This window comes from Wasmannia auropunctata, unplaced genomic scaffold (assembly GCF_000956235.1).
Source record: "Wasmannia auropunctata unplaced genomic scaffold, wasmannia.A_1.0 LD336106.1, whole genome shotgun sequence".
Taxonomy (NCBI): domain Eukaryota; kingdom Metazoa; phylum Arthropoda; class Insecta; order Hymenoptera; family Formicidae; genus Wasmannia; species Wasmannia auropunctata.
Window position 1 is genome coordinate 4,979,738 of NW_012026784.1, and position 69,578 is coordinate 5,049,315.

At 41.1% G+C, this 69,578-nt stretch overlaps 6 protein-coding genes and 1 long non-coding RNA gene across 22 annotated transcripts in view; 2 read left to right on the forward strand and 5 right to left on the reverse strand.

The window, feature by feature from the left end:
- The window catches only part of LOC105453529 (ubiquitin-protein ligase E3A), a 7,000-nt gene extending 1,339 nt beyond the window's left edge, over positions 1-5,661 (reverse strand). Inside the window, exons 1-12 of one of the 4 annotated variants that reach the window (XM_011695589.1) lie at positions 5,620-5,661; positions 3,781-3,916; positions 3,496-3,676; positions 2,817-3,182; positions 2,406-2,716; positions 2,097-2,294; positions 1,693-1,992; positions 1,413-1,613; positions 763-1,040; positions 472-688; positions 153-388; positions 1-69 (exon numbers count right to left, since the gene is read on the reverse strand). The exon at positions 1-69 is cut by the window's left edge and continues 1,339 nt beyond it. In XM_011695589.1, the coding sequence (XP_011693891.1) occupies positions 1-69; positions 153-388; positions 472-688; positions 763-1,040; positions 1,413-1,613; positions 1,693-1,992; positions 2,097-2,294; positions 2,406-2,716; positions 2,817-3,182; positions 3,496-3,676; positions 3,781-3,888 (2,465 nt within the window). In that variant the 5' untranslated portion in view covers positions 3,889-3,916; positions 5,620-5,661. Of the gene's footprint in view, positions 70-152; positions 389-471; positions 689-762; positions 1,041-1,412; positions 1,614-1,692; positions 1,993-2,096; positions 2,295-2,405; positions 2,717-2,816; positions 3,183-3,495; positions 3,677-3,780; positions 3,917-4,001; positions 4,331-4,548; positions 4,743-4,778; positions 5,019-5,619 lie in introns of those variants that run through there. The other 3 variants (XM_011695596.1, XM_011695580.1, XM_011695571.1) reach the window with 3 other exon arrangements.
- A 2,051-nt stretch (positions 5,662-7,712) lies between these two features.
- Positions 7,713-13,058, forward strand: LOC105453550 (sodium- and chloride-dependent glycine transporter 1). Of its 3 annotated transcripts, none has more exons than XM_011695608.1 (11): positions 7,713-8,089; positions 8,978-9,175; positions 9,293-9,545; positions 9,627-9,785; positions 9,996-10,203; positions 10,530-10,701; positions 10,771-11,127; positions 11,320-11,529; positions 11,609-11,950; positions 12,034-12,298; positions 12,377-13,058. In XM_011695608.1, the coding sequence occupies exons 2-11, from the start codon at positions 9,131-9,133 to the stop codon at positions 12,541-12,543; spliced, it is 2,178 nt and encodes a 725-aa protein (XP_011693910.1). In that variant the 5' UTR covers positions 7,713-8,089; positions 8,978-9,130; the 3' UTR covers positions 12,544-13,058. The 3 variants fall into 3 exon arrangements, with proteins under 3 accessions (XP_011693910.1, XP_011693919.1, XP_011693925.1); XM_011695617.1 differs by having other exon boundaries at positions 8,086-8,163; XM_011695623.1 differs by lacking the exon at positions 7,713-8,089 and adding an exon at positions 8,101-8,163 and having other exon boundaries at positions 8,964-9,175.
- Positions 13,059-14,934: 1,876 nt separating this feature from the next.
- LOC105453565 (cytochrome b561 domain-containing protein 2-like) lies at positions 14,935-19,623 on the reverse strand. Of its 2 annotated transcripts, none has more exons than XM_011695635.1 (3): positions 19,324-19,623; positions 16,981-17,172; positions 14,935-16,744 (listed from the first exon to the last, which is right to left on the reverse strand). In XM_011695635.1, exons 1-3 carry the CDS (start codon positions 19,324-19,326, stop codon positions 16,217-16,219), a joined length of 723 nt encoding a protein of 240 aa, XP_011693937.1. In that variant the 5' UTR covers positions 19,327-19,623; the 3' UTR covers positions 14,935-16,216. The 2 variants fall into 2 exon arrangements, with proteins under 2 accessions (XP_011693937.1, XP_011693945.1); XM_011695643.1 differs by having other exon boundaries at positions 19,412-19,622.
- Positions 19,624-20,964: 1,341 nt separating this feature from the next.
- LOC105453582 (cytoplasmic dynein 2 heavy chain 1) lies at positions 20,965-44,506 on the forward strand. Its single transcript, XM_011695665.1, has 46 exons — positions 20,965-21,260; positions 21,791-22,119; positions 22,205-22,367; positions 22,629-22,810; positions 22,877-22,989; positions 23,285-23,530; positions 25,395-25,615; positions 25,747-26,154; positions 26,291-26,523; positions 26,725-27,048; positions 27,227-27,293; positions 27,549-27,885; positions 28,002-28,353; positions 28,497-28,839; positions 29,292-29,456; positions 29,546-29,763; positions 29,873-29,999; positions 30,114-30,723; positions 30,916-31,155; positions 31,793-32,300; positions 32,980-33,369; positions 33,448-33,627; positions 33,773-34,138; positions 34,228-34,346; positions 34,432-34,742; positions 34,967-35,115; positions 35,392-35,673; positions 36,053-36,282; positions 36,553-36,681; positions 36,774-37,022; positions 37,176-37,615; positions 37,703-37,837; positions 37,986-38,215; positions 38,343-38,552; positions 38,755-39,043; positions 39,311-39,820; positions 39,916-40,172; positions 40,275-40,475; positions 40,542-40,773; positions 40,916-41,069; positions 41,170-41,386; positions 41,559-41,992; positions 42,101-42,403; positions 42,516-42,766; positions 42,890-43,184; positions 43,408-44,506. Exons 1-46 carry the CDS (start codon positions 21,024-21,026, stop codon positions 43,692-43,694), a joined length of 12,273 nt encoding a protein of 4,090 aa, XP_011693967.1. The 5' UTR covers positions 20,965-21,023; the 3' UTR covers positions 43,695-44,506.
- On the reverse strand, positions 23,439-24,205 carry LOC105453578. The gene is made up of 3 exons (XR_974889.1): positions 24,044-24,205; positions 23,717-23,884; positions 23,439-23,523 (listed from the first exon to the last, which is right to left on the reverse strand). It is a non-coding gene; the product is annotated as an uncharacterized LOC105453578 (long non-coding RNA).
- Positions 44,507-46,001: 1,495 nt separating the features above from the next.
- Positions 46,002-57,100, reverse strand: LOC105453588 (eye-specific diacylglycerol kinase-like). The gene is made up of 11 exons (XM_011695679.1): positions 55,768-57,100; positions 53,826-53,985; positions 53,042-53,715; positions 52,534-52,928; positions 51,866-52,248; positions 51,232-51,547; positions 50,958-51,147; positions 50,538-50,873; positions 49,806-50,078; positions 49,479-49,642; positions 46,002-49,293 (listed from the first exon to the last, which is right to left on the reverse strand). Exons 1-11 carry the CDS (start codon positions 56,787-56,789, stop codon positions 49,244-49,246), a joined length of 3,963 nt encoding a protein of 1,320 aa, XP_011693981.1. The 5' UTR covers positions 56,790-57,100; the 3' UTR covers positions 46,002-49,243.
- A 9,855-nt stretch (positions 57,101-66,955) lies between these two features.
- Positions 66,956-69,578, reverse strand: part of LOC105453592 (troponin T) — a 14,067-nt gene continuing 11,444 nt past the window's right edge. For 6 of the 10 annotated variants that reach the window (XM_011695764.1, XM_011695717.1, XM_011695709.1 and 3 more), the window contains 4 exons: positions 69,424-69,516; positions 69,265-69,345; positions 68,068-68,146; positions 66,956-67,677 (listed from right to left, as the gene is read on the reverse strand). In XM_011695764.1, coding sequence (XP_011694066.1) covers positions 67,430-67,677; positions 68,068-68,146; positions 69,265-69,345; positions 69,424-69,516 — 501 coding nt within the window. In that variant the 3' untranslated portion in view covers positions 66,956-67,429. Of the gene's footprint in view, positions 67,678-68,067; positions 68,147-68,889; positions 68,969-69,264; positions 69,346-69,423; positions 69,517-69,578 lie in introns of all 10 variants that reach the window. The other 4 variants (XM_011695754.1, XM_011695748.1, XM_011695741.1 and 1 more) reach the window with 4 other exon arrangements.

Here is a 69,578-nt window from a genome sequence, read left to right on the forward strand (position 1 = left end):
TGCAATTTCTCTATTGTACTGTAATCCGGCAACAATAACACATTGAAGCATGTGTGCGCTATTGGCAATCTGAAAATATAACGGGTCAATAAAATGAGTATCTAGGAAATATAATATCGGCGTAATGTAAAACATTAATGTAAACACGTTACCTGTCAGAATCAGGGCCGTGTCTGGCGATGACCATCTTGAGTCTCGAGAGACCGCCGACAGGTACACGATCGCTACCTGTGGTGAATTGAAGAAGCCTCCGTTGACTCTCCGGTGGTAGGGAGTGCGCTACGCGCCAAAAGTTACGCACCGCTTCGCTGTCCACCGTGTAGCCGCCCTCGTACTCCGTGGCCGCTTCCAACTCGGCGAAATCGAATATTTTGCTTCCGCAAACCAGCTACGCGTACGTCAAACAACTTCGTTAGAACAATCGTTCGTATAACGTAACTTATTCACGCCGTATTAAATTGAGATTGATACCTGCTCGATCTCTTCGGGTCTGAAGAGTAACGCGAGCGGACTCTCATCCGTAACCATTTGGAAGCCACGTCTGAAAGCGTTGAATTGTCTCTCCACGGATTTGTTAAGCAAGAAATCCGCATAGAGATCGGCAAACTCCTTCTTGTTTTCCTGCGTGACGTACAGCTCGTCACCGTTCTCCTTGAGCTCGTGGAACGATAAGGATCCGAACACGTCTCTGTAGAAACGATGAGCGATGAGAAAATGCAATAAGATTCTGTGCGCGCAATTCGCTGATTATCGAAGACACACCTGTAACCCACTCGGAAAGTTTGCATAAATGTCTCCGGCATGTCGTCTCCCGTGTACTCCATTAATTCTTTCATTGTTCGATACAGGGTTGGACTCCAGTCTTCCAAATCCGGAAAACCGCCTTTCCTGCCTAGTAATTTTCTATAGACCACCATTGGGAAGCGTACATCCAGAATTACATTGTTATAAATTGCTAAGCCAATAACAATTCCTATTAATGTGAATTGCGCGTCACTTTCAAACGATGTCGGATTGAACCATGTCATTTGCGTGTCTTCCTAAAATAACATAGGGACCATATTTTATAAAACTAAATTACAAACACACACGTGAAAAGGCTTTAAACACCAATGTTTATTTCTACCAATGTAGATTAATTTTAACCTCGGCTCAATTCACTGTTTAACTTTTTCTAATTATTAGAACTGGATATATTGGTAGAAATAAAGTTAAGACCCGGTTTCACAATTCACGGTTAACTCGATTTAACCGAAGTTCAACTCACTTTATCTTTTTCTAATCTAAGAATTGGAAAAAGTTAAACAGTAAGTTAAACTGAGTTTAAAATTATATAAATTTTATATTTGTGGAACCGGGCCTAAAACGAAGAAAGAGCTTATATAAGCTTACTTAGTCGTACAAATTCTCACCTGAGTGGTGAACATGCCAAAATCAGGATTAAATATCTCCTCAACGACTAACTGAAAGAATTCCTTAGATACACCGCCTTCGTCGACACCTTGCTCTCCCTCGAATTCGACAACCAATTGCTTTTTTAAATCAGACGGATTTTCCATCGCCACCATTTCCAATTCCACCAATGCGTCGTCTATCAAATGGTCTCTTCGCACCTGCGTTTAAATGAAAAATAAAATTTACACCGATTTGCCGAAGCTCAATCACTTCGTCGTCGTCTTCAAGTCGACAAACCTTTAATCTGAGATATGGATTGGTAGGTTGCCCGACGACGGTCTGCAAAAAGCTCATACGTCGCTCGCTATACATTCTGATACGATTATCGTAATACAAGCCCAGAGTTTTAGTGGCCGGCGTAAGAATGAAAGCGTAATTCATGAAGCTAAATTTCATTGGCTCTTCGCTCTTGTAATAAGCGAAATCCTTGTCCATCTCTATGGCATCGCTAAGTGGCTCATTGTAAAAATCGGTAAACGGTATGAAAGGTTTACGTGCATCCAACGCAGTAATTCCCAATTCCGTCGCTAGTGGATCCTGAAATGTGTATTGCTTTTATTTATATCAATCAAAAAATAACATTAAAAAATATTAAAAATAATATAAAAATAAAGTTAAGGCTAATTAGCAGAGACGATTACCTGAGGGATCTGGCCTGATCGTGAAGTGCTCTTGTCGCTACTAGCCGATTCACCTTCATCGTTCAAAGTTAGCTCAGGAGGGTCTAACTCACCGGCCAACATACTCGCGTAATACAGAATCTTCATAACTTTCGTAGGTGCGGTGATAGTGTCCGCATCTTGGACGCAAAAGTCACGTGTCCAAGGTCCGCCGATTACCTGTAATGTTAATAACCGAATGTTCTGTGATCAGAAAATAAATTAATACAAGTTACTTTGATATCTATGCAGGTGAAATAAGTGCTATCGACAAAGTCGAGAGGAACGCACCTTGACAGTTATGAGTTCTTGAAGCGCTTGCAGAAGACTTGGCAGCCGCGATTTGCAATGCTTGGCCCATACGCGCGCCAGCTTGGCCTGGGCCAATACCGGTACGCAGCTCAACGCTTTGCACAGCATGTGGAGTGCCAATTCCAGGTATTCGCTATTCCCGAGCATCGGAATTTCAAAAACAATGAGAAATACATTTAACAAACTATCCATGCTGTCCCAGCGTACCATACGAAATACTCTCAAGTCTAATTCTATATCGTCCGCCAAAGAGACTAGCGCATTGACCAGGGCTGACTCGAACACCTCACCTAATTAAGCAAAAAAAAAAAAGATTTATTTAATTTAGTTCGGCAAGGATATCGATATGTGAAGCAGTATTCAAAACAAAATCATATTTTTTTTTCACACCTGGCAGAGACCAAAGTGCTTCAAAAGCTCGACGGACCGATGGTAAATCAACACTAGTGTCGTCATTATTAGGAACTGTAGGTGATGGATCGCTACTATCCTCCTCCTTATCCTCCCCCTGTAGAGATCGTACCGCTTCTTTATTCAAATCAGCGGGCGGCCTTAACAGAGTGTCCGGTGCTCGTTCGAGAAGTGCCGTCAACGGAGAATTGCTCTTCTCAGTTTTTTGAAAACTGAGACTTAACGCCTTCCCAGAAGAGAACACCTCTCCCAAGGTACGAATTAATAAAGCGTATGAATCTTTTGCTTTACATTTTTCTATAATATCCAGAAGCTTAGCTTCTGTAAGATATGGCGCTTGTTTTCCTGAATGAAAAAACGAGAATGTGTTAAATTACAAAGAAACCACGCTCGTGTGTGAAATTAACAAACAGAAAATGTTTATATCAAGGTTAAGAAACGAGCAAATTAAGAATTTATTTTGGTAAAGAAATTTTTTAAATTTTACAACCAATTCTTTTTAATTTGCTCGTTTTTTGGCCTTGATATAAACATTTTCTATTTGAGAATGTGTTATTTGCTTCCACAAACGATTGGACATTTGCATTCTTGGCGTATTGTCTGATAATTAGATGTTTTGTTTCGAGAGAATGGAAGCTTTGCTAAATCAATCGAATACCTTCATCGGAGCTTGTAGAATTAACACTTTTTACAGGTAGACTCTTAGCTAATGACGTTTGTCCAGGCTCTATAGTAGTTCGAGCGACTTTACTGGGTTGTGTACCATCACACAGTCTTGCTTCTTGCGAGAACAATTGTATCGCTTGAGCGGCTGCTTGATTTGGCGTAAGATTAGTTACCTGAAGCACAAAATCGAATATAGAGAGAGAGAGAGTGCATGAATAAAATATATAATTTCTACTACAGTTCGCCATAGGCGAACGGCTGAATTCTAAAGTCATACCTTGCCACTGGAGGCACAATGCTGATTGTCACAATGGGGATTTCCGCATCCGTCCGTGAGTTGGTAAAAGTAACGTTCGATGAGCTTCTTTGCAGCTGCGCGCTTCATGTCGCTGCAAGGGCTCTCAGCTCCTACCCTACAAACGTGACAGTAAAATATGTGTAAATTAGATTCTCGATACTTTTCTACTGCAAGTGAATGTATTTCTACTCATAGTCTACATTTTTAAATTTTCACAAAACTGCCTAAATATTAGAGATGTTCAATGACACTCTTTTCAAGAAACTCTTATGCCTGTCTAGTGCTAAAAGTAAATCAGTCATTGAATTTTATAATAAGATTGCCTGAGACTAGTTCGAGTGAGGAAGAAAACGATTGAAGAACAAAGATCGCCCGAATATTTCACGAGATTCGTTCGACGCGAACGCAAAAACGACGGCGAAAAAGACTCGTGCCGAAACCATCCCGAGTATTATATATATTATCGTACGGCCTTCTCTAAAGACGAATCGATGTCGTTGCACCAAAACAAAGGCGCTAATAATAGACGGCCTCGCGGATTTTCGCGATCTCGCATGACAAATGTAAAGGTATATACTACGTTGCTGCAAACAAAATCTTTCGTTACGAACGAGGGTGATAATGAGCGAGAGGCGATGAGGGAGAATAGAGACGGAGAACGAGAGATCGCGTCGAGGAAGGCGAGAAGCCTCCGCGCGCACAATTTTTTTTTTCAATCGCGATCGTGTCGATTTTAATCGCGCGTACTTTATTGCATATTTCGACGAAATCGGGGATATTCAGAGAACCGCGAGCGTTCCGTCTCTCGATCTGCGACTTTCGGCGCGGTCCGCCGCTGTCAAACGCGCGCGACGACACGCGCTGACTCCGCGCGAGAGCGGAGAGCGGGCGCGTTTCTTTCTTTCTTTTTTTTTTCGCCCCCCTTTTCCCTCTGTTTCAGTGGGCGACGCTAAGGACGCAACCAACTCTCGTGACACCTGGAAACGTGATCTTCTCCAGGGTCCCCCTGACTCTTGGCGCTCATAGACCGTAAATCGTTGGAATTTTGCCTGTTTTGCTCGGCAACGGGAAGCTGAGCCGTGGCCACCGCGAGGCTCGTCGTCGTCGTCGCCGCCGCCGCACGGCCGCACTCCGCCGATCCAGATAATCGTCGCGCGCAGCGCGAATTATTATCGTCGTCGTCGTCGTCTACGCGAAACACGCCGGGCCACGTCGCGCTCTACTCGGCACTCGGCACCACCACCAGGTCGCGTAATTTCCGCGGAGCCGCGAACGTACTCGCTCGCTTCTACCGCCTTGTGTGAGTCCTTTAAACGTCGCGTGCAGTCGACGAGCGACCGAGTTCTCTTCACACAGACAAGGGACACTTTTCGATACGTCAGAGACACGGAGCGGAGGAACGGGGGGGGGGGTGAGCGGAGGCCGGGGAGAGAGAGAGAGAGAGAGAGAAGAAAGAAGTGGGGAGGGGGAGACAGAGACGGACGGGAGTTCAAAGGCGATAGAAAAACACAGGGAAGCGAAAATGGGAGAACCGAAGCACGCGGAACAGAGAGAGAGGGCAGATGGATGGAATTACAGGCGAGAAGAGGAGAGCGAGTGTGCGAAATCGAGAGAAAGAGATTCGAGAGATCCTCTCAGGTCTCAGGGAGGCTGGTTTAGAGGTTAGGGAAATGGACGGCTGTGCGAGTATCGCCCCGATTTAACGCGACGGAGACTCGACGCGCGACTCCGATCGGCTCGCGAGAACCAGAGAGAGAGTTCGCTCGTGGAAAAGAGCCACCGTTGACTCTTTTGCTTTCTATGCCCACTGACGTCTACCGTTTGCGATCAGCATCAACGCGGGGGCTGAGGGGGGGAGGACGAGTTATCGCGGTGGCGGCTGGTGCACGGGCCGCACGGCGACTCTCGATTAATCGCGCGGCAAATATCGACGGAGAACTCTCGATTTGCGATAGCGATTCAAATTTTGCGCAATGCATACGGCGCGCCATATGGGCGTATGCATTTTACGCAGGATGTAATCATAACGCATGTATCGCTCAAGTAGATTTTTTTAAAACTATATATATAATTTTAATACATATTTTATGTATTATTACATATTCGTATAATTGTTATATTATATATTGGTCGGATATTTCTGTAAGAGGCGCGACGATTAAGAGGGATCGTCATATTGAATTATGAAAGACGGGTCACTTTCTCTTTAAAATATACACGTGAAATAATTTTTTGTATACATTTGTTTTTATTTTTAATATGTCGAGATTTAAGAGTAAAATATTACACAACACACTTGTTGTGGAAACAAGAAGTTTCATTGGAATCTATGTTTCATTTTTTATGTTCGTATATAAAGTAAAAGATCTTTCAAATACAATCTTTTTTCATTTTTCACATTGAATCTTCTATTAATTATTAAATAGATTTTATGATTTTACTGCTATATCTGATTAAGATATCAAAGATTATTTATGAATATAAATATCATATTTATTGTAATTATAATTAAAAATATAGATTACAAGTTAAAATTATAAATATCATATTTATAAATACATTTTCTAAAGAATAAATTTATTTGGATTAATTCTTACAAAAAATAAAGAAATTTATTTTAATATCTTGTAGAAAGAAATAAAGTATTAATTATTTAATAACATTTTTAATTATTTTTAATAATTTTCTATTTTTCAAAGTCTATAATTATTGCGAACGTCATTAACGTTCATTGTTAAAATAATTGCAAATTAAAAAAAATGGACTACTAAAAAAATCATTTACCATTTATACTAATATCTTATTTATATATGTTTTTTGTTTAAATATTTCTTCAAGAAGTGTGCATGTACGTGACTTGCATGAATACTCACATTGTTTTATTAGGATTAAATCGTTGCCATCAGCCCATTGATCCGTGGAGACCTTTAACGTTTCCCATCGCGCTTGAAATCCTCGCAAAAAAATATACGCTTGGAAAAAGATCCGTCAGATCATGCACTTTGTTTGAACAAGTATCAAATTAATGGAAGGAAATTTTCTACGCGCATTGATGCGAAAGTAATGCGTCAAAAAGGGATGAATTACGAGAGTATCAATTTGCACGCAGAGAAAATCTCATTGCGCATTGTTCGAGAGAACAACGGTTTCTATTGACGATAGCGGTGACAATTACTCATCGGAAATCAATGCGTCGACGACTTTCTGCGAGAAATCAAAGTAAACTATGTAACAGTATAACGTTATGTAAGATGATTAATAGAAAAGCAAATTGCACCGATCTTCTTTTGTTCCAGCATTCCAGAGTTGCGAAAAGTTTTTATTCAAATTGCAATAAACAATTAGTAATTATAATTAATTTTTTAATTATTGATTAATGATTAGTTTTATTAATTATGATTTATGTTGTACGTATTTATATGTATTACCGAAAATCTTAATAAGTTCCTCACGTTGCATTGGAAGAAAATTAAAACTCAACTTTCAACTGGTAAAAAGAGCTTCAAATCTTCTCCTTTCTTGTTCTCATTATTAATATTAATTGAAAATGTTTAAAAAAGTCTGCAGGTGTCATGAATGACGAAGAAGCACATAGCGATCGAAAGTCAAAGGTGATGTCAGATGATCCTGCTTTTTGTGCCCCTGTGCCTCCCACGCGATCTACCCTCGCAAGAATAGATGTAAATGTCTCTCTCTCTCTCTCTCTCTCGTCGAGGATAAACCTGAGCCAACCATTGACGAGGGGAAGTGAGAGAGAGAATTTAGAGTAGAGCTAAGCACAGCAGCTCGCAGGAGCAGTAATATCGATCGATCCGGAGTGGAGTTCGAGGCTCGACAGGTCTTGGCCTGCCCAGTGCGGGGGCGAAAAAAGAGGGGGAGGGGAGAGCGAGAGAGGGAGAGAGAGCAAACAGGAGAGCGGGAAGAACGGGGAGAGAGTGTCGAGCACTGGGACGAGGTTTCCGGAGCGGCGAAGAGGGTCGCATGTAGCAAAAGCTTCCCTATATAATCTGACAGACGGTCAGTTGCCCGGGCACGGATCGTTCTCGCGCCGCCCGGATCAGTCTTTCACATACGTTAGCTTCTGTTCGTTCGCTCCTGTTCGTTCGCCGCCGATTCTCTCTCCTCTTTTCCTTTTCCAGTTCCTGCTCTTTTTTTTCTTCTTCCCCTTCCTCTTCTTTCCTCTGTACTCGTCCCGTCCTCTCGCAACTCGGGTCTGCCGCGTGTCGGCCTTGAAATTTAGTGACAGTGCAAGTCTGACCTTGGCGAGCTGCTTTGTCAAGGCTGACAGGTAGGTCAATGCTGTCGGCGGTCATCAGCTGATACCCGGCGGCACTCTGCTCCTCGACACGTTTAAACAGATATGTATGTATGAACGCGTATGGTTTTGGGTAAAAGAGACATGAAAAATATTATCTTATCGTTAGATTGGAACTTCTCGTCTTAGATCTGTAAATGCTAATTTAAAAGTTATAAATCAATCGTAAGTTAGATAAATTTTATTATAATTAATTTTTTGCGCTAGATTTCTAAAAATATTATTTATAAGATTTCAAATATATATAATTAAATTTTTACATAAATCTAAAGATTTATCGTTCAGAATTTAAAATTATATCAGATTGTAACAGGTCATTTATCTAAATATATTTCAACAATTTCGGTGACAGTGTCCTTTAAATAATAAGTCTTGTTTGGGATTATTTAATTTTTTTTTGCGAATAAGACAGAGGAATAATTTATTTTAATTTAATTGAAGAAAGAAGAATTTATATGCATGAATCAGTTGCGTAATTGAATGAATGTGCATATATGTGGTATTAACACAATAATAACAATTAGAGTATGAATAAGCATTTAGCATATAGCGAATTTCAACATAGTGATGACGAAAAAATTAGGATGTATATAAGTGTATCGCAAGAAAGTGCGCTTGCTTTCTTATATTGTTTCCTTGCAAAATCCAACTTAATATACGGGCCAATTTAATACTGAAAATTACTTATTTTATATATTAAATGTACTGAGCAACATGCTTCAAATAAATAATTAATTAATTACCTTCCAATATTAAATTACTGTTCACGATGAAATAAAAAAATTTTTTTATTTTTAACGGTAGATGGAAGTAATAAGAAACATCACTAAAGTAGTATTTAATAAAGAAACTTGTACACAGGACGAGAAATGGACGCGTAGGAAATTCGTTCACCAAATTAATAATTAATATTGAATTGAACTTTAACGGAGGCCACTTGATAGTCATGAGAAAACGAAGAAACAATTAATATCACGGAGATCGTATACACGGGACCATATATATCCGTAGAGAATGGAGGAATCATCTTCAAAAATACGTCCTTATGTGGACTGGGATGTAAGCAAAATTCACATCGATTTGATAAACACTTATCGAATGATATATGTAACACGCGAACGCATGTATCGTGTAAAAGCGTTCAAACGGAATTGTTAAGTGATTTTTTTTTTGTAGAACGAAGACAAGTACTCAGTAGCGAATAGTCAAGCGCCCTTGCAGGGCGGCGAAGACGAGCACCCGGAACGCGGTACCTGGACGGGAAAATTCGATTTCCTTTTGTCTCTTCTGGGATACAGCGTAGGCCTCGGAAATGTCTGGAGATTTCCGTATCTTTGCTACTCGAACGGCGGCGGTGCTTTCCTAATACCGTTCACTGTGATGCTTATTATCGCCGGATTGCCACTTATGTTCATGGAACTTTCCTTAGGTGATCAATGAAGGAAATCAATGAAATTCGAGATTTATAATGCGGTTATCATAATTACATATCTTTTTTTTTATTCTGCAGGACAATACGCTAGTCTCGGACCGGTAGCGGCTTACAAGCAGTTTTGTCCTCTGCTTCGCGGCTTAGGATACGGAATGGTCCTTGTTAGTTTCGTTGTCATGCTCTATTATAATTTAATCATCGCCTGGACGCTGTATTACATGTTTGCGTCGGTCGTTGGTAAATAATAATATTAATATATCCTAATGTGCATAATCTTATTAGCTTTAGAACAACGTATTACATATGCTACTGCAATGTGTAATTTGTAAAAGCTCGTAAAAGAATAATAAATTTGAAAACAGATGTATGTGCACAGTTTGCGAGTATATTAAAAATTAGAACTACGGTTTTTTCAAAAACTTAATTGATTAAATGAGTTCTTCGTAGGTGGTTGGGAGTTACCCTGGAGCAAATGCGAGAAAGAATGGAGCACCAAGGATTGCTTCATGCCGGACGCTGCCGAGGCTTGTGTCTCTCAAAACGCTTTTTACTTCAAAGGAAAATGCCTCAATGCGAGTCAAATGACTGCGATGGGCCTGATCATCGAAAACATAACTGGCGCTATCAAAAGACCGCCGGCCGAGGAATACTTTCAGTAATGACATACGCTGTGTAGATCACCATGATTTTTTTTAAATTGCGTTTCTATTTAATCTATGATCACGGATCTCATCGTTAATTTATTAATTTAATTCTACATTTGTATATTTCATTAATTTTTTCTTGTTAATTATTTTCTTTGCATTGGCTTTGTATTGTATTGAGTTATGACGCTGTTAATAAAAAAAAAAGTATATATAATTTTAGTTTAAAAATAATTTGCAATATTATATCGAATTTATAATTTGCTGTTTTTAACTATGTTGCCAGAAGCAACAATATTAAACGAGAAATAAAAGACAGAAAATTTTTTTGCGTCAGCAATCATGTTTTGGGGATCAGCAGCGGGATCGAGGAAACTGGGTCGATTCGACCGTCCATAGCGGCTTGTCTTTTCCTGGCGTGGATCATTGTGTTTCTTTGCTTGAGCAAAGGCGTGCAAAGCTCAGGCAAAGTCGTGTACTTCACCGCTCTTTTTCCATATGTTGTTCTAGTACGTCCACAATTTTGACGTATGTCATTAATTTAGCGTGTTTTAAACAAATGTAATTCTTTTTCGTAGATAGCCCTTTTTATTCGTGGAATTTTACTTCCTGGTGCTAACGAGGGTGTACTCTTCTATCTGACTCCTGACTGGAGGAGACTGATGTCCGCCAAGGTATGGGGAGACGCCGCCGTTCAGATCTTCTTCGCTTTGAGTCCAGCCTGGGGTGGCCTGATCACTTTGAGTTCGTACAACAAGTTCACCAACAACTGCTACAAGGACTCGTTAATCGTGGCGATCAGCAACATCGGAACTTCCTTCTTCGCCGGCCTGGTGATCTTCTCGGTAATTGGCTTCCTTGCTCACGAGCTCGACGTGCCGGTGGCGTCGGTGGTTGACGAAGGCGCTGGGTTGGCATTTATCGTTTATCCAGAGGTGATTATTAATTTTGAGTCTCGAGCAAATCAATCTCGCATTCCCGTTCCCATTGATATCAGCATCATATAAATAAAAATAATCAGACAAGATAAGTGACATCTTTCTATCGATTTATATTAGTGGGCTATACATTGGCGTTCGAGTATATGTTTCAGGATCACCGACGATTCTTTGCCTGACTATGCGTAGGTTGTAGCTCGTCTGCCGGTCGCGCCTGTCTGGTCGCTGCTGTTCTTCATCATGTTGCTCACTTTGGGCCTCGATTCACAGTTCGCTCTCATGGAGACCGTCACCACGGCGATACTCGATGGTATTCCGTCATTGAGAAACTACAAGGTCTGGGTCGTTCTAGGAGTTGCGGTGGTCGGCTATGCCGGTGGTATTATTTACACCACCAATGTGAGTCTTGAACGATTTAGTTTCATTGATTATAGATTTTTAACACATATATATTATCGTAATAATCATCTCTCGTTAGGCTGGTATGTATTGGCTGCAGTTAATGGACAAATACGCGGCCAATTGGTCCGTCCTGCTGATCGCCATAAGTGAATGTATTCTTGTGGCATGGGTGTACGGCGCGGATCGCTTTTTGGATGATGTTCAACAGATGATCGGGCCCCGAGGTCGTATATGGAGATTTTTCTGGACGTGGATGTGGAAACTCATCACGCCCGCGGCGCTATTCTTCATCCTCTGTTTTAATTGGGTGGAGTACGAGCCGCTCAAGTACGGAGCTTACATTTATCCGAAATGGGCGGACGTATTAGGCTGGGTTATCAGTATGCTTCCCGTTTTAGTAATTGTCGGACTGGCTATAGTAAGTTAAAATGTTTTCTTTATCTAAACATTACACAGCATGTTGACGAATATGCATTGTTACACGAAAAATAACGAATACAGGATCAACTAAAAGGACGGCGTCGGCGATTATCCTACGATGATGATGATGATGATGACGATGATGACGATGACGACGACGACGACGACGACAATTATGACGACGATGACGATGAGCTTGACGATGGGGGATCTTGCCGAAAAACGGGAAAAGAAAAGGGCAAGGATAAGAACGTATGGAATCGCGTAAAGATATTGTTACAGCCAACATCCAAGTGGGGACCGCAAAATTCTTTAACAACTTCTAGAACTCTGATGGCTTCGTTAGGTAATTAATTTTTTGATAAATCGAATGTCAATGCCTTTGAACGCTGAATTATATAATGTTTTTCTTAATGACTTAAAGCAACCCCGGGAACGTACGACTCGGTGCGGGATACGATTATTCTGGTGAACGGTCAGCCGATGATGGTGCAACCACCCAGCATCATTCCACCTGCTCAGAAACTCCCCGGACCATCGATCCTTAAGAATTCTAGTAAAACTGATCTGATTACCTCGCAGCAAGTGTGACACGACGTTCGTTTTACGTCCGATGACGAGACCTCACAGGAATCACGCTGAAGACACGCTGTGTCCAACGTAAAGTAAGCTTTTAACATGAACAAGCATTCTAATAACGTTGAGTGTTTGTACTTTGAAATTTGTACTTTGTCAATCGCGATTGCTAACGGCGCGAATTATTTTATTATTCGATTCGATTTACGAAAAGCACATAAAATTTGGAATTTTTGTGGAATCAAGTTTTATCAAAAATTATATAACTTTTATTGGGACATGATCTTCACGATCAATTGCAACAAATGAAGGAAAGGATTTTTTATCAACTATATACACAGTCTACTAATATTTATAAAAATAATTCTTTATCCTTTTTGCTATAAATCAAATTGCAATACTTTTATGATAAAAAAGCTGATATCTATCAAATAAATCTCGACAGTGGAGAGCTCAAATAAATAGAATAGTTGATATTAAAATTTTAATGACGAAGGGATGTTACAAAATATAAAATGTCGAGGTTTAAAAGAGGTTGTAAAAAATGATATATAGACAGTATTATTTTTTAGAGAACGAATATTTTATCTACATATATAATGGAAGGTATCACACACAAAAAAACATGATTGTTTTATAGAAAAATATTTATTTTTGGAAATCGGTTAATTATTTTTATTGGGAAAGAAAATATACATACGTAACTTATGCGTGAAAACACGTTTATAACTATATTTAGCACTAGAACAAAAAGTTTAAGAAAGAGAAATGGGCAGTGTGAAGAGACAAAGAAGCCGAGATATACTCGATGTATATCAATCTCTTGAAGATATTGTAAATATAATTTGGAGATATATTGTAGACACAAATATATTGTGGATATATCTTGTAGATATGTCGGCGTTCAAAGAGATATTACATACGCATCTCACATACATATAGATACGCATCTCTTTGACGTGCATCAGATATTCAGGGAATAGATTAGACATTTTTGGATACTCTGAAGAAAGAAACGGTAGCGAAAAATAGAGACAAGGAAAATCGCGAGTAATCGTTGTTGTAACGACCGAATTTATCGAGAAGAATAGTACAGATTTATTGACGCGTAATAACGCGTGTTTAACGGGAAAAATTACGATATCTTATTTTTTATGGAAAGAATTTCTTGGATAATCTAGCAAAAAATTGCGTTTCAATCTATCACAGTTACAATTGCAAAGAAACTCTATTATTGATGCCTTGATCACTTTTTCAAGGAAAACTTGACTTCGGACAAGTGAAAAACTTCGTAAAATAAAGAGAGTGGCCTTAAGTTCTCTGAAAGAAATTTTGCATACGAAGACGCGAATATTTACATGCCAATTGTCCCAAGCGCGTCTTGCTTGGAACAGTCTTCACGTAATACGCCATGTCGGAAAGTCAGTATTTTAAATCTTCGCACTTACATTTTTAGTGCGAGATATTTTTGAGACTTTTATCTCGTCCGAATCTTACAAACTATAAGCGGATCAAACTCGTAAGTCGTTTTTGATGCGCCGTCTATGAATTGGCAGTAATGGCAGTAGATGAATCGAATATCAAAAACGTTTGTTTGAAACAAGAATCAAAATTTAACTGCAAAATTAGGAATTCAAAGACTTTAGTGGTAGAAATAATAGGAAATTTAAATGACTGGAATACTAAGAAAAAAATTCGTGACACTTCCTTTTAAACTACTGCGAATGCAGATCGGGTTGTAGAATCGACAGTCATGAACGTACCTCAGATAAATATTAACGAGCAGTCATGAACGTACTTCAGAAATTAGCCAGCTCGAAGCGGGAAGGTGACACGAGAAAAATGTATTTTAGATAAGCCACGTTTCGAGATTGCAGAATTATTAAAGTTAGAGCCAATGTTATATTATAAAAGTGCCGTTAGATATACATATGTATATGACTGCAGCTTTCCTCCTCGGGCAAATGTTCCGCCAAGCCAGTTAAATGTTCAATAACTTTAATGTTTGTCAGGCCTTGTGCTAGTTATCTAATATATGTGACGCGACTTCCCACACGATGATTGTAAAAATATGTAATACTTCGCCGTGTAAAATAATGACAATTAATATAACGTTAAGTCACTTAATGCTGGTTTTCGTGTCGGCCATGAAGTCAGATGGTTGACTGTTCTAATAATAAGTAGGATTAAGAGCAGTGACGCATTGACGAATCGTAACGACAAAGCGGTAACATGATGATATCACAGCGATCGAATCGGGCGTTACTTAGAACAATTTCCCCGAATAAGTCTCCGCGTTGTAAATTGTATGATACTTTGCACCTTACATTTCTAAACAAAATTTTAATTTCAAACAAAGTTTTTTTAATGTTCAATTGAAAGAAACACACAGAACGAAGTAAAAGATATTTTGTTTTGTCATTTAATTATAAATATTTAACAAAGACTCTGTCATCGCATGGTGGTTACAGTTCTAATGTCGTCACTCGGCAAGTAGAGCGAACAGTACAAATTAACGAGTCCCAGTTGCATGTGATAGAAAAAGAACGCTTCCTTTTAAGAGAAGTTTTTCTTCATAAAAGAAAGTTAGTGAAAAAGAAAGTTTCTTCGAAATAAAAAAATATATAGAATATTTGCGGTGGGTCCGCACAAAAAAACGAAAAATGTTTTTTTCTTCTTCAAATATTTTCTGCAAAAAAAAAACAATTTTATTGTAGAACCAAGGTACTGTCTTAAATGTAGAACATATACTGAACGGTGTACAATCAGGATACAATGCCTTGAGTGAATATATACAGCATTAGGAAAAAGACTTATATAGTATGAAGAAATACAGAGACGATATATATCGTACATATGTCCCGAATAAATAAACAAATTAGAAGACGTATGTATATGTATTGACGTACTGTTGTATAATTTAAGTAGTCTGATTGAAATAAAAAGAAAATAGAGAGAGGCTGGATCCTCTCGAGATGAAAGTTATTAACAATAATATATATAGCTCAGAATAATGATGCGTGTTAACATATGTGTGAGTTATACATATATGTATATTATATATGTATAATTAGTATATAAAGGCATTAAAAAATATCAAATAAATATGTTGTGTTATTATATATGTACATTGCATTATGAAAAAGATATATATGTATGTTACGAGCACATCCACAAATGTACATATGCGCGCGTGCGCATATATGTAAATTTGTAATGTGTAATAAATGCATGATGCGTGTATAATCAATAAAGTTGGCATTTATGGTTAACAGTGTGCTGTCAGATCTCTGATGGTTTTCGCCATGATTGATTTCTATTACAACGATATCTCTCCTTCTTCAATTCGTACAAACAACATCCCTGACGGGGACGTGCCGATGTAAGGCATAACATCCAAATACTGGCATTAATTCTATGATCTTTGGCTTTTCGCTCGCTCCGCTGGGTATTCTACAAGAGTTGCGTCGAGAACAAGCCATTCGCCGAAATTGAATTTCGTAATCGTTAGTTCTTCAAGCAAAACTTAATCGTAGTTTAATAACTGCGAAGGCAATTTAATTTTTTGTCAATCGACCGATTAAAAGCATTTTACTTCTGGACTACAACTCTCTCGCACGTCGACCGCGTCCCGACCGCGTGTGTGATCTTAACTTTCAGACTTCAGTCAGACTTCGTTGACGAGGCCTTACGACTCGCTCGAGGGCGGTCCGAATACGACCCTGCACCTCGAAACGGCGCCGAGTATCGGTTTCACGAGAATCAAGACACCGGCGAAGAACAACGATGCGAATACCAAGTCTCTTCCGGTCTCGGTACCGGAATGGTGCCACCAATGGGAGTAGGTTCCGTTGATGAGAGTAGCCAGCAAAAGAATGGTCATACCGATGCCGCCGCAAGCGTGAGCGACCTTGATGAGTATCGGCCTTACGCGTGGATATATCCAGACGGTGTTGTTCGCCAGGATTCCGAAAGCGGCGACCAAGACGGACAGGATGATCGTCGTTAGGCCCAGCTGCGAGTGAGTCGTGGTGAAATGGAACTTGTTATTGTTAACTTTGTTAACGATGATGATGATAAAACCAATCCCGAGTAAGGTCAGGCCAATCGTGTGTAGAATCCAGTGAATTGTCACTCTGTTACGCCTGGGTAGCTTCCAAGAGATGTACGCCTCACCGGAAACGCTGAAGACAGCCTCGGTGATCAGAAGGCCGACCTTTGCCACGAGACAGAGAAACATTAGAAATTATTAAATTTCAATCTTAGCAAAGACGAAAAAATTAAACACGTTGTTTAATTATTACATTTTGATTAATTAATTATTATCATAATAATGATGATAATAAAAAACATCTATAATCTGTAACAATATATTAATTGACTAAAAATTCAACTGTTTCGATGAAATATTTTTTCCGATGGAATATTCAAATGGTTTTCTTTCATACTTACCCCAACAGACATACAAATGGGATGCCAAGAAAAGAAACTGTAGTTCCTAAAGGCAACTACTAGGATGTATATTACTGGAGCCACGAGTAGAAAATGCGTCAGTATCGAGAAGCCGAGCGTTATGGCGCTCGGCGGTCCCTTGTTACCTTCGTTACTCATGTCGAGAAGGTAGCGATGATATCTCTTTGGTACCTGAAGAAATAAAGAGATTTTGTCAGTAAGCGATATATGAAATGGATCTGAACAGATCGGCATAGGAATGTTTTTTGAAGTAAAAAAAAACAAAAGAACAAATGAATAAATATTTGTAAAAATTTAAATTAAATTGCAACGCATTGAAGACTTAACAAGTCTTTTCAGTGTTTTCCTAAATTTTTTCTGTCAAATTTCACTTGAAATTTTCACGTAACTTTGGTATTTTACTAAATATTTTATCCGGTGTAACAGTATGTGCGGAGAGAAATGATTCTCTGAAAATTGCTGCAGCCAGGGTTCGGAAGAAATTCAATCCGGCACTGTCGGGTAAGCGTAAAGTTCTATGGACGCTGTCCATATCTTTTTACGTAATAATTCCGTGTAATTATTACGAGGCTCTGAATGCACGATGCGTGATTCATCTTTAATTGTACGACGCGATTTCTCGCGTCTTCGAATGTATCAGTCTTCAGTCTTGTTATCTCTTAGTTTATCTGACCAACTTGATCTTTGTGTTTGCACATGTACGCGACTGCATGATTAAGTAAATGCATAAACAAAGAAGAAAATAAATATGTACGTATTCATAAATATCAATGATAAACTTTTTATCACAGTCGTGTATGTATAAAATTTATTTTCGTATTACATATTCCGGAGTACGATATCTTTTTCATCTTTATATTTTATATGTAAGCTGTAAGGAAGATATAAAAATATTTCTGCCAATTGTTGTCTGTATCTTAAAAAGTAATTTTAAAATGATCTTAATCATACATTACTATAATTATGTTTATGTAAATAAACTAATCGACATGTGATTAATACATACATTAAATTAACGAAAGGAATTATATACTTGCAGAAAACATTACTGTTCCCTAAACGAAAATGTGCAATGAGCTAAATGCTCGCCGTCTTAAGCAAGAAAAATTATTATAGTGGAGCGATAAAATTCAGACCCTCGTAACAATTCGTTTCGTTAATGACACGATAACCAACGATAAGAAATGCGCGTTGAGTAACTACGCAAAAATGTCACTCGGTCTACCGTTCATTGTGGAATGTAAAAATGCATTTACAGTGCCCCTGCATTCCGACGATTATGTAAATATAAAAATTACAGCAATAGTCGCGAAAAAAGGAACTTGTAAAGGAATTTTTTTCCACGGAATTCTTTTTGAAGAAAACACTCCGTTAAAATTATTGATTTTCTCTTATATATACAGCAGATAAAATATTCTAATTTCTTTTTTCGAGAATAAGTCTGTCATTATTTAAAATAATAGTAAATTTTCTTAAGCAAAAACGCACATTTTTCGGCATTATAAAACACAAAAAGAAATTTTTAACTCTTAAAAGATCAGTATTAAATTGATTAAAACTTATTTATTATCCTACCTACAGAAAGGACATTTGCGTGACAATATGTTTTATCTGTAAATCAGTATCGTTAAAAATAGCAAACATCATCGCAAAAATATACGATATTAAATTAATACATATCTATTATTAATTATAACAATGTACATAATTTCTATAATTTGTAGCATGTTACCTCAATCATAACAAGCATTTATCTCATAATGATATACTTTTCAGATATTTGCACTTTTCGCGCGAAGTATAACCTTCACTTAAATTATTTCATGCAGCATTTATTGTGAGAGATCTTGTATGTACATAAAAAATGTTACAAGCATTCAAGTAAGTAGTTTTGTTGTATTCTTTATATTAAATATTAATATATCTAATTAAATATTGATATATCTAATAAAATTTTAATCGGTTAATCATTTTTATATCAACAGCTCTAATAAAGTATTTTTATATTAGCAGTGTTAATTAATTAAATCACTCTGTTAAATACAAAATTAATTTGATATTAAACGAAGAATATGTTACAATTTACTCGTATTTATTAATTTGTTTGAAAATTTTATTAAAGTTTACATGATCACTTACAAAACTTGACTATTAACTTTGATATTTAATTTATCAAAAGTAGGTACTCGAAAGATACGTTTCGAGTATGTATCTCGAGATAACATTAAATAATCCTCTTCCTTTCTCTTTCTCTCTCTTTCATTCTTCTTTTTTATATAAAATAATTCAACAGTACAACAATTATAATAGCATTATATTCACCATGATTTTTGGCACAAGGACGGAAGACGCGCTTACGCTACAACAATTCTTACGAGAAAGTCGTCGAGCAATCACCTCGTTGACTCACCGTAAACACCTTTCGACTGCTACATAAAGTCGTCGCAGGTCTTTATGTAGCAAAAAGAGGAAGCGTCGTCGATAAAAATCGCCCAAACGGGAACCCTCTCTCGAGCCTCTTTCGATCGGTGTGGAGCAGCTAATCGAGCAAACACACGCGCGCGCAACCGTGTCCGTGACGCGACTGAGCGTCTGGAATATGGCGATCTAGGCTGTGGATCCATGGATCATTATTGTGGCGTCGCTGGCCGATGAGGAAACATCGCGCGGCCGGCCTTGCAGTGTCGGAGCGTATGGCGCGTAGCTGTTGCCGGACCGTTTGCCTCGTATACGAGTATCCCATTACGGGATCACGGCCCTCCCGTTCGGACATGAAACAAAAATTTTTAAAAAAATCTCATCTCTACTATCGTAATACTTCACGTGAAATTTTACAGCACCTGGGCAACGGTCGGCCGAATGAGAAAATTACGGAAAATCATTGTTCTCTCCGTTCGTCGGGCCCGAAAAAGAGGCGGTTCGACGTTGCGGCCTTGGCGCAAGCGGCCGCAATGCACGCACACGTTTCGATCGCGTAAGCGCTCGTAAGGCGCAAGTATGCACGCTCCATAAATTTACAAGGCATCCGCATAATGCAGCCGAAGAAGCCGCGAGGGAACTCGCGCGCGGGAAACGCTTTATAACTCGTTATCAGATGTATCTCGGAACTTTTTGTGGCGTTGAAGATGAGAGAGAGAGAGAGAGAGAGAGAGAGAGAGAGAGAGAGAGACTGGAGGATTTTCTCTCTAGAGTATCTACTGGCAAATCAGCTACCTCTTTCATGCAAAAGATTTATTACATTCGTAAAATTCGATTATGTATTTAGCAATTAAAATGAACAATTAAAACTTTTTCTCACGACACTCTTAAATGGTAAATTTATACATATAGTTTTATTGTAACTCGTGCGTAATTTTTCACGTAGAGACGATGGGTCGTGTGTCTATCTACTTGTATTTCTAAATTTACTGATGTCGTGAGCAGCGATTAATTAGGAACACAATTAGAGACCGCCCGATAACGTATTGCTATCTACAGAACGTAGCATTACTTCTGTTTGCTGAGAATTAAAGTAAGTTTGAGTTTGAATGATAATGGATACTCCTTTCCTTCGAATTCAATCAAGATAAATGTATTTTTCTGTATAATATGGCATCTCCTTTGTACATTTTCCCATAAAACATGCTAGTCAATAAATATTAATATTTCTTAAATCTGCGCGTATATTACAAAGACGTCAAGTTTGACATTTGCTAACTGTAAACATAATGTTCTCGGGTCGGAGAATGGTTTCTGGGATATAGGAGAACGATTTCTCTTTTTTTTTTTAATAAAATTTGCAACACGATTAGATAGAAAGCTATCTGACAGATTCGAGCAGTGTCACGCGTATCTGCGCACGTGCAACGATGCGTGTAGCGATAGTGACAGCTGTGTTGTGTGTTGATTGTTGGTCGTCGTGACGACTGATGACGACGGCGACGGCGACCCGGGCCGCCGCTCTTTACGTGACTGCACGAAACGTTCGTGTGATTTAAATACCTCGTGTTTTAAAACCGCGTTTTATTGTAAAACCGAGCGAGATGGTGGTCGCCGATAAACGCAGGCGTCTGATAGTCTCCACGGCGGGGCACTTCTTCAGCGCGTCCGTGCAGCATGACGAGGAGGACGTCGAGGATCGCGAGATCATCGATCGTTTCCTGGAGCAGTCGTCGTGCCGAACCCTATGCGCCAGGCCGGTCGACGCCGATCGGAATCAAGTCCGTTTGAAACTGAGCACCGAATTGCCCGCCGGTAGAAACACGTTGGTCTTCTTTAAGGTAGAGACCCTTCTTCGCAAAAAAAAAAGAAACATACTTTAATTATACATGGAAAGAACGATTTTGCTGGATTCAGATCTGAAAATAATTTTGTTAGAATTAACTCAAAAATGATAAGCATTGCTGTAAAACGTTTTGATGTTTTAGCAATCAGTTTGATTTTCCAATATTTGATAGTCGAACAAGAATTATTTTCATATCTGTATCCTGCAGAAAAATTTTTAGATCTTCCAGCAAAATCGTTCTTTCCGCGTAACAATTGACGAGTAAATGCAGGAGATTGTAATGAAATAGGGTTTTATATTAAGACGAGATGTTTATCAATTGATTTTTCTCGAAAAACTTTTTTCTTGAACTCGATTAAAGCTGTTCTTCCGTACAATTCTCTCACAATCAGTTACCGTTGTTTCCTAATCGCCGTCATGCCGGCTGACAAGCGTGACTCTTTGTTGACGATAGAAAGCATCTTCTAGAAAGGTGCGAGTCAACACGCCGTTTACATTTGCTGACGATGCGAAAATTCGATGCAGGTGACAGCGGCGGCGGTCACGGAGGAGAACTTTCACGACGTGGTCCAGGTGGCTTCCACCGGCTGCGGGGACGGATCGGTGCTGATCGAGGGGCTCCGCCAGGTATGGGGGCCGACCCTTCGCTCGTCCGGTTTAAGTACATCTTGTTTGAAGAACTTGGAGGAGAGACTGCTCAACTCCGGATTTTCGATTACCGTCGCGGAGGAGGAGGAATTCTGGAAGCGGAGACGGGACGAGGCCAAACGGTCGCACGAGAGAACGAATTGCGAAGAAGCTGCCAAGTCGGTGAAGAACATCAAGGTCGAACTCGAAAGCGCCGCGGTGTCGAGGTGCATTGTTATGCCATTGTATATAATACCGAATATATCTTTACTATCTTATACAATTACTTATTCTTCCGTTTTCGACACACAGAGATGGATTAATCGCTGTGGAGGAAGCTTGCGAAGCTATTTCCGTATTCGTGGACGATTTGTGGAAGTTAGGGGGACCGGCGTATACCGAGGATCGTATGAAATCGTTTCTCGATGTAATCGGGAACGAAGTGGTCCAGCTGATACAAAATTATCTCGGTGCGGTACGTCGACTCAAGTTTCTATTTTTATATCATCCGTAATCAACAGAGTTAGGACGTTTCAAAATCGCTTATAAATCTTCAATTAGTCTTCAAAATGTCTAGAATAATATAAAAGTAGTATAATAATTAAAACATAGAAGTTTTTATTAATAAATCAAACTTATGATTTGAGAATGTATCAAGGGAGCTCCGATTTTTTTTTGTAACGCTTAAACGATTGTTTCTTCTTATGTGTTACGACGATTTATGGAATGCCATTAGGTCGACACGACCGACGCTCGCGCAAAGGACGAAGCAATCGCACTCGGAGCGACCGTATGCGAAAAGTGGGCGAACGCAACGCAGAAGCTGACGGAGCTTTTCTGGCCGCATCATTCGCTCCATCCTTGGCGCGGACCGATCTTCGTACCCGAGAGATGCTCGAAGCTCGGCAGAAGCCTCAGGTAGGCGTACGACGCATACGAAACCGGCGTGGAATGTATGTATAATAACGTAGCCGCGATCTTCAGGCAGATGTCCGAGTTACGTGCGCAGCATCGCCAATTAAGCAGGCTTCTGACTCCGAGCGAGAGATCTGGTCTCGGTATCGAGAAATTGCTCCAGACGTTCGATGACACGAGATGTATGTGCAGCTTTGCTTTAGAAATCTTTTACAGTCATTTTCTGATGAAGCGTTAGGCAACATGAAAAATCACGAAGCAGTCAAACTGATTTTTTTTTCTCTTTAAAAGTCTCGCAGGTATCGCAGGAACTAAAATTGACAAAGCAGTTTTTGTACTCGCAATTTTTTATAAGTTATTCAATGGATAATAATTGAAACAATTACAAATAGACATTATGATTTAATGAATTGTTAAATAGTTTGCATTAATTTGGTACTTGAAATAAGTAAATGTTAATAATCACAACTAACTTAGTTGCTTTGGGCGATGACGAACGGGACGATGAATGGAATAGACTGAGGCGTAAGATCGAGGAAGGCTTGATGCCAGCTGAAGAACGCGTTGCTCAGAAGCTGAAGGACCGTATCGCCGATGCTGATACTCCGAGCGCTCTGGTAGCTGAATTTGAGAGATACAGCGAGCTGATGAAGAGGGAAGGGCTTAAGAGAGCGTTACGCGGAGAACGAGAATCCCTGCTTGCAGCGTATCGCGATCTAATCGGTAGAGTACACTCTTAAGCACTATAAAATGTTCTCCATATCACTACGTTAGCCATACAAATATGTCAAGAGAACAAGCTGATTGAAATATGGATATAATATGAATATAAATTCTTCTATATAAAAGTTAATGTTTAATTTTCAGATTTATTTATGTTATCTAATATGAGAAATGTAAATAATATACCCATTCGAAGCTCGACTCATCTCATTCTCTCTTAATTCTTATCGCATCCTCCAAACACACTCTCGCTACCAATGAATCATCCTTAATTGAATTTAAAAACGTATTTATTTCGTTTTTCCATTTGCTTTGCCATTCATCATCTATTAGTTGGCTGACGATATACTGCGACTGTAAAGATTATTTCGCTAATTAGTACGGAAATCGCAAAATATTACAGAAACTTCTCCATTTAGTTTAATTCACTAGATCGTGAACATAATGGAAGAAATATTAGGAAAAGGAATAAATATAATAATTTTATTTTATCGGAAATAGTGTATTCCATACGTTTCGTGGCGTCGCAGTCATTCGCGAGACAAGTCGCGGAAAATTAACATCGTTTCTTATAGTTTTTGAGACGAGAAATCCAATGGTGTTAATTAAAATTACGTCATATATCGGGAAACACATCAAAAATTGAGTTTAAAATCGGAAAAATGCTTGGCGTCACAGTCATTCGCGAGACAAATCACTGCATGTGTCGATGATATGCAGTGTGTACATTATGTTTTTTCATTACAAATAAAGAATTTGTTATAAAAATGCTATATTTAATAGTAAAAATATCAGACGCAACGGTAAGTCCCGTGCGCTTGCACGAACATGTGACTTCCCGTAATTTAATGTAATTTTAATTAGCACCATTGGATTCCTCGTCTCAAAAACTATAAGAAACGATGTCAATTTTACTTTCTGCGAGCGAGAACACCCTTTTTCCAAAATGTATTATTCATGATTTTACGGGTATCAAATTTTATATATGTTGAAAATTATGAAACGATTTAATTTGTCTGCGGATCTGACAAGGTTTAACCAGAGATAATATAATGATAAAATTATTTATTTATGCGTCGCGATTAACCACGCGTTGCAATTGGCCACGTTGCGATTACCCACGTCGCGATTGCCTCTCCAAACAAATTTCGTATATTGGAAAAAGTCGGTTTTAAATGAATTGAGAAAAAAAAATATCAGAAATTATTCGAGACTAAATAATGTTCACTCAATTTTTTTTTAATAATAAAAAATATTAAAAATAACATTAACGACAATAATAACTAAATATCCACATTTCATCTTACCGCCCCCCCTAAAACAACTCTTTGGATCTGCCACTGATTTGCGCGCTTAATTAGTTATTAAAAAGGAGGTAATTTTTACGCCAGTCCCATTCGTTTGTGTTGAAACGACCGCGAGAATTTTAATTTCAAAGCTAGAGCAGCCATTGTTTATTGCAAATCGGCTGGAGCAAAAAATTCGAGATTGGTGCCATTAATTAGCTGCTAAGTACAGTCTGTAAATAGAATTTTTTAAGTGACTGGAAGGGTGGTTTATCGAATATAAGGCCTTCCGACACGTGTATTTAATAGAAATGTTTTGCATTGTGTTTGTGGCACTTATGAGTTACTTTGTGTGAAGCTAGAAGTGAGATAATTTATTTGTAAAAAATTGCTCCAAAATCTTCAACCAGTTTCGTTATAAATTAATGACATTATTGATGTTTCTTACAAGTATTTTTTTTCTTTTGACATTATAATTAAGTATAAAAGACGCAGTAGATATCGAGAACGTTAATCTACAATTCGAATTTGTCTCAATTAATTAATTAAATGTTTTTTCGAAATATACGGGATTCTAGAGAATCGACTGGCTGGTCCCGACACGCAAAATCTTCTGGATGCTCCTAAAGTTCTACAAGAGGTTCAAGCTGCTAGATCCGCGGAGATACGGCTAGAGAGCCTAGCTAAATTAGGAAAAGAACTGCTCGCTGATCTTCCGGGGTACGAAGAAGTGGCGGCGCGTTTATCGAGCGCCCTGAAAGAAGCCGAAGAGAGGAGACGAGATTTGGTTGAGTCATGGGTAACTTTTAATTATACATATTTTTAATATATTTCTCTAAAATTACTTGAAAATTTAACAAAATTTATAATTACCAGGTAACTGGTATTATATATCTCTAAAAGGGTTTAGCAACGCGTTTTTATTCGCAGGTGAACACTACCAAGGACGATATAGCCAAGAAGGAATTGAGCTTGGGCACTGATTCGCCGGTGGTCGAACTTACTGGCACCAGTATGATGCGTGTGACCTACGATCCTCGGTTGATGACACTGATTAGAGAAGCCAGAGCGTTGTCCGGCGAAGGCGTCGAGTTACCGCGGGAAATTAGAGAGCTGGTAGAGAGAGCCGCATCTTTAGCCGGACGAGCTAGAGCTCTTCAGCAGGTCGCTACGTTCCACAACACGATCGGCGATCGAATGGTACCCTCTCAGAGACCGCTTATGTTGACTATAGCTCTCGAATTGGCGCGAGCTGTTCAAGAGCAGTCGGGTGTCGTTTGGTCCGATCCTCATCTCGTCGACGTGTACACCGCCAGATTAAAAGAGTTGGTAAGAAAAGCTCGTTTTGTTATTTATATATTATTAAAATATTTATACATATCAATGATATATAAATGCATTGATATATACTTATATATAATCAATATTGCTAGGCGAAATATATTCCATAACATATTCCCCGCAGGTAGTGAAGTTTGCCCGACAAAACTCAGAATTGATCTCAAAGCACTCTACCTTGCGAGATTACGTGTCGGGCTTGTTGAAGGGCGACGCCGTGCATCTTGTAGGAAATCAGAACATATGGAAGGAGACGTTGACGAACATGAGAGCGATTGTCGACGCTGTGGATTCGGAATATGGTAATGCGAGAGCTTGGAAGTTGCATTGGGATCGGCAACTCCTCAAGGCGTTGGGTGTAGCGTACAGGTATAGTGATAATTTCGCGGGAAGGATCTAAAAGAGAAAGATTTAAAAATATTCGAAATATTTGATTATAATAAAATGCTATATTATATATAGAACGATTTTTAATTGCATGCAAAATTTATCAACGACATTGATATTTTTGTCGGAAATATATTTAGCCTTAAATATGCATCTCCCTGTTTTATTGTACGTCTTGTCTAGGAATGCCTTGCCGTCCTTGTCAAGAAAACTATCTGAAATTCGAGTGGAACTCACTTTTCGAGATGGATCCTTACAATGGAGGCCGCCGCTCGAGGATATTCGCGCGAAATTGTACTCCGGTATACGCCGATCGCTTTCCATTCCGGTGAATTTTAGGGGTGTCGGAGACGTCGCCGATGCACGCTTCGGCGATTTGGTGCAGAAGAACGCGTATCTATTCAGCGGCGTTTACAAGCAAGTCGAGATCGCCCTGTCCACTCTTGAGTTGTTTAGGCTCAAGTGGCTAAATCTAGCAACACCGGCCAATATAGATGTTGGTGAACGGTAAAATAAAATATTATATTTTATATATAAGAAATTAATATAGATAATTAACGTATAGGATTAAGATTCTGTTAAATTTTTATGGAAAAAGATTTATTAAAAAAGGATCTGTAAATTAATAAGTAAAAAAAAGTTGTATAAATATATTATTTGTTTATGTCGGTCTATAATTTTCTAGACTGAAAGGTAAACCTCCCCAAGAATGGGCGAAAGCTTTTAAGGAGGCGAAACAATGGGCCCAAGAAGTAAGTTTTATGTTACGAAAATAAATCAAAAAGTACTTTATACATATGAATAAATAGAAAATGATAAAAATACCAGAAAGTTTCCAAGGTTTATTAATAAATTTTTAACTCTATATAATATGTATATATACTTTCTAACATGCATCTTGTGTCTTATTTACGAATAGTTTTTCACTTTGTATTAAACATTTAAACATTTGCAACATATCGATTCGACTAAAGATTGGTGTGTACATTGAATTTCTGTCGAGATAGGTCGGAAAATTACGTGGATGCGAGGTGAAAATCTCGTGCATATGCATCGACACATCGACGACGAGGAACGATTTGGAGACCGCGTCTCGTCATTATTGGGAACGGCTGTGTTCCGATCTGAGAGCGGAAGCGTCCTCGCGGCTGGTGGCTATCGTGGACTTCCTATCCTTCGCGTCCAAGGAGCTCGAACGTAGGCCGCGCGATGTGGAAGAGGTCGGATTAGCTTACGAGGCTCACGCGCGTATCGAGCAACAGTCGGCAGGAATCGCCGAGGAGATGGAAGTCGTCGCTGTGCTCGCCAAAGTTATGGCCGCGTGGACCAGCGAGAAACTCGACGGTAATGTTCTCCCATATAAAATTGTCATGTTATTCCGGAACCATTTTTTCGTAAATTACAAAAAAAAGGGATATAATTATAAACTGAGCTCTCGTTAATTTGCATGTTGTTTGCAGGCGTTAACGCGGCTCACGCCGCTTGGCAGGATTTGGGAGACCGTTTGGAAAAGCACAAGGCCGTTATGGCGCGTCTGTTGGAAGACGCTAAAGTTAATCTTCGTCACAGGGCGATAGCGCTAAGGGACGAAAGAGAAAGATGGCAGGCAAAGTGGTCCGCGAGATCGGAGAGTCTCACGCTCGACTGGCTGATGTCGATGAAGGAACGTTGGCTCAATCTAAACGGGCAGTTGGATTCCTTGAAAGCGGACTGCAAGAGAATATCTTTGGAACTCGAAAGTGTCCTGGAGGACGAAGACATAAATCTGTCACAAGTGGAACGCGAATTGGAAACCGAGGAGTCAAATTACAGGTCTCTTTAACGGAAGACCTTTCTTATGAAACTAGAAACTTTTTGTTTCCTCGTTTTAGCATATGTGTCAGAAAATTTATTTTTTACTTTATGGTATTTTTAACGAAAAATGAATTAACATATTATATCGAACACAATCGCAGATTCCAATCCGAGTTTTTAGAGGAGCTGAAAAATCAGGAAACCGAGGAGTGGGCCGTAGCTAGAAGAAGATTACCAAGACTTCACGATTGGCTTGATTCCTGGCAGAATAAGATTCGGTTGAATGACAATCTGGAGGTCGATACCTTCGTTGGCAGAAAGATAAACGAAATCAGATCTGCGATCGAATTTATCCAGCCGCTTCGGGGAGACGAGATCACCGACGAGCACTGGACCGAGTTAATTCCTATACTGGGCCTAAAGGTCGGAAGCCCACGGAATATCACATTGGGCCACTTGCTCGCTTGTACAAAAGAGCTGAAGGAGAATGAGGATAAAATAAAGGTAAAAACATGCAATTTTAAATAATAACAATAAATGTCAAGCTCGTCAATATAAAAACAATCAAATTTAAAAAGAGGCCAAACTATAACGAGCGCTTAAAAACGAAAATGTTAGCGTTTATTAATTATCTATAAAGTTTAAATATGAGAATTAATTAAAATGATATTTTGACATTTTTATTTTTAAGTGCTCGATAGCTTAGTCTCTTTTTAAATTTGATTTTTAATGCAATTTTAAGATTGTTAAGAAGAAAGGAATGGTACACGGAATTTCAATATTTACAATATCTAATTTTTCCAGTAAAAGAGGTTTCTATTTTATAAAAAATGTGTTCTTAAAAAGATTATTAAAAATATAATAATAGACTTGTAAAAAGCTGAATATGTAGCCATATGTATTTATATTGTAGTTTTCAGATTTTCGTAAACGCGACATATGTATTCGTATTTCAGGAAATAACGAAGCGAGCAATCGCCGAGAGCGGGATCCGACAGGCGTTAATAGATCTCGAGATCTGGGAAAGTACGGCGTCACTTCCGTTACAGGAGTCAACTGACAGCAAAAATAAGACGATCTTACTCGTCGGGGATTACGGCAGTCTGTTGGCGAAAATAGGTGCCGCGCTTTTATATTTATTGTCATTGATTTTCATTAATTTTATAATCTGTCAATTTTACATCAAATTATTAATCGTTTACAAACAGAGGAATTGAGGCTCTTGCTCGAAGGAGCGAAAGGCACGTCAGGACACGACAGGTTCGCGTCTAGAGCTGCGCGCTGCGAAGCAGCTCTATCGGAGCTCGAAGAAAGGATTAAGGCACTCAGCAGCGTACAAAGGAAGTGGATCTACTTGGATCCGGTCTACGGAAGTGGGGCGGCTCCCAATGACTCCGGCAAATGGTCCAGGGCCGATAAGGAATTCAGGTCTGTTAAATTGCATCAATGTTCGATTTAATTCGCCCTGCATACAGCGTCTTTCAGCGGTTTTTCTTTCTGTATCATTTATATTCAAATAATTTATATCTTTGCTTAGATATCTCATAGGAGAAGTATCTCGGGACCCCAGAGTACCATCCTTAAGGCAACTTTCACTACCAGCTTTAATAAGTTTAAAGGACCTATTAGATAGATGTCAGAAATGTCTGGACGAATTTCTGGAGGTAAAATTTATGAAATAAAACATGTAACTGAAAAACAGTCACGTATTTTCCGAAAAAAAAAAAATATATTTTACATTCCTGTCGGGGGTTGTAATAAAAAAATCTTAATTACAGGAGAAACGAGCAGCTTATCCAAGATTGTACTTTCTCAGCGACGAAGATCTTCTCGAACTGGTATCGGGCAGTGGAAGAGGCTTGGAGGCTCACTTACCGAAATTGTATCACGGTATTGGTTCGGTAGTAAAGGAGAATAATTTGTTAACGGCGATTGTGTCACCCGAGGGAGAAATGTTGAAGTTACCAGAGGCTGTCGATCTCACGGAATCTCTACCGCAGTGGCTGAACAATCTCGAAAAGGGGATGAGAAACGCTCTCCGTCAAAGTTTGGAAAAGTGTCTAAACGATTCCACACCCGATCCGTCCGTTTATCCCTCACAAATATTGCTGCTGTCGGAAAGAATAGGATTTACCGAGCGCTGCGAACGCGCCCTCAAGGAAGGTCGCGCGGCTCTGCAGAAGCTTGTCGAATTTCTGGAAACGCAGAGGGCAAGGTACAGAGGACTGGAGGACGCCGGTGACAAGCTGACCGCGCTGAAAGCGCGCGGACTTCTTCTGGATACCGTCCATCATCTGCAAGTGGCCCGAACATTGTTGAAGATCGTCGTAACGGGCGAGAATGCTGGCTGGACGTGGCATAAACAATTAAGAAGCTACAAAACTGTGAGTTTTGCTTAAAAAATATATTTTTGTCTCGGTAATTGAGAATTTAATCGATAGCGATATGACATTTTTTTTCCTTTAAAACGCACTCCGTAAATTTTAAAAACAGAAGCAATAAATTTTTAAAATATGAAACATTTTGTCAATTATATATTATATTATTACATTACACTGTCATATATTTTAAAGAGTCAAGGTACGTACGTAATACGATGCGCCGGTGCAGAGTTACCGTATCGCTTCGAATATCAAGGGGCGTCCATCGGCTTGGTGAGAACTCCCCTGACAGAGAAGTGCTTCTTAGCACTCACGCAAGCTATGAAGCTTGGGTTGGGTGGCAGCCCGACCGGTCCCGCTGGAACCGGAAAGACCGAAAGTGTCAAAGCTCTAGCATCTGTCTTGGGTAGATTAGTTCTTGTCTTCAATTGTGACGAAGGTAAAGTGTCTAATTTCATCACAATTACGGCAGAAATTGTCACGTTAAACTAACAAGGAAACACAACCAAGTGTTCCCCTCCAATTTTATTAACCTTTGGATATATCAATACTATTTAAATGTTAATAATTGTTTTTGTCTATATTTATATTATATATATTAATAATATTATTATATATTAATAATATTAAAATAAGATGCACGTATTTTTTTTATAAGTCGCATGTTAAGGAAATGAAACCCTTCCTTGAAAAAAGATTTTCTTTCGAAGCAAATATCGTTTGAAACTAGAAAAGATGGAAAAAATTTTTAACTTTTAAAAGTTGAATGGTTTCAAAAATATAAGACTCTATAATAATAAGAAAACATTTTTATTTCAGCATTTAAATTTTTTTATTACAAAATATTTTTACAAAATTAAAAAAAGTATAATAACTGTTTTTTTTTAAGGGAAGATTTATTCCCTCAACGTGTGATTCAACACTTGCAAAAGACGTGTCTCTTATTTTTGTCTATATTTTAACATATCCATAGCTTATTAAAATCGAAGGAAAAAATACTTGAATGTAAGCTAAGTTCCTTGTAAGCTAAGTTTACTATTAAGGCGTGAAGTTAAACTGTCCTTTGCGAAATGTAGGAATGGACACTGGCAGCATGAGACGAATCTTAGGCGGCCTGGCGCAAGCCGGCGCCTGGGGTTGCTTCGATGAATTCAATCGTCTCGAGGAGGACACCCTGAGTGCAGTATCGATGTTGGTGAGGCCGCTTCAAGAGGCGCTACGGAACGGCTCGCCCGAGATCCTGCTGGGCGATCAGAAGATCAAGCTGGATCCTCACTGTTGCATTTTCATCACGATGAATCCAGCCGGAAGCGAGTACGGTGGTAGGCGTAAGCTGCCGGATTCCTTAGCGCGACTCTTCAGGCCTATCAGCATGGCGCATCCGGACAAATCGGACATCGTCAAGACTCTGCTGGAGTGCGCCGGTTTCTTGGAGGCGGCCACCCTCGGTAAACGTCTGGTGGAGGCTCTTGATATTGCCGGGACCATACTTTCCGAGCAGCCGCATTACGATTGGGGGCTCAGGGCGCTTAAATCTGTGCTCGACGATCTGCATCCGATTGCCGGCGTCGATGAGACCACCAGGTACGCTTGCGTTTCTGTTTTCAACTGTGTAAGACTGAAAATAAAAATTTTATTAGATATAATAATAAAAATTGTTAACAATTTGTAATAAAACTTTGTCTTAAATTATTAGCGTATTTTTAATACATTGTTGACATAATAAGATTGATACGACGCAGGCTTGATCTGATATTCCAGATTAATATTTTTTAATAACAGTTGTGAATCATGATTAAAAAATTAAGAGGCAATATCTGTGTCAGACATTTCAAGTTATGAATATTAACACGCGGAAATTTGGAAGGTTTTATGACAAACTTAGCGATAAGAGACGCGTCCTTGAATTATCGCTGAAAAACCTAATATAATTAATAGATAGAAAAAAATCACGGTGGCACAATCTAATGGCTCATGTTTTCAGTCCCTAAATATCAGAGTTTTTATCTTTATTGCGTTAATGTATAAGTTGGCCATCGATAAGAAAATAATTCATTCCTTGATACAGATTTCAGTTTGTACTTTTTGTTGATAAGAAATGTTTCTATTTTTATTGCGTATAATTTAGATAAGATAAATGTGAATACTTTTTGATAGAATTAAGAGAGATTTAAATTAAGATCTTTAAAATGCACTAAGACAAAATTTCTTTTTCGTTGAAACTTATATTGATATGATGAAGAGATTTCTTATTTTCTGGCAGGCTTCTCGTTTCGATCAGGGCGTCAACCCTTCCAAAACTGACGGAGGCAGATACGACGAAATTCCTGTCATTGCTGGACGATCTCTTCCCGAAGAGTAATCTTTCCTTGTCGGTCTCTGAAAACGAGGACCTGGTCGTCGCACTGTTGAAGATCTGCGAAACTCGAGGATTAACGAAGGAGATTGCCAACAGATGCATTCAGCTGAACGACCTGTTGAAGAGCAGGACCGGCGTCGCCATAGTCGGTCCACCGGGTAGCGGAAAGACGTCGATCAGATCGTGTTTGGCCGAGGCAATGGCGAAAATCGGCGAAAGCCTCCAACAGATTGTCGTTTATCCTGGCGCGGTACCAAAGAGCAGATTACTAGGTCACATTAATCCGCGAACGAGGTGAAGTAACGGAAAATATGATTTCTTACGATGCCGTGCGTTGAATAAAATTGTACAAACATCCGCGTGTATAAACAGGGAATGGAAGGAGGGTGTTCTATCGAGCGCGGTGACGTCCGCTGGAAATTCCGCGACCTGGATTATTTTTAACGGGGACGTGGAGCCCGAATGGGCAGAGGCGTTGAATTCAGCCTTAGATGATAATCGGCTGCTAACGTTACCCAATGGGATAGGAATTAAACTTGGTAGCGGTACAAGGTACAAATGTCACTAATTGACGATATGACAATATTCTTAATGCATAATGGCGAAATTTCCCAAATTCTAATTATGCACGTCAAATAAATTTTTTTTTACGCTTTTGCGGTATTTAATTACTTGACCATCATGTTTGTAAAACAAGGTTTATCTTTGAGACCCATAAACTCGCCGATGCCAGTCCAGCTACGGTATCGCGACTGGGCGTTCTGCATCTTGGCTCGACGAGACCGACATCGTTACTGGTGCCGTGGCGTTTAGAGCAACTCTCGTCAACCGCCGCGGAGATTGCAAACACCCATTTATGTTCGTGCATCGACGAAACTCTGAAAGTAAACGTCGACAACTCCTCCGCATCCGGCCTGATGACCGCCACGTTGTGTCATCTTCATAAAGCGCGGACGTTCGCTCAGGCCACTCAGGCTCTTCTGGTCTCGTTATGCGGCCAAGTGGAGGATACGCAATCCAAAGACAATTTGGCGAAATTTATTTACGGATCAACCGAGAGCTGGTAAGTGCTCTAAAGGGAACTAATCTTCTCAAAACAATAGGCTGGAGCATCGTCACGCCGAATTTTTTGCTTATAAAATTATTTCTCAGGTGTCCCGATCCACAAAAGCCAAGTGCGGTTCTTTACGACCAGGAAACCGATCGATTGGTACCTTTCAGCGATACATATGAATCTATCGATACCGAGAACGGGCCCATATCGATTTCGGGTATTGTTAAAAAATTTATTTTTAAAAATTTTAAGAATATATCTTTAGAAGAGACTTTAGAACTTTATATATTTTGGTTATACAGATCGCATCAAGAAAGCATTAGCAGCTACTTTGACCTGGATAGAGGACGGACATCCGATTATGATTCGTGGATCTGAGGCCTGCGGTAAAAACGCTTTGATCGACGTTGCGTTGACGAAAATAAAGAATCAGGATACCACAACCGTGGTGCGAGGGTCTTCACTTTACGGTCCTGACGATCTCGTGAGTCGTTTGAAAAAGGCCTGCTTACGCTTGGAGTCTTCGTCGCAGGGTAGGACGTACAAGCCGAGAAGCGGATCTCGAGTGCTTCTTATCTTGGAAGATATGCATCTCGCCGCTAAAGACTTACAGGTATAACTCCAAACGAGTTTTCTCTCCGATCTTTCGATGCATTAATTTAGACATACTTTATAGCTGTGTTAACATATAAAAGATAATATTTTGAAAATTTCTCTTTCCAAATGTTTTTGTTTTAACTATTGAATTTGCAAATAATATTTCTTTAAAAAAAAATAGTAAGGAAAGTTCTCAAAAAAAATTGTAACATGATGTTAACAAAGTAAAGTTATTCTCAGGAATTGGTGAGAGAATTGCTTCAAGAGGAAGGTTTCCTTGAGGAAGATCTCGAATTTTCCAAAATATCCATAACAATTATATGCACTGCCGACGTGACTACTCGATTACATCCGAGGCTTGAAGCATTATTTGCAACTTATTATTTGGAGTGAGTGATTTATCTACAGAAAAATATATAAATTAGAATAAAGTTTGGAAGAAATCCATTGTTTAAAATGTCTAATTATATATAAATTTAATCTTCTGGATTTTCGAACATTAAGAGAAGAAGTTGGAAAAATTAAAAACAAGAAATTCTTAATTTAACAAAATAAATTTCAATTAATTCTCTTTAACTCGTGAATTCTTAAAAATACAATATTAAATTACAATAAATTTCGTAAATAAAATCTTAAGATTTTAAATAAAATTATGTCTGTAACAGAGATCCAAACCAAAAGGATGTCGCGGCCATCCTCGAGCTTCATTTGAGGACTTCCTTGAAAGAAGTCGACCTTGTTATGGCGGAGTCTTGGATCGTCCGAATGAAGCCTAGTATTTTGGATGCTTTCCGATCTGTGAGTTCCGCTGAGGAATCTCCTCTCATCTGGACTCTTAAGGATATTGTCTTATGGGCAAAGCTCCTGAAGTATTATCCCACTCCCGAAAACGAAGCGTATATCACTCGTTACTTGTTGGACATTGGTCAACGTCTATTTCGCGCGAGGTATTACTCTAAAATCGTAATACTTTACAGGGCAACTTTTTATTTAAAAAATATATATTATTATTATATGTATACATTAAAATCAAATTTGCAAAGAAGATAAATTAAATTTCAAAAAATATAAATTTAAAGTCTTATTTAAACGTTCCTTAATAAATGATTAAACCGCTTTCCCACACAGCAGAAAATATTTTTTTAAATATTTCAATTAAATATTTCGAAATATTTCGTAAGCATGTGTAAGACATTTAAACTTATTACATTAAAATATTTCACAAAAATATTTTAGAAATATTGTACAAATATCATAAGAAATATTTTTGAAATATTTCATGCTATGTGAGTTATTGTATTCGAGTCGTATTATTTACCAATCTAGATTAACGCCCAAGGAGTTTTCACGATGGGAATCTCTACTAATTTCGAAGGACTCCGAGGTAAAAGATTTTAACAATGATGTTTATGCGTGGAAGAGCGCGAATATTGGGCTGTATCCTTTGAGTGAGGAACAATGGCGAGAAGAGATAATCAACGCAGCAGCTAGATGCGCCAGAGAGGGTCAACCAGTGCAGGCATCGATTTCAACTTATCTTTTGGAAATCGTAGCTGGTATGTATATAATTAAATTAGTAGATGAGAAGAAGATTGGCATTTATCACAACAATATAAATAAATTAAAAACTAGAAAGATTCTCAGAATAATCAACATTCGAATAAATAGGCTGATGGGAATCGGCGCGGTAATTATTGCGAAAAATCACAAATTTCAATAATTGACACAAGTTTATCCCGTATATATAAGTATATATTTCCAAAATTCGGACCGATTGCTATTAGCCTATTTATTCGTATGTTAAATATAAATAAATATTTTCCTAGGACTAAGCTGGGCCGTTGGATGCGATTTCCGTGGTATAATTCTCATTGGACGACCCGGAGCAGGCAGGAGATCAGCAGTTAAACTGGTTGCGACCTTTTCTTCCCTACGACTGATTGATTCAGGACCTGGTACCGTAAGATGAGCTATGATCTGCAGAAACGCGATCAATTATCGTATTTTGTTCCTCGGAATTCTGTCATATCCGTAAATTATTTTTTAGAACGCGGAAAAGCGGCGATAAAGAGCGCCGTCCAATCAGCCGGCATCGAGGGTCAATCGACTTTGCTTCTGCTGGAGGAACATCACGCCAGGGAGGAGACCTTAGCCGTGATGGTGAGCGCTATAGTATCCAAAGGGGAAGTTCCAGGACTTTACACAGCGGAGGAGCTTGACGCGCTGGTCGCGCCACTCGCCGATCTGGCCCGAAGGGAAGATTTTCAAGGGACGCTGGAACAATATTTGTACCATCGTACGTTTACTCAAAACCTGAATAAATAAATTCACAGTAGTTCGTTTCTCCTCGAAAGAATTTATAAATCTTGCATTTATATATCAGTGATGGATCTTTTTGCTAATTATATTGTCGTTGTGATATGTATAACGACTGAATGATTTTGCGCAGGCCTGCGCAAGTATCTTCGCGTAGTGATGGTCTTAGATTCTGAAGAGATCGAATCGTCGTCGTTGCTACGTCTTGGCCTCCTTCGATATTGCGCGCTGCTCGGAGCCGGACCTGGCGTTTCTGACGAGTGGTGGTGTCGGGAGAGCTCGCTGATCAAACTGGCGATTCAGGAGGGCACTTTGCAACTGGACGAACTCGAGGAACTGCCGCAATGCGCGAAGGTCATAATCGGAGCTCATCTTCAGGCGCCTCGTTACCAAAGGGCACCGGCGCGGTTTCTCGCTCTGGTGCACACCTGGAGACACCTCCGCGACACGTGGAGCAAAGAGGTTGAAGAGAAGCTGCGATCTCTTGAAGCCGGTATCAGCAAGCTAAGAGAAGCCGGCGAGCAGGTGGCTAAGCTGGAGGACGAGGTGTCCAGGCAGCGCCAAGAACTTGAGGTACATATAATACAATAATACTATACAATTGCAAATTCTTATATTTTACAACCGCAAATGTATAATTGTATAAAATCTTACTTCAAGGTGGAAAAGGGGAGGGCCAATACCGCTCTTGAACAAATCACCGCCACAATGAGAGGCGCGACCACTCAAAGGGGAGAGATGACAACTTTGAAGGCCAGCACGGAACGCGAGAGTGCCGAACTCGCGCGGCGTAAGGTAATATTATTTTTCTCTGTCATCATTTATCGTAATCAAACAAAAAAACTGAAGGATATTAAAGATTACGCAACGTGACGTGTCCGCGTCGATGTGATGCATATACATAAATAACGATATATGTATATCAATTTTATCATTTGCGTAGGCGGACATAGAGAGTGAATTAGGAAAGGTCGAACCTATGGTGGCGCAAGCCGCACACGCGGTGGCTGGTATAAGTGCCGATGCGTTGGCTGAAGTTCGTTCGTTAAGAGCACCCCCGGCGCCGGTGAGAGACGTGCTCGAGGGTGTTCTTCGGCTAATGGGCATAAAAGACACGTCTTGGAACAGCATGAAAACTTTCCTCGCCAAACGAGGTATCAAGGACGAGATTAGGTAAACGACAATTTTTGGCTTAATCTAGATAATTTATATTTATTTTATTTTATCCAACTATTTGTTTAATTTTACGACAAATTAAAATTCTTTTTTTCTCCACTTTTCTTCACAATTTAACGCGCAGAAATTGGGATGCGAGACGCAGTACGCCTGCGAGTTTAGAAGCGGTTGCCAAGTTGATAAAGGAACGTCCGGACAGCTTCGAAGAGAAAACCGCGAAGAGAGCGTCGGTTGCGGCTGCTCCGCTAGCCGCGTGGGTACTCGCGAATCTTCAGTACGGTCAAATATTGGAACAAGTTGCTCCTCTCGAACGAGAACAACGTCAATTAGCAGAGTAAGCCTTTTCAATTTCTTGTATGCAAGAATTCTTGATTTTTCCTTGATTCATCTTCCAGTCATTTCCCATTTTATTTTTGTCACCAGAGATAAAAACTTCGCTTCCTCTTGTTTCCTTGTCTAATTTCAAATTTTTATTATTTACCTTTTACATGCTAGTTGCTTTATTATTCGATTTCTTAATTTTTTTGCGATTGAAGGGGATTGGCGGCGGCTGAGGCACAATTGGGGAAATTGGAAACGGGATTAAATACGGTGGAGAGTCGCGTGGCGCAGCTTCAGCAGGAGCTTGCCGAGCACACGAGGGGAGCGGCTGAATTGCAGCTGCGAACCGAATCCACCGAGGCCAGTCTCTCGACGGCGCGTGCTCTATTGAAGAAACTCGATACCGAACATCGCGACTGGCAAGCGCAATTCCAAGAGCTGACAGCCAGGAAAGAACGACTAGATGTTGAGGCAGCTAATGCAGCAGCTCTACTTGTTTATCAAGTAATCAGGCTTTCTATTTAAATTTGCTCAATGTGAAACAAAATACTACATTATATTTTAGAACATCGCAACTTTATTCTAAAATTTACATAAATTAATATTTAAATATAAAAAGTTTGAATATTCTTATGTTTCAATTTTTTAACTTTAATTTTTAAATATAAGAACGTTTAAATATCCAATGTTGTGATGGTTGAACATAATAATAAATATTATCAATTGATTCTTAAAAAATTAATGGATTTACAACGCGCTTAGATTACGCAGGATCCTGAGAGAGACGACGATTGGAAAAAATCAGCGACCAAGTTACTAGTAACCGAACGCGAGAGATTATCGTGGAGGGCACAGGGTTTGCCAGCAGACACGAGTAGCTTGGTCGCGGCCTCTCGCGTGCTGAAAGGACCTCTGATCCCTCTTTTCCTTGATCCCTCGGGAGTAGCTGTCACCTGGATCAAACGCAACTTTGGCACCAGACTCGAGATAACCCAGCCTGAAAATTCCAAATTTCTGACGGCTCTAGAGCTCGCTGTGCGTTTCGGGAAACCTCTCTTGGTCGAGGAATTGGTCGAATTCCCATCGATACTGTTGCCCATGCTTCGCCGGGGACCGCTCAGATTGGGCGATCGCACTCTGCCGGCTCAGGAAGGCTTTCAACTCTTTCTGGCAACTAGGAAGGATCGATTGGAAGATATTCCGAAGGAAGCCGATGCTGTATTGTGCGAGATCACGCTCGGCGCCGGTACGAGAAGTCTGGCGGAGAGATTTGTAGAGAAGGTATGGGAAAATAAAGAAATATATACGCATCAATTTTAATATGGCATCTCTATCTGATTTCCTTTTGTCGACGATTAACGATACTGTTCCATCAGCTGCTACTAAACGAAACGCCGGAGCTTGAGGCGCAGAGAAGAGAGGCCTTAGAGAGAGAAGAAAGATTGTCCGGAGAACGAGACGCGGCCAGGCTGGATGTGTTGAGCCAATTAGCCACAGCCAGAGGTCAAGATCTCTTACAAGAATCTCAAGAACAAGGAGGTCTTTTGTCTTCATTGGAGGCAACGCAGTCCAAGGCGAAAGAGATAGCGATTGCGCTCGAGGAAAGTAGACAAAGTTTGAACGAAGTCTTAAGGTACTCTAAAAAAAAATTTTAACATTATTTCTACTAAAAATATTAATGTTGACGCTGGTATCAATATCTGTAAATAAAGCTGTTTTCGTCCTCTTCTTTTAGGCGTGCCAAAGACCACGAAAAGTTCGCGCAGTTCGCCGCTAATGTTTACGAGACCATTAAAGGATTAACACTTCTCAGCTCTTTATACGTCATCTCTACAGAAGCCTACACCGATATCTGCTTGAAAGCGGTGCAGAATGATATTTCTTTCACGAATGAAGACAGAGAAAAGAAGGAATCGCGAGGTCTAATCGAGAAACGGTATGCATATATAATCCAATCAATAGAATAATAAATGCAAGATTATCATGCAGTCTGTCGTGTCAGGTTGATTACTTTGACGTTCCATCATTGCGCGAAGGCGGTCTACAGGAAGCACAGACTTTCACTGGCATTGCACATGGCACTGTCGTTGAACCCAGTGCCGGATGTCGAGAGGAATCTCTTGTTCGACAGCGGCGCGATTGGCAACGCCGATAATTCCGACTTTGAATTACCCGAATGGATACCAGATGAACGACGCGAAGCTGTGCAAGCCTTAGGTTCTTCTCTACCCAACGTACGTATTCCAGTACAATATTGTTACAAGTAATTAAATTTTTAAATTGATTTCAGTATATTCACTTTCCATGAATAATTCGAATTCTTAATTAATAGATTGGAATTTTTTTTTATGTCGATATCGTTTTTCTTTTTTAAAGGTAGCCGCCAGGATGAAATCCTCTTGGTTAAACGATATTTCTAATATTTACGCGGACAACGGGCTTAGCGCCTTCCAAAAAGTTTTGGTCGTGAAGGTTTTACGGCCTGACTATTTGCACACCGCTCTCTCTAAATTGGCTGCGAAGCAATTAGGCAAGTGCCAGATTACGTGACAAATTAATCCATTTAAAACTTTGCATTTACCAGATTTTTTTATTCTTTCAAGTAAATTTAATTTTCAAATTTACCTAAGGTGTGAAGGATTTGGCACCGCCTCTGTGGACATTGAGCACGATCGCCCAGGAAAGAGTGGGGTCATATCCTGTGTTATTACTTTTATCGCCGGGAACTGATCCCGGTCCCGAGCTTAGTGTGCTAGCTGAGAAATATACCTCCGCTGGATTTATCGAGGTTTCTCTGGGCCAAGGACACATCACTCAAGCCGAATCGGCGTTGGAAGCCGCATGCAGGTAGAATCTCATAACTTACAAAAGCACACATAAATATGTGTAACATTTTGAGTAAAAAAACTTGAAGAATCTTGTCATTTTAATAAAAATTATGAAAGTACAATAGAATTTTTAAAAATTGTAAACACACAATCTTGAGTATTCAAAATACACGTTTATCATTATATCGCAGAAACGGCGGTTGGATTTTGCTGAGCAACTTGCAGCTCGCTCTAAACTGGCTACCGCGACTGGAAAGTCTGCTTCGCTCGTCGATGTGTACCACAAACAAGAATTCCTCCACGAGGATCTGGCTGACCACCGAGGAGTGTTCCGGATTCTACCCGGGTTTAGCGGGGCTCTGTCTGAAACTGGCGTACGAGCCGCCCGAAGGCGTAAAGAGGAACGTGAGAAAATCGCTTCAGCAGCTGCGACAGTCGCAGCGTAACGGCGACGACGTCGCGACCACTACATTGGTGCTCGCCTGGTTACACGCGACGCTTCAAGAACGGCGAAACTTTGTTCCTCAGGGCTGGATCAGATCGTACGAGTGGAATGAGTCGGATCTCGAGGCTGCCTACGAGTTGGTAGTGAAGGACATGGCGAAGGAGAAACGATCGCAGCAAGGTACGCGAAACGTACATAAAGAATTTTAACAAACAATAATAATATAATAATAATTTTAAATAATTTTATACGGCCAATGTATGAAATATACATATTGTACATGAAAAGGGGACTGGCAGATCGGCAGAGGTTTGCTCGACGTTGCGGTTTACGGCGGCCGGCTGCAGGATGACTATGACGCAAGGGCGTTACGCTCGATGATTCGTAACGCATGGTCCAGAGACATTTTTGAGGGACGCCGGAAGTTGGGCGACGTGTTGAAAGTGACCGACATGACGATGGGCGATCCGGTAAAGTCATTGGAGAATTTGAACGACATCGACTCGCCGAAAGAGTACTTCGGTCTCCCTGCAAATGCTCATAGGGCATGGGAAAGGGCTGCTGCGGAAAAAGCCTTGACATATCTCAAAGGTATCTTTAAATCTCGGATAAGAATCAAATAGTGCGTGTAGATTTCATTAGCGTTTCATTCCTATATTCAAGTTTCCTCGACATTAACTAATATATTTGAATTGTTCTCGAGGTATCTTGATGAAGCCTTTCGACAACGGCGAAGGAACTAGCGATAAATTAGAAAAGTCGAAAGTCCAACAGGATCTAAAGGAAGTTTTGGAGCGACAATGTTCCTTAACGTTCACAAGTGACACAGGTGCCTTAAGCGAACGGAAAGGAAATCCTTTACAGGACTTTTTCATCGACGAGATCGATCTTACGAAGAAGCTATTGCAAATCGTACGAACGGACATGGACGCGTCGTCTTTCGAAAATAACGAGGTGAAGCGGACTTCGATTTTGAGAATTATGCTCCTATATAATTATTTTAGTACAACGATAATTATAATTGTGTATTTTTGCCTCACAATAACGTAGAAAAAAAATCGTTATTTGTAATTCAAGACTCCTAAGCACTGGCTCGGGGTATGGCGAACGGGTCCGAGGAACGCCACTCAATTCGCGAAGGCGCTTCTGACCAAGTACGAAACGCTCAAATCCTCGGCAATGAACATACCCCGTCGAGTCGATTTGTTCCAGCTGTCCCGACCACGGGCTCTTTTGACTGCCCTGAAGCAACACACCGCACGAGAACTCGGTCAACCGTTGGAAACGCTTTGTCTCCGTGCCAATTGGACCGAGAATCGTACGAACAAAGAGTGGAAGGTATCGCTCCAGCTCGAAGGTTTGCTCATATCAGGTAGGCTTGACTGATTATTGGGCTGGACAGAGTTCGATTATATTCGATTCAGACAGAGTCCAATATTCACAATTAGGTATCAAGTTTTTCATTTGTTAAGAACTTTCACGTCGACGTTTATTAATGAGATAGAACCACGTTTGAGAATCTTTCAAAACTTTTGGATAACATTAAAAAATTTAGTTAAGTATCATTAAATAAAGGAAAAACGTCTTGCTTACAGGAGCCTCGATCGAGGAAGGTGTCTTAAAGGATCTGAACGTGAATTCGGCAGCGGTCGCGGTCGCCCCGACGTGCCAAGTAGCGTTCATGCCGGAGGAATACTCGGACGATAAATCCGGCGACGGCGATCTTTACGCTCTCGAGGATGCGTATCGGCAAGATTATCTGAACATACCGGTTTACACAAGTGCTCAACGGGAGGCACTAATTTGTTCGTTACCGATCACGTGCCCGCGAGAGGAATGCGACGCATGGTTACGCCGTGGCGTCATCCTGTATCTAAGATAAGTAGCTTTCGTAATTGTCCCCGATTAAACTGATGAAGATGAAGATACATGATTTGCAATTAGCATGGGTTTCTAATTCGTACAGTTCTAAAGTGTCTTGAATTTTTTATTTACTTGCTCGTCAGCTAGATATATTTATTTGTCAGATATAATTTAGATCGACTTTGTAGATAAACGGTTTTCATAATTGTCTCTAATTTAGATAGACGGAGATAAATATACGGGATGCTCTGCAAGTAGCACCAGACATTAAATCAAATTTCTAACGGGAGCAAACAGTTCTTGTTAAATGCTAGCTATTAAAAGACACGTATTTGTATTCACATTTCTAATTAATCTTGACAAGAAAAACATAGGTTCCTAATTTATACAGTTCCTAAAAATGTCAAACTTTTTACTTATTTGCACGTTATATATAGATATATTTATGTCACATATAATTTAGATCAACTTTGTAGATAAATAGTTTTAATAATTGTCACTGATTAAATTGACGAAGATGAAGATGCGGGATGATTTGCAAGTAGCGCCAGACATTAAACCAGATCGTTAACGAACGCAAATATTTCGAAACTACTAGTCAAATACTAGTCATAAAAAAGTATTCATTTAAATTTATTTATTTAAATAAAAGATATTTATTTAAGCTTGATATAAAACATAGATACCTAATCTATAGTCTTAAAGTACTTTAAACTGGTTCTTTAATCCGTTAAATATATTTATTTGTCTAATATAATTTGGATCAATAAACTTTGCATATGTAATTTTGTTTAATCGAATAAAGAGCGAAAGGAAGGGGGAGGAAGTATATATACATATCATGTGAATTGAACAATACGCTTATTATTATTAAAAATACATAGAGATATGTCGGGAATTTGTTGGGAGGTAATGTTACTCGCGGGACGTTTTATCCCTACGGCAATCAAGTTTCGTACGCGAAAATTCTTCTACCGTTCTTGGAGTCGTTCTTTCCTTCCGTGTTCTCGGAGGACGTTTCGCTGTTCTCGGAGCACGTCTCCGAAAACAATCCGGTAGCGCGAATCGTTTCGTTTCATAGATTTAAAATTACAGATAATACAGCAATATCGTTTTATTTTGATAAAATAAAATGGTCATTAGTTGGTCCGCCTATATCCCACGAGACTTAGAAATTTATATTATATATATATATATATATATATGAGCACACGACGTTCTCCACGCCGCGTAATACGCGCGAGTCGCGTACTGTGAGATGTATCGATGTTTACAGAAAATTTCCGTAAAATTCAGTTCCTATATCCTTTGTAGAAAATAAAAGCTAATATCGTTACATTGTTACGGGCTGGAAATACATTGGCGACCGAAAAGTGTTTCTCTCGAAAATATCTGGAGACATACGTACGTTCGACGGAAGAACTAACAGGCGAATGGACAGAATCCCTTTCGATGAGTATTTCTCTAGAATAGTTAAGAAATTCCGTAGAATAGCCGTTAATTCTCGAATCTATACACTATTTAATATTTCGTAACATTTTCAATGCGACTGGACGACATTGAAGTATCCTTCGTATCGAGAGTTTTCAAGTACTGCGACTTGTATGGTGAAACTCGAGGCAGAAATATTCGTCCGTTGTTATATTCTCGCGCAAGAAACGATTTTGGATCGGAAAGAAATTTACTTACTGAGACTGCATGTCTGTGTATGTTCTGTACATCTAATTGAAACTTATTTCCTACGAGCGATAGAAAAGAGAGGTTTAATAGAAGTAAGGCTCGTTCGAGACGCTCTGTCGTCCAGTACAATCAAGTACAATAAACTTTAAAATTACGAACACGGAATAACAAGAGTCTATTACGATATCGATTTTAAATTATCTATTCGACTCGTAAATTTTATGAGAAGTAGAGAGGGAATGGAAAGTCAAGGATATATGGACTCCGTGCACGCGAATGGTTTTTCTAGCTGCGCGATTATTTTTTCGTGGGCTGATGGGAAATCACGTTAATTTGGATATGCACACCAGCGGCGAAAGAATCATTTGTAAGTAATTGGCTTGAAAATTATTAAAATTTAGATATTATGGAATTATTATTACAATGATAGAAAATTTTGAGTAAAAAGTGAAATAGAAAGATGGAGATACTGACGGAAGAAGAAAGAGAGAAAAATAGATTTATATATAACATTTTATATATAATATAATATAATACTTTAATTCATTTTAATCGTTATTTTATATATAAGATAATATTTAAAAATTTTTTTATATTATATTTATTTGAAATATTATTTTAAATTTTCTCTTTTTCAAATACTTTACGATTATTATTTGGTGAATTTGTAATATTTGATAATTAAGTGGTGCGAATATTTTTATATTGTGATCTTCGAAGTCGTTTGTGTGCATATCCATTATGTAAAAAAGCAAGATTTATACGATGCTTTTCTATTAATAACTTATAGCATGCTGGACTTCTAGCGCGCTAAAGGACTAGCACGTTAGTAGGCTAGTAAAAAAAATATCGTATTAATTTTGCTGAAACGTATGTTGTACGCGTCTACTGACAAAAAATAGGAGCGTGCTCGTGCACACGGGGAGGTCTCGTCGTTCACACGGCAACGAGACAATGAGTTTCGAACGGGAAACGGAACGAGGAGAGAAGGAACGGACGGGAGAGAAGTAACAGTCGCGGCCCGAGCGGCGCTGGCTTATGCCGAAATGTCGTGATTGTCGTCAATTTATTGCTCTAAAAACTTAAATCGAGATTTGCGAGCCGAGCCAGCGCTCTCACTGCCGCTAAAAGGCGTCACTATGTATCCCGGGAAATTCCAATTGATTTCCCTTTTTCTTTTCTTCCCATTTTTTTGTTTTTTTTTCTTGTAAATCTCGGGCCTAGTACTATCCGAAGCATTGAAACCGGTACGATCGCGGGGACAAATATGAGAAAATTTTTTAGATCGCCGCGCGGGAAAGGTTTTCACGCTCATATTCGCGGCGACAGATAAACACGATCGTCCGGTGTAAAATGTATATTACTGTTTCTCTCCCGGGCATGCACTTCGACCGATCGAGAACTGCTGCACCTAATCGTGAGACCGTACCGGCTTCAATGCCATTGCGTTATCGGGCATCTAACTAACGCTACTCTCATTCTCCGTTCTCCACGTACGGTACACGTGATACACACCCGATAACCCGAAGCGCGCTATAATACTCTTACACGCCCTATGACGATCCTACAACGAGCCTACAACGAACCTAAAAACGATCCTTGCAATTATATATATTCTCTCTTTCACTTGCTTTAAATTCTCTCTTTTTATCGATACAACAGGTACGGATCGCGAAAGGCATTTCTTCTTAAATACTCCGAAAGAGCGGTAAAGTTAAGCGAGGACGTACTAGACATCGCGCACCTCCTCCATCACGAGCGCGCAAGTCGATTTTTCTCAAGAGAAAATCGATGAAAGACCTGCTTTCGTAATTTACAACGTTACACGGCGGCCTAACGAAGCCTAATGTAAACCTAAAGTAAACTCTCCTCTATTGTTACGATAACTCTTTGTCTTCTTAAGTTGTGGTCGAAAACACAAAATTTCATATAAGTTATATCTTATACATTCTCGCGTGAAACTTAACAGTCATAGAACAGCGGCAATTCTTTTTTCCGTGTTTGACTCGTTAAAAACATATGGTGCTAAACGTAAGAATTCATTTGAATCAACATAGCGGTTTTTTCGCCGGAACAATAATAATCAAGTAACTAGAAAACTACTTATATACATATAAGATTTAAGAGAGTGCGCGACTCCTGCAACATCAATTATACTCAATAGTCACGATATATATTTTCTATTTTGAGATAAAGAATAATTCGAATTGAATTGAAATAAAAATATCCTTAAAGATCGTGTTGAAAGACGCTAAATACGTTTACAACAATTATTATTTTCTTCACATTGTTTAAAACAAACAGTTCAGTCATATTTGAGATACACACGTTTTGTTCCCCATTAACTTCTAGATTATGCAATGAAAATGTATACGAACTATTGAGCATTATACGAACAATATCTGATAATGAAGAAAAGAGACAAAGACAGAGGATATACTCGCCGCCGTACGAAATCTTCACACACACATACACACACACATACACACACACACACACACACACATACACATACATACATACGCATTTCAAATAATAAAATATATAAACTGGGTTTTCTAGAGGATCACAGAAGTATCGATAAGTAATCGGGCTCGATTAAGACGCGCGAAAGAAAGAAATCGTTGCGTGCACGATATCGTATTGACTTGTGAGCGGCGTCCTCTCTTTAGAATACGCGCAAATCCCAAGAGCGCGATGAGCGCCTCAAAAAACTCTACACGTATATATACATAGATCTTATATTAATTTCCGACAGAAAAATAATTGTAGTAACAGTATAATAGTAATATAGCAATAGTACAATAAATATTGATAGACTGCGTCTAACTACTAATTGGTGTTCGTACGTTGATCCCTTTTTACATTTTGGTATTTATAGAATGTACCTTCGTTCTTCACCGTTCTCCCGCTAAGAGAGTTTATCCTCTATTTTCCCTGAATTAAAACTAACGGATTATCGATTCGCTTGTAGCACCCATTTCGAGTGGAGACTATGAACGTTTCGTGTATAGTATATATTATATACATATACTATATATATGTATATTAGTATATTACATATATAATATATACAATACATACATACTCCTGCATGTGCCCCAACATGAGACAGTCAATCTTCGTTTGGCATTGTCGTTAGTGTTCCTTCATGATTCTTCAATCAGTTGGCACAGATTTAACGTTTCGTCACCGGACCGGAGCTCTACAAACAATCCGCCGTCTCTCTTTAATCGCACAAATGTGATGGCTGGCTCATTTTGTCTGCTTGTTTTACACGAGATGTTGCAGAATCTTCCGCAAATATATAATGGGTGTATTTATACACATACATATATTATACAGTATATATAGATATACAAAACTGACTGTCTCATTTTGGACCGGAGAGACGTTAAATGTCGTACGAAAAATAAATTTGCTCGTCTCAGGAGCAATTTCAGATGCTCCCTGACCGATAATGGTCCACTTGCCGAGTGTACGAGTGTAAGTAGAGCTACAAACCTCAGGCAAGTTTATGATTGAGAAAAATAAGGACTTATTATCGATTAGAAACAACTACGTAATTACGTTATATACGTATGCGCGTGTACATGCGTGTATCTGGTGTATGTGTGTTTGTGTGTGTGTGTGTGTGTGTGTGTGTGTTTATAATTGTGTCCTACAGAGTAATTTTCGAAGTATCGACAAGAAAAATACGTCAGTATTTGGCAAACACGTAATCGTCGACGTCGAACAGATGAGGAATTATCAGATTATCACGTGGCGAATTACGTTACGTCGCCGGAAAAAATGCCGCAAAAAACGTCGTCAGAACGCCGACAATAGCGGCTCTTTTACGTCACAGTCGTTCAGGGCGGTTCAGGCCGTGGCGATCAACGCTGGAGGTCAGAGATCGCTCTCCATCTCGTTCGTCGCCAATTGAAAGTGTTCTTGACCTAGTGACACATATCGTTACACTTTATATACAGATATATAGGTGCACTTCCTTACAAGTTATATGTTTAATCTTGGCTCTAAACAGACGAGGTTTCATTGATGAGACTATCTTGGATCGAGCTATAGAAGAAACTGTAGTCCTAAAATCGGACGAAGGACGCTTTCGCGAAGGACGATTACTTACTTTGCAGGTACGCAGCTAAATCGTGATCCTCCGCGATCAGCGCGAGCTGATGCGGCGTGTTGCCGTGCCGGTCCCTCACCATCAAAGACGCGCCGCCGGCTACGAGCATACAGCAAATACAACGGCGTTTGTTCTGGGCAGCTTTATGCAAAGCGGTTTGCCCTCTGAAACAGAAATCAATATGGTTTACTCTCAAAATCAAGATGAATGGAATATAGAGCGAATGTGAACGAGAAAAACAGGAGAAAAATTTCAACGATATACTCGGATTAAATTTTCAATTTTACGGTGAAATTTTATTTTATTTTCGATTTATCGGTAACTTACTTATCATTATCGATCATGTTTAAGATTGTCGGTGAGGCGGAGGCAATAAGAAATCTGACAATGTCCTTGTGGCCGTGCTTCGATGCCAGATGCAACGCCGTTTGACCAGTTTCATCGATCGACAGAAGCGAGTATCCCTTTTTATCGAGTTGCATCAAGGTCGGTAGATCACCGATCTTCGCCGCTCTCAGTATTTCATCGCAGTTCTTCTCGAGTAATTCAGCAGTGAATCCGTGAACTCCCGAGTTCAGGCCGAAGAGTCTGTCGCGAGGGCTACAAATAGAAAGAAGAAATTCCGATTAGAAGCAGTTGCCACCTCTCTTCCTCTCTCTCTCTCTCTCTCTGTCTCTGCACGCGAACTACTTCTGCAACATTGCGCGCGCGCGCGTGGATAGCGAATAATTATATTATCCGAATAAATTATTCGAGCAAAGATAATTAAAGCGCACGGTCGAATGAGGGTTTACGTAACGTATCGGCTCGTGTTGAGTTTTCTTTAGAATAATCCATAATAGTGTATTCTCGAGTCGCGATACCTTTTACACCGTCTGAAAAAGCACTCGTGTGGAATAAAGGTCTACGTTACCCGCTTTGAAAGCCGCCAGTGATCTTCATTTGAAGTTTTCCTGTCTTCTACATAACGTCGCACGGACACCCTTCTTGGCTCTCGTCGTATCATTCGGATAATTTAACGGCATGGGGGAGTAATGCTCAAGATTCTGAGAACCTTACCTGATAAAAGCAAGAGATCGGTCAGCCTGGTGCTGCGACTGTTCGGCACGAGCGATTGCGACGTGAGAGTGTTGCTTCAGGGAGTCGCGTCGTATGCGAGAATTCGACTCGCCGTTTCTCGTCTCGCTCGGCGACACGTTCAAGGAGTGTCGCCTTGCCGGGTCCTTCGGCCTGACGCCGTTCGGACCCTCGGACTCTTTATCGAAAGAAAAGCTGTCTGGTTGTCTGGAAAGTTTGATCTTCCCGCTGGCGACGGAGGGACACCCCTGTCCCTGTGTGTCTTCGTTCGGTCGAAGACTCGCCCTTTCTCTCACGGCCGACGTGTCCTTTACGTCGCTATATCATATATTATATCATGCATTTCAAAGAGAAAGAGAACTATAGATGCCATAGGTGCCATACGGAAAACACGTCGCGTACCTCGGTAAGCGGATTTGCGCGGTTTCAACCTCCCGACTCGCGACGTTCTGGCTTGGTCCCGCTTGGCCGTCGGATTGCTGCTGCACGGCGTCTTCGTCGAGGATGTACACGGCGTCCACGGCGACGTCGGTCACGTAATGCAACTGCTCCTGGTCGCGATCGATCCTGAAGAATCTTTCCGCGGTGCACGCTAGAAAATGGAAACCACGATCTTGCGTACTTGTCACACGCGGGAGATTTCGCAGATAATTCGCGCGAGAGTCGAGGCACTCACAGTCAAGGAAACAGCACGAATCCATATTATAATCTTTTGTCAGGAGCTTTCTGAGGCTCTCCAGATCAGTCGCGGCGTTGAGTTCGAGCGGTTCCGCGAGCCACGACTCCGCCATCTCCTTCAACCTATCCTTGTTGTGATGATACGCCTCGTAATCTGACATCTTTATCCTCATCACGGGCAGCTTCAACCTGTCCAATCTCGCTGTGTGCTGGTGTGGCTTTCCCGTATTCCGTCTTTTCGCTAACATCGTAGCCTTGTTCAACATACTCAAAGTTATGATAGATGGTAACAGGCGACAAGCCTCGCCGTCGACCTGTAACATTATAAAAAAATTAAATTAAATAGAGGACGCGATATTATCGAGTAGAATTTCAAGAATAGGTTTTTACCACACTAAAGTTTATCCGCAAACGATTAATATTCAACGATTAAAATCTGCGTATTATTTCACAATATCTCGTGATATTTTACGAAAATATTCAAAGAAGGCAGCTTAGAATCGTATTGTTAAAGAAAACGATTCGTGTGATCAAAGATAACAAAAGAAAAATCTGGAACAAGATAATTCTAGGTATCTTGTACGCGAATCGAAACAATGGCGATTTAAATGCGACACAAAAATCACGCTTACCTGCATCGGTATAGTCTTCGTCGTGACCAGTTTGGCCGTGCTGCATTGCACTATGCATGTGCCGTGTCCACGTGCTTGCAGAAGAGGCAGCTGATAGGTGGTCAGACCGACTACCTCGATCAAGCCATCGTCCATAGCGGGCTCTCTGGTGCCACTTCCCGCGCTCCACGGATGCGTCCCGCCACCGTAAGAGGCGATATTCAAGAATAGTATCGCGTGAACACGATGCTCCCTCAATTTCGGTGTCATGTCCTGACCGTCGCATTCCAACGTCACGAAATCCGAAAGATCCTTCCACTTTGTGAGCAGCAAGTCCTTACAACCCATTTGTCCGTAGAACAATTTGTTTCTCATTCTGGAGTTAAACTTCTCCGGGTGAGCCTCTGCATATAAATCGCAGCGGGTTTATCAAACACGAAATCCTCTTTTACATACAATATATTTCACATCAGGTATAAAAAATGTCTGACCTAATTAAAAAAACAAACGAAAAAGAAGAAAAAACTCAAAATCAACATGTTTTGATCATTAAATCAGAACGCCGAGTCTTGATCGGCCCTCGCAATTGATTTCTCGTTCGAACCAGGATCACACATGTATCGACTTAATATTTTCGTATCGACTTAATTATAATTTAGTACGAGTGAAAATTTAGAGTCGGGTCTCACCTCGTGCTTCATGAAACTCGAGGGCGATGTGAGCGTCCACGCCCAGGGAGAAGTAATTGTTGACGACGTTGAGAGGCAGATGTTCCTTGCCCTTGCCACCGTCGTCGTCGTTCTTGGCGTCGGGATTCCTCTCGACCTTCAGTTCCCATCTATCCAACAGAGTGGTCTCGCTGTCACCTATGCTCGTCAAGATCTTGCCGATCGGCTCATCCTTGTAACCGCCTCCCCATCCCAATGCTCTCGCCAGGTCGTTTCCGGTGCCCAGAGGAAGTACCCCGACCGCCGGTGCTGGATAAGCGCCGATTTGGTCCAGGATCGATAGGACCCAACCAACCGTACCGTCGCCGCCGCAGGCCAACACGCGCAAATTCGGGACCTTCTTAAAGAGCTCTAATCTGCAAGGTCAACATTTTTTTAGTTGACTGATTCAGTATCTTTCTTTCTCTCTCTGTATCGTGTGTCATCCTCTTGCCAGTCATCCGTATTTTACTTGGCATTTCATACTCACCCCATTTTTGGACCACCCTGCGTCAGATCGAAAACCTGCCTCGGATTGAGTAGCCATTGGAACTTTTGCAGCAATTTCGCTCCCTGATTACCGCCAGATTTCGGATTTATGAAAACCAACACCGGCTTTACCGTGGCTGTGGGTATAGGCTTAACGATCCACATTTCTCCCTGATCTTTTTCTTTTTCCTTTTCTTTCTCTTTCTCCTCCTTGTCTTTTTCTTTGCTTTTCCGACGATAAGACGAGCCGTCTTTCTTTCTCCTGGGAGATCTTCTCAAGCTACTCTTGAAGCTGCCCTTGCGAGGGAGTTTCACGATCCACGACGGCGGCACCACGATCGACGCGTGAGTACCCAATTCGCAATTCTCGCCTATTTTCTGTACGTTGAAGCACGTCTCTCTATTGTGGTAAGCGGACTTGCACCAGCTGCAGCTCACCGCCACGATCTCTCTGGAGCTGAAGCTGAGCTTCGATTGGAAGGACTTGCCGCAGTTGGCGCACTTGCCCTTCTGCGATCGTCGATGGACCCAATGGTGATGAGTCGTCGTTTGCTCGCGATACTGACGCACACCCACGTCGCGAAAGCTCGGCTTGCAGGCGAATTCTAAACCTCCGACGCAGCAGGCGTGAGCCACTACACGACAGGCCGGACACTTCAACCGGGGTCCGTGTTTCTGAAGGAGGGAAAGAAGAAAGGACATATATCGATCCGATTAACCGAAATCTTGAACGCGTAATTTTTCGTTCTTAAAAGTGTCATCTTCGTTTCATCGCCGAGACTTACGGAACAGTCGTTGACGTAACAGAAATCGCCGGACGTAGCGGTCGGTACCCAAAGATGTTCCCCATTAAACGCATTTGGACCCCAATCTGGAGTCGATCGAGGTTCACGATGACTCGAACTACCCCCGTCTCTGCTATCTTCTCCACTATCCTCTCTTCCTCTAAAATCATCACATCAGACGCTCATAAAATTTTCTTCGACCTTAACTTTTGCATTAACATTGTATATATTCTCTACTGCGTCAAGTTAAAAAATTATCGCGAACGAAAAATAACGGAAAAATAACGCGAACGGAAAATAATTTAATTTTTATACTCTACGCTTCACGATTTATTTGCTATAAAACATTCTGATAATTTTTGTATTTAAGTATAAAATTCATATCTGTAATACAGAAATGAGATATGATGTAAAAGAGAGTACATATATCATTGTATATACATAATTCAAATTCCCCTCGCTCGTGTTTCTTTCATGAGACACCGACAAGCGCGAGAACGAAATCATGTCGTATCTTTGAAATGGTAAGGATGTCCTCAAAGATTTAAGCTATGTTGAATAATTGAAGTCTACCTTCCTGCCGTGGTAAAGCACGCATCCAAAAATAAAGTATAAAAGTTTAACGACTACAGTAGCTTTTTAGATGCGAGCCTCTTTTTGTAGACTGTCTCGATATGCGTAATAATAAATAAATAATGTAATAACCACGAATATCGCACGAAAGATACGTAAGATACTTCGCTTATAGTTCTTTGATCAATATCCTCCAAACATTTAATTCCTCGCAATGATAGACTACTTTTTCTTAGTTTTTTAATACATGTGAACATAGTTTTTCATAGATACTCACAATCAGTGTTATTCTTCTAACATATGGAAATGCTACAGAAATGTCCTAAATAATAATGTATGAGAGGTAGCGCTGTACGGCCCACTTAAGTAGAATCGCAAATAGAGGAAAGAGACGGAAATAGCAAGCACGATAATAAAAGCCTTTTCCTGCTTATTTTTTAAACCTCCCCACTTTAGATCTATAAGTCACGTCAGAATTCAGGATAGAATTCTATTCATAACGTTATAAACCATATATTTTTGCGTGTACTTTGCAATGCATATGTGTCGCAATACGTGTGAACATGCTTAAGCAATGTCAAGAAAAATATTTAATGAATATTTCTGGGTTTAAATAAAAAGATATATTTTATTCTAATTTCATAGTTAAAAATAAAAATATAAATAGATAACGAATGAAGAAAATTAACAGAAAAAAAGATGGTAGAAATATAAAAAATATCTAGTATACTTTTAATCCACTAAATTAGAAATGTGATTTAATTGCAAGTTATTTTCATTCCATATATGTACTCGATACACAATCTAATAACATGAACCACTACTATGTAGACCCCATAAATGTTTATCTTTAATAAAAGGAATTCAATGTTCCAATTTTTTATCCATTTTTTATCCCTTAAAATACTTTAAAAATACTTCTAATACCATCTTCTCTAACAGCAAAATTAAATCTAAAACTATACATACATATATAAATATATGTATATATATATTTTTTTTTTCAAGATGCATAATTTCATGACAAAATCGATGTAAAAACTAAAATGTAAACAAAATAATTTTATTCAGTTCAATTCATGCATCGCACAATAGCACAAATTTAATTTAAAAATTGCTAAAGTAAGAAAAGAGAAAACAGATGAAACTGCACGCAAACAATATTATTTTGCGGAGGACTGTTTACGCATTCCAGGTTTAACGATAACTAAAGTTTAAGTTAAAGTGCTAAAATCGCGCAACAAAATTAAGACTGTGTAATTTAGAAACGTGCTCATCAACGCGATCTTGAATTGCGTCGTGTGATGTGCTTAGAACGGGAGGACACTCCGGGGGGTCCACGGCTCCGCATCCAATCAGACGTACCCACCCTATCGAAGGTCGTGGCTCCTTCCCAGGCAGCAGCGCCGTGTACCTCGTTCTCGCGTCCGTCGGCAGCACGATGTCGACACTCTTCGACCTGATGCTCTGCTGCGGCACCGCCAACGAGTCCGCGTCGGCCACGCCGCCGTTCTTATTGTTATTAAAACACGAGTCCACGGAAGCGGCGCGGTCCCGCTTCAGCTCTGGCACGGTCAGGAAAATGTCACGTACGACAAAGTTGGACCTACACGGCTCGACGGTCTCGTTCTCCTCGTCGTCGTCGTCGTCGTCCGCTTCCGACGCGGTTGCGGCTGACACGAGAGCGGGAAGATGCTCCAGGGGGAAGGTGGTCAGGGCCTCCTGCCTGGACAGCCTGCGCTGCCTCTCCGGGAACTCTGATTTCACCTCGGAGTCCGGCTCGGCAGACGTATCTTTGGTTACCTCGGCTGGGACGCATTGCGATTCGTCCGGGTCGTAGTCGGATGTCAGGGTGACCCGGATCTCCGGGCTGCCTTCCCTCTTGGTCTCATCCTCGCGATCCGACTCATTCTCGGACACGTCTGTGCTATCATTCTCACGAACCTCGCCGGCGTCGGCCTCCTCCCTGGAGATGTCCTCGGCCAGCCAGAGATTCCGGTACTCCTCGACGCAGGCACAGTGGTAACATCCGGAGACTTGGATGGTCGGGGTTTCCGGTCGCTCAATCCCACCTGCTGGGAGCAGACTTTGCTGACTCGAGCCGGAACTCGCGGAGTACGCGTCAAAGCTCTTGGAACGCTGGCCGGTCAGCTGTGGTACTTTCAGGGTCGAGGAGCCCCTCCTCACGCGCATCGACTCATGCGATCTCGCCGGGGAACACGTGGAGGACGACGAGGAGGTTGTACGGTCGTCCTGCCGCTTCGCCTGTAACTGTATCTCGTCGAAGGAGGCCGACCTGATCTGCTTGGGCACCTCGAGGCTAGACTGGGACTTCATTTCCGCCCCCGTGGGAGTGCGCGACCGTTTGAAGGTCGAGCGCAACTTCTGCATCGTCGCTTGATAGCTACCTGGCGACTACGCTGTCGTCCGCGATGACGGAGGTTCTGCTGCTCTCTCTTAACGGAAACAACCTCCCGGACGAGACACGAGAATCGGTCGTGTTGCTTTCCTCGCTCTCTTCCTCGTCCCCAAGACTGGATTTGCCGTCGCGTTCTACTCCCTGTTCTTGAATTGTCTTTTGCTCAGTCGGCGGCCGGATCGCCTGCTTGCACCTCGGAGAGGACAACGATGATAACGACGACGACGACGACGCGACCGTCTCTTCTTTCAACTTGGACTTAGCTGCCGATTTGCAGCCCATTCTAAGTACCTTCGCCGCGAGTGTTATACTGAAGTGAAATCCTGGAGTCTTCGAAAGTTTTCGGAAATCGTTCTCGGAAATAATAAGATGTCAAATCGTCAGATCACACACAATAGAAAAACAATATCAAGAGATGAGGTTTGTCAATGTCGAGAAATACAGATTGAAGTTTACAGCTGTTTCTTAAAGTCCAGCACGATCTTCCAAAATAAACGAAGAGCTGTCTATTTCTAAAGAGACTCCGGTAGAATAGAAACGTATGGTCACTGTCGATTTTGCTTCAATCGATGCTGCTCCAAATATTCGCTCGCTGCTTTCGTGTATAATTTCGCGATTACTTTGAAATTATACGGAACGAAGCTTCTCCGGTCATTTCCCAATATCGCAGCGATGCTTTACGGCTTCGCGCATTTCGATATTTCGAAACTTGAAATATCAAGTGCCGATCAGCGGCGCGTTGAATTACAGTGAAAAATTATCTCTTTAAATTTGCGAGAATGATCCTCGGCAAAATCGACGGTATGATTAATCGAAGTGGACAAACTTTCATCCGTCATCTATTCGCATTCTGCGTTTGTCCACCCTCGCATCCGTTCTCGCACTCAATCACTCTCTCTCTCCCTCTCTCTCTCTCTCTCTCTCTCTCTCTCCCTCTTCCTCTCTTTCTCTGTTTCTCTCCTCTCTCTCTTTCTTTCTCTCTTTACCTTTCTATCTCCCTTTTTCTTTCCTGCCTACCGCCCCTCTCACAGCGCGGTTCTCTCCTCTTGAGTGACTGGCATCATCGATCGAGTTTTCCAGCACCGGAATTTATTTTCACGGTGACGCATGATAATCGGGGTCGCTGATACGACGAGATCGTGAGCACGAGCTACCGTCGCACGAGGTGAAATCGAATCGAGATGATATTCCGCGATCGGAGATCGATTGATCCTCATTGTCACCGTTGCGAGACGTGTTCCAGTTGGCCGGAGCGTCTTCAAGATTTCGCGCTCGTCGCTGACGCGCGTATCTCGTTGAACATATCGACAATCTGTCAAACGTCAAACGATAACGAAGGCCAAAACTCCATGAATTCTTCGGGGACGGACGGTTGTTCGATGCCAAGAGCACATTGACAAATATTCACCAATGAGGCTGCTCGTTGTTCCAAACGACCTTCGCCACGTCGGTCGATCCATAAACTCGATCAATGATAGAGCACATTCCACGAAAGCTCGCGCACCGCGCTCCACTCTCGTCACCCTCGAGATTCGTCTCTCTCTTTCTTTCTGCCTACCTCACCCTCTCCTCTCTCTCTCTCTCTCTCTCTCTCTCTCTCTCTCTGTCTCTCTCGCTCTCTTCCTCTGTCAAACGCAATATCTTTCGAATAAGGAGCACCTACGTACCGTCCACGAGCCGAACGCCTCGTCGCACGAGGGATGAATTCAATGCGGTCCTCTCCCTCCAAAATTTTTGTCCCTCGCTCGCAGTCTTTTCCGGAGTCCGCGAATTCCGAACGGTCTCCCGAACGGTCCTCTTTCCATACAGGTCGCGTTCCTCGCGATCTTCGTGAGGAAAAACGATCACGACGACGGTACGTACGGTACGCGATCTCAGACGTACCGAGGCAACGCGACGCGATGCGACGCGGCGCGGCGAGATTGCCGGTCGGACTAACGCAAGCCAGGGCTCGTCGATGACCGATGTCGAAAGGGGTGAGAGAGAACGCGGGCGGCTGTACGTGTGCGCCCCCCCTCGTCCTCCTCCCTCGTTCTCCTCCCTCGTTCTCCTCCTCGCCCTGCTCCGCTCATGCGCCCTCCACAACGGATCACCTCTCGTGGAGGTGTCACGACCATGCGCGCAATAATATAAAGCGTATTGGCCAGGAATTGAGGTTCGTACGGTAAAAAAAAAAGAGAGAGAAAGAGAGAGAGAGAGAGAGAGAGAGAGAGAGGAGAGAGAAATTGTGAGAAAGAGGCCGGTAGTCATCGAGCGGTGTTAATGGCGTTTGTATTATTCGGATATTTGAGATATTCAAATATCATGTTTCGCAACGTTTTGTTTGCTCGTTCGAAAATATGGATTTAATGGGGATTCATTCGGGGAAAATACGGATTTAACAGTTTGAAGCTCTCTTCTGTATCTCTCCTTCTCTTTCCTCCTATTTCTCTTTTTCTCTCTTGTTCTCAAAGAGAGCAGAGTGCCATTTTTACTCGCATAGCCTTTTATAAAATAAACTACCGTAGAGTAAACGTCATAAAGCAAAATTTACATCCACTATCGAACGCTTCTCTTTCTCTCCGGCGCGTCTCTTCAAACATCAGTCCGGAATCACCGATGCATTAAATTCGCGTGTTCAACGATGGATTCGCGCTGAGTTGCAACCATAAACGCGCGTTCGGCATGTGACCTGAAAAAAACTGCCGGGGAGACGCAAGTGCGATGTAGGTTGCAAATCAAAAGCGTCGTAACAGTCAAATCGATCCGCGACGTTACCGAGAAGTTAAAATGCCCTTCAATTTCAATGGCGAACGACCGAGACGTTGAGATCGTGCGCGATAATTTTATTCGTTGAAAAAAAAAAATCGGACCTTTTCTTGGTCTTTTTTTCTTCTTTTTTTTCTACGAATATAAATCTTTCGTCCAAAAAGAGAGAGATCGCTCTTCGAAAGCTCCGTAGTTAGGATAACTGCTGACCTGATCTCCGAATCGGACGGTACAGGGTCTTCGCGGCATCTTAAGTTCGTGCCCTCCGCGAAATGCACCCGTTGTCCTAGCTTCGGGGCCAGCTCGAGCAACCTACAATGCACACGAGAAACGCCCAGATGGTGGGTATACGGTCAGCACACGGGAGAAGCGTATATAAACGCCTACGAGATATCTTTTAGCCAAACTCTTTAGCCGTTCTCTCACCTTCTCGAGCGCACACGCTCCCGCGCTAAGGAACCGACCGGCACACGGATCGACACAGCTCAGTGTAAAGGAATTTGTTGCTGGATCGTCCCGAGGAGTGTTGTTTATTAGTTCGAAGTGTGATTCTTCACGGGCATTACGCTATTCGCTTATCTGTATGTGATTGTGTAAATGTATATATACTTATTATATGCAACATTTAGATTTCTGACGGTGTAAGGTAAGACTCGAATATCGGGTTCGAGTGAATTCTACGACTTCGTATATACGAACGTCGTTCGAACGTTTCCGCGGATGGAAACGTTCGAACAAATTACAAAATCTATAACGAATAAAAGCATTATAATTATCGCGTAAATTGTGGCGCACGGAGAGTCGCTTTATGTAGAATGTCACGGTCTTGTAATTATAAGTCGTAAGCCTTTTTCTTTCCCCTAAGCTAAAGAAGGCGAATCGCGTAACAGGCGAAATTTAATACCTTCGAAGAGGCTCTCAACGCGTTTCAGGTTGGTAGTTTCAAGTGTGAAAATTTAATGGGAGATTTTTAGCGTCTCGCAAACTTATATATTTACAATGTACTCAACGGCTAGCAAAGTCTTAATTACGTAATGGCCTCGAGGCCTTATAAAACAAGGAATGCGTCATTTCTGGATTGCAAGAAGCGCCGCGCGCGATGCGCGCATAAACGACATTCCATCGCAACGGAAGTAATTATTCTATAGATTAAGAGAGCTAACGATCCATATGGATCCGTATATGGATACGTGGTAACTCACGTGATTCTTATCACAATCACCTCCCCGGTCGTTGGTTCCGATATCAAGCAACAGCACGCGCATCTCAGCCAATCGTCGTACATCTTCGCGGCTGATCGGTTTCCCCGCGGTTTTCACCTAGCGCGCGCGCGACTGACACGAGGAAAGGAAGGAAGAAATATCGCGCGAAGAACAATTGTGACGCGACCACCTCACCTGTGGGGCTCTCCTCACTCTCCTGCTACCCGCTAATCTCTTTCGCAACTGTGAATTATGTCATGTCTACGTAATAACACTTTTGGTATGTCGCTTTTCCAGCAACGATCGTGTCACGCTCGCACACAAGCTGCTCCTGCTCCGAGACCGGCCGTCACCGTTGATGTCACTCGTATATCGTTCTTGCATTTCCGAACGAGACACAACCGCAGGCGTATTCATAACGTCCGGCACAAATTACCTTCTAATCGTGTCAGGCGTTATGACGCGTAATACCCGATTCCGAGTTGCAGACGACTGACACAATACTGTCGGTTTCGTAAGATGCACTGCATTTAATAATAAGTAACATATATTTTTCAAGATCACTTCTGCAATTAAACTACGTTACGTAGTGTGAACAAATAAAAGAAAATAGCAAGAATGAAACGTTTCTATCTTTTCTCATACTTAATACAGGTAGGTACAATAATTTAATGCGTTTTAATGAATTCTTTGAGAAAACTTGATATTTATTTTAATACCAGGATCTATAAATAGCTGCTTATAAATAGCTTTATAGTTCTTTAAAACCGGTTCTTATTTTTATTTTTGTCTAATTCTTGTTTTATAAACAAAGTTTAATATTAAAAATAAAATGTATAATCTACAGCTAATATAATTTAGCAATCTCTTGAAAGTAAACTTCCTCGAAAAAATCTTAAAGAAATATAAGAAAATCGTTATTAATAACACATCTATCGACGTTAACGATGATATTCTTGAAATCTCGCAAAAAAAATAATTTGTGGATTGCAGAAAAAACTGTCGTCGATATACAATATATTAACGTTAAAATAAAATTATATCAAAAATTTCGTTTTTCCTCTCGATATCTCTATTTAACATAAACATTAATACCTTTCAATATGACACATTAAGCAAATACTTTTTCCTCTTCCTCGCATGATCTAACTGTCGAATCTTCGGCCGATTTATTGTTCTTCCTCCGATATGCCTATTCTGGAGTTAATCACCGTGGGTGGCCTCATTGGCGGTGTTCTCGTACACGATAAATACACGTGATATCCGGGAGGGAACGGCACTCATAAACTTATTTATTGCTCGCGCAAATACAAAACGCGCGTCCGCGTCCGAAAACAATCGAGAGCAGATTACGGAGGTGGCCACGTCTGTTTCGCCTCCTTCGCGTTTTGCCACGTTTGTCCTTCCACGACGATGACAGTGAGAGCGAGAGCTACAGTCCCGCTCACGAACCGCATTGCGAACTCGTATGTACGAACGGGGCGTTTCTTCTGTCGCACGCGTCAGCTCTTAACTACAGATCGAAATCGGTCGGGGAAAATCGCAAATTACATTGGCGGCTGATGAATCAAGCTGTGGTCGACATTCGTTGGGGTTTTCCGGCTTCGTCTACAACTGATGCGTTAAATATCGTGTTTCCCGCGAGAAGCGTTGCTGCGATCGGCGTTAATGAACGACGCTGTATAAACGCGCGGCGGGCAAGCAACCAGTTCTTGTTTCTCATTCACGCGATTTTGATGTAGCAATAATAATGCAAAAGATTTTAATTCACAAAGAGGACCGGTTTCTTTTGGGGGTTACGTAACACCACGCTCGACGTCTCCGTCACCTTTATTTAAAGGGAACGTTCATTACGCCTCGGAGCAAAGAATCGCTCCGTAAGGAGAGCTCGCTTAAAGAAGAAGAACGTGACCCACCGTTCTTTAAATCAATAAAAACGTATCCGCGGAGAGAGAGATAGAGAAAGAGTTATTTATAGCTGCGGAAACTACTCGGAAACAGATATATCTTTGTCACGGCATAAAGGATTATATGAAGTAGCGAAATATGATCTTCTTGCTCGTTCGTTCCTTTTGTACCGCGCCGCTCGTACAATTTTTAGAATTACAGTTCATGCGCCGAAACGAATATGTCACTTTTATACGCGTGTAAAAAGTAAATTACGTCATGAAACATTCGCTATCCTCACCCTTCTTCGATCCTGTCATCCTTCTCCTCCTCGCATCTCCCCGCCGCCTGTTTGCTCTCCTCCTCCTCCCCCGCCATATCTTCGCGTACAGAATAAATCCAATTACGAAACTCCGGAAATTAAACGAAAGAACGACGAGAGACCTTCCTCGACGTACACTCTGTCGGCGTAGCGACAGAGAAACGTCACTCGATCAAGTCCTGCGATTCCATCATTCGATCCCTCATGACTGACTTCGCGAAGCAACTTACTCAGGGAATGTGTTGTCAGGAACTTTTTACGGCTTCTGAAGACTCGCAAAGTCGCAATTCTATTTTCCATAATGCCATAATAGCATTATCGCTTATCCATATACGCGCGCATATTAACGTCACGCGTGTGCGCGACGAAAAGTAGTAATGGTAAAAAAACACAAGCGAGGAAATCTGAATGTAATTTGTGAAAGATATAATTAGATTATTTTTAATATACATTATACACTTTCGAGAATGCGATTACATTGTGTTATGATACATTGTATCACTCAAGTTTAATCCAATTCCGTCATATATTATGGTGGACCAGAATTCGAACAGGTATTAATCAGTTTAAATCATTTCTATGCAGTGCTGCTATTGTTGAGTGCCACAGTCTTGTTTTTCCTCTATCTACTTATTCAACTTAAGAATCATAGATAGTGCTAAAACATAAAAATTATTTCTAGGACAAGGACTAATTGCAAGTATAGAATATAAAGTAAAATGTAAAGTTTTTATTTAACCTTGTTTCTTTCGTGGGGAAAAAAAATTCTATCTCGATGCTAAATTCGATTTATACACACACATTTTATATACATGTATACATATATATATATATATATATATATATATATATATATATATATCATTTACAACACGCCAGGCTCGGTCTATTCTCCGCTGCAGCTTATTCAAATTGACAACTCGATTGCGAACGGAAACGCTGTACCGAATCTCTCGCTGTGTGCCAAATCTCGCTGCAATCGTACTTATATTTCCGCGCTTTCTCAAACTCAGCCGCGCGTTTCAGCCCGTGGCCTTCGAGTAGAGGGCCGATTGGGATCGTATCGATCTCTTCCCCAGGGAACGTCGATTATTGCTTACCTCATTGAGAAAAGCGGCTCTCTTGTAGCGGCGGGCCGCGGTCACCACGCCGGCGTTTCTCCGTTTTCCGTCTTCGTGGTCGACATAGTTCCGTCCGCATAGATGAGGGATCACGTAACGCGATCGCCTCCACCGTCCTGCGATCGAGCGGTACGTTCTCGCGAAAACGCGAGCGACGCGTCAGTTACGAACACTTGCATAGTCGCGCGATGCACGACGTCACGGATCCGTCACGACGACCAGCCGGGAGGGCAATTCGATCGTTCGTGATAATCGTCAGGTGAACGAGCACGTGCGCCGATTGCTCGCGCCAACGCGCGCTCGCATTTTATTCCGAGCAATTGCTCGCATTGATAACGATCGTGTTGATGATCTACGTCGACACTCGGCGATAACGCAAATTTGTTAACGGAATCGGATAATGGCTCGTAATCGGAGCGCAATTATGATATGCACGGTACAAAATTAGGTCTGTTCTTTGATAACTTCAATCACTCCGGGGGGCAATCGAGATTGACCACTTATTCACTTATTCATTGATACCCTCGTTTGAAACTTGAAATGCTCCACATCTGCCAGATACGCAACCGGTTCGACCGGTAATCGGAACCACTTTTTGAACAAACTTCATGAGGCCGCAGTGCACTTCGATGCAGACGAGTGTGTCGCCGACGATTTGACGATTTGTTCTTAGGACAAAGTCAATATATATATGTAATCTCGTCGAGACACGTAAAAGTGCGAAATCGTTGGAGCGGAACGACTATCCCGCCGTCTAATCGCGATCGGTTCGACTTAACAGGATCTCGACAGACCGTTCTCCGTTCGCGGAAAAACTCTCGGTGGAAAAATTCTCGACGGCACTACATAACGTTAGCACCTCTGTGCGGTTGACGCTTGACGCGATGACTCTCTCAGTTAACACTACTTTGTCGAAACACTCTATACGCGAGGCAACGCCGCGCCGAAGATTGACCGTCCCGTTATACCCCGACCGGTGATCAGGTGACCGTGAAACTTCGCGAGACCACGGCTAGACAAACGCTTCCGGCAATATACTGCTCGCGGGAGGACCGTTCTCCAGACGTAGGACCGCGTAGGAGACGGAGAGATCCCGAGGAGGACTCGCTCGCGGCGGTCTGCCATTATAAATAGTTGTGACCGAGACGGCTAGAGGCTCGCGACCAAGTGTAACGGACGTGGAAAGAGGGACCAGACGAAGGAAGAGGACGGCGGTCAAGCTAGAAGGAAATGGAGATATGCGCATCGGGCGCTAGCGATGGCTTCGAGCGACCGTCGAGCGACTTAATCGTTGTACGAACTTAGGGAAACGCTAAACGAGGCTAAACGGATTTAAAAACCGAGACCAAAATGGCCGAGGAAAAATGTGCGAATATATTACATTGATCGAACGTTCCTATATCTCTTCGCTTCTGAACCTTGGGCGGGGTCATTCTTTTCGATTTTGCCTTCGTTTTTTAAAAAGTTTGAACTTGTCTTTCTCACAAATCGTCGCACGTCCCTCGCCCTCTTCTCTACCTTTTCTTTTTCCGGAAGAAAACTTCTCAAAAGTAACGGATCGTTAGTGTTGCGTGACGACTGAATATATTTCCTGACTGCCGCTTAGTCCCTCCGCTGCCGCTACTTGAGCAGTCTTAGCAGCGCCGGACGAGTGAGCAATTAATCACCGGGCAGGAACGGGCACGGATCAGCTCTATCGCTAATCGCGTCACTCCGCCTCGTCCCGTTCTCGTGCCATTGTTCTCATCCGCGTTGCCGCTTGCAATTCTAATCGCGGCGGATCGTCGCGTCGCCGCCGCGCGCGACGTCCGCTCGGCGACGAGTGCTCGCACTCCTGAGGCCGTCGCGCGAGCCCGCGCGCAAGAATCTATTTCCGATGACGGCATCTTTCCTTTTTTTCTGGCACCGCGCTTTGGCTCCTTCTTCGCGCGTCGCCGCTATTTCCGAGGAACTATTTCTCGCACTTCTCACGCGAATCTCACGGCTTGACGGGACTTCTCGAACCGTTTGTCCCAAAGGTACAATGCAGCAGAATCAGATATCGAGAAACTTAAACTCGACCTGTGCAATTTTAGACAGATTGCATTTTAAAATTAAAAATTCATAATGTATTTGAAATCCAAAAATTTTTTTAATTTTCCAAATCAAAATGTCAAATTTCTTATTAAAACTGCTGCCAAAACAATTTAACTTTCGCACGCAAACGGTTCGTCAAAATTTACGTAAAAATGAGAAAAATTTATTAACTCGTATCGATGGTGTATAGTACAGATGCGGCGAGTCCGGGTTTATCGAACTTTAAGCCTACGTTCCGTTAGATAATGACAGAAGCATCGGTGTTTTTGCGTAACAGCTATTGTCAACATCACACTGCTACTCGGCGAAATGACTGAGTAGGTTTGCAATGGGATACTTAACTCACTCTCAAAACTTCCTTCTGTCGAGACCGCACTCGACACGAGTGTGTGCTTTATCATCAGCGTATCCATTACGTCGTCGGCAAAATGCTCCTGTATCTTGTCTCGATAAGCAAAACCGCAAGCGAATCAGTGCTTCCGTATAGCCAAGGGCAACACGTCAGTTTTACGATAAGACCTATCGCGGGAAGCGTGTATGGCGTAATAACGTATGCAGAATGTTTCGCTTAGAGCTTTGAAATCGAACATCCATGTCAGAGATAAAGATAGACTGCATGAGATAGATGCAGAGAAAAGTACTATAGCTTTGAGAGTGTTACATTAAAAAAACTGTTTCTTTTTCTGAATAAACGCTTTTACTTTACTTAATATATTTAAAAAAAATTTTTTTCTTCTAAGGATACCGCAGGATGACTGTAGAACAAGATAGCATAAATAAACTTTTCAAAGAATGACGGGCTTTATATGATAAATCGTTTTATTTTAATAATTTGTGTGCCTGCGTTTGTACAGTATAATAATAATAATAGTAATAATAATAGTAGAGAAGTAGTAGTAGCAATAGTAACAATAGGAGTAGTAGTAGTTTAATAATAGATAATAGTAGAGTAGCAGTAGCGGCCGTACAAGTGACAGTAGTAGAATGTGTGGTTTACTACAGAAGCAGCATCCGTCGTCCGTCTCGTCCACCTCGACGTTCTTCGTATCTCGAAGTTGAGGAGTCCGCGACGGTTTTTACGGAAGTAGATGGAAGATCGTCGACGTTGTAGGCATATCTACCGACTTGGCCACTGACTACGCTCGATCTTTGTTCGAAAAGTGTTAACGAGACTGTGCAACGATTATTTTTTGAAACTTTTGAGATACGCTTTTCCTTAACATCCGTATAGATGCGCCGAAGCGACGCCGGAGGATTTATTCCTCCTCTTCCTCCTCCTCCTCTTCCTCCTCCTCTTCTTCCTCCTCCTCCTCCTCCTCCTCTTCCTCCTCCTCCTCCTCTTCCTCCTCACCTTCCTCCTTGACCTCCTCCTCCTCCTCTTCGTCGAACTGCGGCTCCTCGAGGTCGTCGTCGACGGCAGCCTTCACGTCCTCCTCGCCCTCTGGTGATTCGGGATCGCCCGCCTTCTTGCCCGGTCGCTCACCGAACCACTTAGGTAACTTCGCTATTATCCATGGAAAGTGACGGATTAATTTTGCACAATTAGGGGAAGAACGTGAAATGCGCTAATTGTTAAACGTACCGGATTAGAATTCCACGAGATAACGGCAAAAACAAGCGCGGAGGAACTTTCGGATGGATATCCGAGATATTAATTAAAGCAAATTAACGTCTTATCGTTTCGAAATAAATTTATACTGATTTTGCATAACTCTAATAATGTCAAGTACGTCGGCTATCATTATATTTATTAGAGAAAAATATGATTTTTCCTGAATTTTTCTCCGTAATTACGTTCGTTACTCGACGTTTCGAGGAGCACCGAAAGCTTTTTTAAAGCTCTTGATTTCCTCCGGTGCCAGCTCGAAGCCTCGAAAGCGGAGTTCATACGTACTCTTCTGACGACCCATGAACTGTTGCTTCTGTTCGGCCCACTGCTTCTCCATGGTCTCCTTCAGCTGTTCAGTCAGACCCTGAAACATCAACGGACAGAATGGCATGCTAGGGGTTACTCTCACACATCGGGACCTTTCGCCTGGGAAAAAAACCCTCTCTATCCGTACTGTTGCTTTCTCTGGGCCGTACAAGTCTCTCCGTGGCGAAGTTATAGGGCTGACAGTCACGGTTGACAGAATTATAACGTCACAAAGGTCATCTATTTTCACGATTGTATATAATCGTACTTCCAGTTCTGGGTTGCGATCTCCGATGCTCCGCTTCTGACATTTAACGAATGAATTCTCGAATTTCGCGTGGGAAACGAGGATAAGTCATCAAACATCCGCTCTTAACTCGTCGAGGGGGAAAGTACCGAGGAACTTGTGATTTCAGAGAGAGAACGTGAGGTGGGAACGTGGACAAATTTGCAGACGCCGACAGAGTTATTAAAGAGCGAGATTATTTTCGTGATTGGTGACTGCTGTCGCAATCTCTCGTGGGCAGTGCACGTGAATAAAAAAAAGAAATCGCCATCGATGTGTGAGCACAAATAAAAATATGGTATACGGCGCTTTTGCGTATACCATCGAATCAATTAACACGAACACAGCAATATGTACGTGGCTGGGCAGCCATCTCGACCGTTTAGTCAACGAGAACACGGAACAAGTATACATAAATTAGAAACACGGTCGTCCGTGAGGAGATACAATCAACAAGGCAAGCAAGGTGGGGCAAGTGGGTGACAGTGACAGAGAGAGATCACGGTTGAACTCACTTTTGGTGCGCTTCATAAATTGTTCTGTTTTCTGTTTCCACGTTTTCTCGTTGATCTCCGCTAAGAGCGTGTCATAGCCCTACGATTCAATCGACAATATGCTCACTAATCGATATTCTTACATACAAATTATGTGCATTTCCTACCATGTCCGATAGTTTATTTGTGAATTATGTAACGGGAACGAATTCCTACTTTTGTATACGTGTATATATGTGGCGTCTTCATGGTGATTTATATCTGACTGTCCGAATGTAAAAAAAGTTCACGTGTCGCAAAGTGAGAGAATTCTGGATTTGATTTCGTATTCTGAGAGTAGGGAGTAGACCGTCGAATAAATCTTAATGTATTGAATAAGTTAGGAAGTATACTTACGCCCTCGAAAAGTTTCTTCTTGTCGTCGTAGGACCTGGTATCGACGCGACGCTCGTACTTGGAGGCGACTTGGATTTTCGGCTGTGAACAAGCGACTCGATTTAATGACAATTTCTTCCTGTTTACTTTTTCTTTATCTGACATATAGACATTACGTACGGGATATTTGCCAGTTAACGCCTCGGGATCGAGACCCTTCTTCAAGGCTTTGTGCCTCAGTTGTTGCTTCTGACGTTCCTTCAGCTCTTTAAGCTACGATAAAAGGGCAATATCGATTTATCAATACAGCTGGAAAACAACATGGACTATAATTA

Bases quoted from the DNA above. Each gene is read 5' to 3' on its own strand.
- LOC105453582 (XM_011695665.1), top strand. From the start codon at position 21,024: ATGGTGGTCGCCGATAAACGCAGGCGTCTGATAGTCTCCACGGCGGGG. The intron at 22,811-22,876 runs GTAGGCGTACGA...CGCGATCTTCAG, and splicing joins AAGCTCGGCAGAAGCCTCAG to GCAGATGTCCGAGTTACGTG. The intron at 41,070-41,169 runs GCAAGTGCCAGA...AATTTACCTAAG, and splicing joins ATTGGCTGCGAAGCAATTAG to GTGTGAAGGATTTGGCACCG.
- LOC105453565 (XM_011695635.1), bottom strand. The intron at 16,745-16,980 runs GTAAGTATGAAA...CTCGTGGCAAAG, and splicing joins CCATTTGTATGTCTGTTGGG to GTCGGCCTTCTGATCACCGA.
- LOC105453588 (XM_011695679.1), bottom strand. From the start codon at position 56,789: ATGCAGAAGTTGCGCTCGACCTTCAAACGGTCGCGCACTCCCACGGGG. The intron at 53,986-55,767 runs GTGGGTACGTCT...TGATGATTTTAG, and splicing joins GAGCCACGACCTTCGATAGG to AGGAAGAGAGGATAGTGGAG. The intron at 53,716-53,825 runs GTAAGTCTCGGC...TCCCTCCTTCAG, and splicing joins GTTACGTCAACGACTGTTCC to AAACACGGACCCCGGTTGAA.
- LOC105453550 (XM_011695608.1), top strand. From the start codon at position 9,131: ATGGAGGAATCATCTTCAAAAATACGTCCTTATGTGGACTGGGAT. The intron at 9,786-9,995 runs GTAAATAATAAT...AGTTCTTCGTAG, and splicing joins CATGTTTGCGTCGGTCGTTG to GTGGTTGGGAGTTACCCTGG. The intron at 11,951-12,033 runs GTAAGTTAAAAT...TAACGAATACAG, and splicing joins TAATTGTCGGACTGGCTATA to GATCAACTAAAAGGACGGCG.